The following is a 72,089-nucleotide window of genomic DNA, read 5'->3' as shown; positions in this document are numbered from 1 at the left end:
ATATTTATTCAGAAATGAATACCAATTGAGTATGGGTAATTAAAAATAAATATTTCAAAGTCAATTCGGGTATGTGTTTGTTTGAAACAGTCCATTCCAGAAGTTAATACTTTCAAACTTTGATGACCATTATTGAAATGTCAGTAAAGATTTTCTTGATTATAAAAACCGGTACAATCTAATACACAACCACTAATGCATAACGTACAAGTTTTAAAGCATGGTGTCCTGGATTTGCATATTACATCTCTGAAAAAAAAGGATTTCCATATAACAGAAACAGTTAGAAGGATGATTCAAGAGTAGGGAAGCTAGAGAAAGAGTAAAAACCAGTTCCGTCTTCCGTCAAATGATTCACGGAAACCGGAATCCGGTGTGTATTGTTGTTGTTGTTGTTCTGATGGTGAAGCAAGTAAGCAGATGTGTCTAACGTTGGCAGCAGCCCTTGCAACTTGTTAATAAACGGCTGTCTCAGGAATTCCGGTTTCACAACCGGCAAGTCTTGTAACTTGACTCCGGTGACCTGCTGCACCATCTGCCTGAAGTTGGAGGGGTCGGCTTGAATAAACGTGGTCATAGATCGCTTGGAAGCACGTGACTTGCGCTTGACCGGTTTAGCGATTGTTACGCCGAGGCGGCGCCTGGATCCGGGGGTTTCAGGTTCAGAAGCGGAGCCACTGGCGGTGACGTTGGAGGCGGAGGCTGTATCACTCTGCTTCACCACCGGGTGGTTGGGGAAAAAGGATTGCTGTAGGGCTTTGGTTAGGGCGGATTCAGTTTCTCTGGCGAAAGAGTCGGGGTACCATGAATCTGCGACGGTGTTTGATCTGAACATCCATGGTTCCAGCATCGCCAGATTGTTGGATGAAGCCATTGGAACGGATGATGATGATTCTAGAAGTTAGTGGAGATGGAATGAAGGTGTTTTTTCTAATACATTTGGGGATGACTCAGAGAGAGAGAGAGAGAGAGAGAGAGTTGCAGAGGACAGGTAGGGGACGAGGGAGATAAATAGGGCGGTGAGAAATGGAAACGCGTTTAACGGGGACACACGTCAACGCTGACGTCACAGTTGATGTACGGAAAGCTGCTTTTGTTGACTCTCTAATCTCATCTGCTAATTCTTTTGTATTGCCTAAATTCTAAAACAACATTGATAGGATTTTGAGAGAAATTAAAGTTTTAAGTTTACTTTGTTTTCTAATAGATCTAAGTATATAGGGGTTAGTTGGGAAGAATGGGTTTCCTTTGTAAATATGTAATTTGTTTATCGTTTTTTTGGGTTGGCCCGGTTTAGGTCGGCTTGTTGTGAATGAAGTTTACGTTTCAAAAAAAAAAAATTATTAGGCCATAGTGGTACACCATTTATAGGGTTATGCGAAAAATAGCAAAAAAAAAAAAAAATTATAAAATACGTAGGTTACAAAGGGATTATCTATAATATGTGTGTATAGTGGGGGATTGTATAAATATAGGTTTATATGTGTGAGATCGAAGCAACGTGTTCACCCCGTTATAATTTTCGTATGGAATGCTGGTTCAAATGGTATAACGCCCCTCGGGACGGTGTGGGGCCCATGGGGTGTTATAAGATGCCTTGGCTCCATATCCTTCCCCATTACAGAAGGACTTATTACTAAACAACACTACACTTTCACTACACAACTTCTCTTTAATTGTTTGTATGGCCTAAAATAACCTTATTATTATTTACGGAAAAAAACTCACCTTAAAAGATTACCAGTGGAACTATGCTTAGGTAACAAATTGCAAAGTGATTTAAAGAAGCTTCTTAATACCTACTAAAAGAATTTCAATTCAATCACGTGTGCAAACTTAATCGAGCTTTGTACCGTCTAGTACAAGCACTGTGTTCTTGGTTACAAAGACTAAGTAATTTCTCTATTTACTCTTGGTTTCACTTGCAGTCTTTCGGATCCGTCCTTATTTGTTCACAAAAAGGACACAACCCTCATCTACTTACGTAGACGATGTCATTGTCACGGGTAACAATGATCACATCATTGATAATTTTACAAAACGCCTACATACCGAGTTTAGACTTAAAGATCTTGGCAGGTTAAGCTATGATGTGCGTGAATATATATATATATATATATATATATATATATATATATATATAGGGAGCCGCTAAAATAGAAACCACCTCCAGTTGTAAGAACCGTGAGAACCACTTTCAACCAATCAGATTATGCCAACTAAAAGACTCGATACAAGACGAAGTCAGCAGACGTATGCACTAACAGATTCCCCCTCGGATGTTGACGAGTCTACAGTGTCGAGTCTTCGCAACTTTAGTCTTTATCAGTCTGTCTGTTCTCTTTGAAATATCAGCACCAACACACTATCCTTGAACAAACTTCTTCTTCCCGGAATCGTAACCTGGCTTTGATACATTTCTTGATCAGATCTCTCTCTTGATTCCTTAAGTTCGTCAGCATCATCAACTCCAGAATCATAAGCTAGCTCACAGGATCAGGATCGAAACCTGGCTCAAATCTCGGACTCAGAATCCAGGCTATCCTGCACATCCTCTATTCCATAATAATTTTCTCAATTTTTATAATTGACAAATTTATATCACCAGACTCCCCCTCAAATTAAAACCAGAACGATATAATACAGTTAATTTCTGATGAACCACATGTAGAATTGTTTAAAATATATTTTGTTTAACACAGACTCCTCCTCACAAAATGGTCATCATGTTTAGCATTTGAAACTTTGAAAATCAGCTTTTCAACACCAGTTGTCGAAAATAAGATGAAATAAAATTTTTTGAATTTTTCAAAAATTTATGCTAAAACACACTCAAAATCTTTTTGGATTTTTATATGAAATGCAGTAAAGAAATATTTACAGACAATATTTTTTGTGAGTTTGTGTAAGAGGATCATATCAGTTTATGAGACAAATCACCAACACCGTTAAGCTGTTAAACATTTTAAGTTTTAAACAATTCACTTAGATTGTCAGTATATTGGTCCACTTAAATTTTCACACAAATTTCAACTGTTTCGAGATACGAGATTAATGTTTTAATGACTTAAACTTATTCGCGTATCCCACCACTTGAATATACTCCCGTATCCAGACCCAATATTCAGTCTTACAGGTGAGTATACCTAGATGATATCTGTAAAGGTTTAGATGCGAGACCGTGAGAGCTCAGGTCAGAACTTCCGTTCAGCAGAGAGATGACGGCTCGACTTTTGGTGTGTCCCCTTTAGAGGATCTTTTCTTCAACAGCACATGATTAGCATTTTTCAATGTTTCATCATTTTTTATGCTGAGGGTGAGCTATATTTCAAGCAATTTGCAAAGTATTATACGGGGAATAGGCCATTGCCTCCGCAAAATCAGAAGTCCCGGGATGATACCCCAGATATCACTGAGTATAAAGACCTAGTATCTCAGAAAGAGGGACCTTTCAAACAAGATTTCGGGGGTTACCCATATATCCAAGAAATGTTCCCCACGATTAAGCAAGTTTTAAATTTTAGGTATATATCTCGTTACAATCTACTAAATGTATAAAAACCTACTGACATATCCGCAGTGAGATTGTTTATCACATTTGACTTTCCATTTCTTTAGCATGTTATGATAGTTCACTGATGTACTATCATTTCCTCTTTTATACACCAAAACTCAATTTTGATTTTATCATGTTTTTGGCTTTTTCAAATTTTCTAATGTTTTTGGATTTTCTGAAAAATTTTACTCCCCCTAAAATACAAACACATTTAAAGAAATTTGAAAACAAAATATACAAGAAAATTGACAACTGATATCAACTCACCTCAATTCGCCATCCACTTGGCATAAACAATCAGAACTCCCCCTTTCAGCAAACTATTTTCCCATTAAGATTTCAAAACACTTAAGTTTGTTTTAATCAAAATGGTTTTTCCGAAAAATAAGTTTTGTTTTAACCAACTTGTAGGTTTGGGTTCATCATTTTGTCCAATTTTAACCACTTGAATGAGGATTATATCAAGTTCAAACTAATGACCTTGACTAACCACTTGTAAAATCAAATATGTACCACATGTAGGAATAAAACATCTACACAAATTCATTTTACCAATAAAGATGCCGATTCCTGCTTCTCACTTACCAATCTGGAAGCTCCGGCATGTCTACAATCTGTAAAATTTAAACAATTTTAAAAATCTAAAAAAACAATTTTATCAAGAATGATGCCGATTCCTGCTCCACGATTACAAACTTGGGAGCTCCGGCAAGTCCTGATTTTTAAGGAAACAAAATTTCCAACCAAGTCTTACCAACCTTGGGTGATTTTAACTCTGATTCAGTTGGGTTATAAGTTTCCTTTTTTGTCGCATAAAAATCTTTAACCCCTTGAACTTTTCCTTCAACCATTTTTCCAAAAATCTTTTTCACATTTCCATTGAACGCTTTCTCGACATCAAATTCTTTCTTTTCAGAATAGATTTGATTCGAAATCTCAACCTTACCAACTTTTTGTTTAAAATTTTCATCCTTCAATGGTGGAATATTACTATCATCCACTGAAGGCACTGATTTTACCTCTTTTATCTCAACCTGTGGCTCTTCTGATTTTATGGAATCAGGTTCATTGCCGTATTTCTCAACAGACTTCTTAACAACCCACATTTGGTTGTCTTTGGCTCTCTTTTTGTAAAAATTTTTCTTTGAACACTCACCAACTTCATATGTTGAATTTTCAAAAATTTTGAATTTTTCAGTTGGTGATTCATCTTTCTCAACAACTTTTTCTTTAAGTTTTTCAGAAACTCCCTGTTTTGTCTTAGTATCCAACGAACAATTCCATGCAATGTGACCAGCTTCATTGCATTTAAAACAGGTTCGAGTATCCTTTCTGTGAAAAAATCCAGTTCCTATTCTCTTCTTCTCAGCAAGAAACTCCTGGTTGGATTGTCTCCAGAAAGGTTTCTTCTGTTTTTCCTCAGCACTTCCTCCTGAAACAAATTCTGTTTTTGTTTTTGAAATTTTCTTATTTTTATCATTTTCTAATTGAATAAAGCCTAGACCTTTCTTTTTGAAATTACCATTATGATTTGGTTTCTTTTGAAAACCGAAAGCAAAACTGTAACCCTTTTTCTTGTTTAATCGTTGCTGAACTCTTGAAGTGTATTTTTTAGGTTTTTCAGAAAGATTTAAATCTTTTATTTCAGAAATATTAATTTCTGTCATTTTGAAAACCTTTTTGATCTTCTCAAGTTGAACACTTCTTATTGTAAACTCTTCATCAGAATATAATTTGTCAGAATCTTTCAAAGTATATGCCACTTTGAATAATTCATCATTCAAATTAGATTTTGATAATAAAAATTCTTTACTGTAAGCCTGTTTAACCGTCGTCTTTGAACTGTTGACTGACGAACTTGAATTTTCAGGCTCAGACTTTGACTCCGACACTTCATCTATATCCAACACCTGATCGACCACCTTTTTGATTAATTCAGAGTCATGATCAGTGTCAGACGAAGTGAACGTAATGTCAATATTTTCTGGTAATTCATCAGTTGTTTCGGATTTTAACTTTATATTAACTGCCTTTTTGACTTGCTCCTCATTTGGTTTTCTGGGAGAATAACCTTCTCAGATCGGAGGCGGACACTTGTTATAACTAATACTCTGTTTCTTACCAATATCCTTCTTCTTAGGCTTGTCATCTTGAAATGCTTCCATACCTGCAACAGTTAGATAAATTCGGTCAATAGGATAATCAGAACTAGAATAACTCTGTAATAATCGTCTGATTCTCTCATTTTCTATCTTTTTAGTTTCCAACTCTTGCTTCCATTTTGCACTTTCTTCAATGTAGAAGTTAATGGCTTTCTGCTTCGACATCATCACAGCATTCAGCATTGTCAAAGCATCTTCTCTCTCAGAGTTAGTCTTTTGCAGACCATTTATTGTTCTGTTCAACACATCGTAAGATTCTTTCACATAGTTTAGATCAAATAGTAACTTTTCTATCATCTTGTCTTTTTCGACCATCTTTTCATCTTTTTCTGCACACTGCTTACAAGATTCTGAACACTTTAAGCAAGGCTTGATGACTTCCACAATCTTTTCTACCTCAATAATTTTTTCAACTTCAACAACTCTTTGATTTTCATCAACCACTTTCTTTATCACTTGAAACACTTCTTCAGCAAATTTAACTCTGTCACTGTGTTCAGAATTTCCTTCTTGATCAACACTTTCACATTTTTTTCTTTTTCTGCACTTTTGCTGCTCGTTTCTTCTTCAACTTCTCCAAGCGATCTGCAAAATAAAATTGAAAGCTTTCAGGAGATAGTTGAGTTTTTGCAATATTAATTTGTTCTTCTTCCTTATTATCACTACTGTCATCAGTTTCTATTAGTGATTGATCAAACTCTATTGTCTTTTCTGTACTATCATCTGAAGAATCAGAATCAGATGGTGTTTGAGCAAAAACCGTTGCTCTTTCTGAACTTTCATCGGATGAAACAAATTCTTCTTCTTGCCTTGAATCATTTCTATCAAAAATCTTCATCCATTCTGAGAACAAATCAGGCTTTTAAAACAATTTCTGCAATTAAGGCTACAACTTTTGAATCAGATGGAATATATATATCCCAGCTGAAGCCTGCTACTACCTGTTCATCTTCTTGATCAATAATGCCATAATAAGCTTTCTTGTTTGCGTCTTTGATCATTTTGGCATGAGTAGTTTGTGGTTCCTTTTGTGGTTGATGAGCAACTTGTTGATATATAACTTTCCGATAGTAGTCATCTTTTCCAAAAGGATACTTTGCTCCACTAGCTTCCTGATTTTTGCATTCTCTCTTGAAATGACCTTTCTCCCTGCACCTAAAACAAGTAATTTTAGACTTATCAAAACCCAAAGTAGATACATGTGCATCCAGAAAATCATTTCTTCCTGTAATCATTTTGAATTTTTCAGCTCTTCTCAGGGCACTAGCTAGACACCATTTGATGTCCATGAGCTCCATCACTTCTGCATCGATCTGATCGTAATCCTCTTTTGTCAGCATAGGATTTCCGATCCTCCCTACAATCAATCCCTCATAAGTCTCTAAAACTGTAGCAAGTAATGTCATGTGATCTCTTGCAACTTCTTCAGACAAACTTTGACCATTTGGAAAATTTAATGCAATGTTGCACTGTATCACACAACCATTTCCAGCCTTTGTACTTTGAGAATGAAAGCTTGATGTTGATCTATTTGTGTTAGGCAACTTTATTGTATTTGTTGTTAAAAATAGTTTAAGGTACTTAGAATTAATTCCGTCAACACGAAGCGACCGATGAACCATCCCAGAAGCTCTAAATATGAAGACCGAGAATAAAAATATCAAGCTTCTAATTCTTTAATTAAAGATCTCGACAAGGTTACAAGACTTCAAAATGTTAGCGGAACATTAAGGAGTTTACAAGATACAAAGTCAAAGAATTGTGTTAATAAGATAATATATCTTATTAACACATTTAATATCTTTCCCTATGAAAAAGCACTCATAAAGAAAAGAAAAGGAAAATCATTTCTAAATGATTCAAGACCTTTTCTGATGAAAAGGAATCTTTTCTTTAATTAGAAAAAGAATCTTTTCAGAAGATATATTATTTCAAGTGGAAGATTTCAATAGAGAAGAAACAAGTTGGTTCAAAAAGAAAGATAAGGCAATGGCACACATACCAACTTCATATCAACCAATCCCATTTGAGATAGAATCATAGAAATCTCTATAAATACATAATTCCTTCGTAGGAATTATGTGTGCTTTGTAATTATAATATTTCAACATATAGTTTTTCATGAGAGTTTACCCCCTGGTTTGGCCCAGGGGGTGACATTTAGATTCAAGTTTATTCTCGGATCGTGTTGGTGCACTACATCTGTTGATTTCGTCTTAGATCGAGTCTTTCATTGTAATGTATAGATTAGGGCGTGTTTTACGAGAAACTAGAGAGAATATGTGTTGTAGAGAGGAGGTCTGCTTATACGGACATAGGAGGTCCTCTTTTATGTCAGGTCCGCTTATACGGACATAGGAGATCCTCTTTTGTGTCAGGTCCGCTTATACGGACATGGTAGGTTAGCTTATTCGTCAGGTCCGCTTATACGGACATGCCGTATAAGGGAACCTATCAGGTTCGCTTATATGGACATGCCGTATAAGGGAACCTACTCACCTATATATACCACAAAAGAGGACCTCATTTGTAAACTTCTGAAATTCCATACCGAGGTGCTGCCGGTGTGAGAATCGATTGTAAACGCTGTCAAATTAATCAACAAAGAAAATTAAGAAGATATCTAGCTGTTTCTACGTCAGGTACTTGTTTTCCGCACCTGTATCTGATCAAACTCCTCTGATTGACTCATTCGGGTCAGAATCCGATCCTACAGATCCGCCTCTTCTTCTTTAATTAATAAGAATTAATTATTGAAGATACATCACTCTTATTATCTCTATTTTTTTTCTTTGAATGTTTATATACTTCACAAACACTCGTCTCAACGAGCGAAGAAAGTTGTACCGTTATAACAGGGCCGTCGAAGGGGACCAACAAGTGGTATCAGAGCAGATTGGATAAATTATTTCCAAGATCCCTTGCTCCTGTAAGAGAGACATATATTCTTGATCTGTTAAAGGTCAAAAGAAATCTTTTTTTTTTTTTTGCAGATCCAAAAAAAGATAAAGCATGTAGTATAGCTATTATTTTTTTTTCTGTTATTTTCATTACTATTGCTTTTATTATTATTATTATTATTATTATTATTATTATTATTATTATTATTATTATTATTATTATTATTATTATTATTATTATTATTATTATCTCTATTAGTATTATTTTTGTATAAAATGATGTGTAGAAAAAGGATATAAAAAAAACACAAAAAAAGGAGTTAAACAAAGATAAATGAACTTTAGTTTATCAGAAAGAAAAATTTTGACATCTAAAAAGAAAGTTTCTGATAAATGAAAGTTTGTTCGTATCTTATTTAATGAAATAACTCCAAATTCTAGTTAGTTAATCTTCAAAAAAAAAAGAAATGATAATGATAAAAAGAGATTAAAAAAAATTTGTGTGAAACTTTAGAAAATATACTCATAATTATTATCTTTTAAAAAGTTTTCACAAAAAATTCCTTGAAGAAAAGAACATGTACTTAGACTTGCACCAGAAAAATATGTGTAAGTAATATATATTTTTTTACTTATTCCCTCTTGATGTGCGTGAAGTGTGTTATAATTAGGATGTATATTTTAAGCCCTTTTTACACTTTTAGCCAATTTTTAAATTTATAAAACACGATATTTACTAACACTAAACACACATATGGGCAAGTGCACCCATCGTGGATGTAGTATAGTGTTGGTAAGATACCGAGGTCGTCCAAGGACACAAGAGCTTTTAGTACCGGTTTATCCTCAACATCTAATCAAATCAAAATGTTAGAAAAGATTTTAAAACTAAGAAAATAAAACTAACTAAATGCTGAAAAATAAAAATAAAAATAAAAACAGATAGACAAGATGAATCACTTGGATCCGACTCGTGTATAGTGTAACCTTTGATTATTTTCGCACTTTTGCACTTGTTTAAGAGATTATCTTAGTTATTGTAGTAGGCCCCTCTTTTGAAGGTGACGTTACCCTCAACCCAGTAGTTTGAGTCAGCAAGGATACAATCCTAAAGGGTCGGATTATTGAAAGATAATTAATTAAGTTATTAATGCAAATTATGGTAGGCCCCTCTTTTGAAGGCGACGTTACCCTCGACTAAGTAGTCTGAGTCAGCAGGGATACAGTCCTAAATAGCCGGGTTATAGTATTAATAATAGTTTACTTATGAGGGGGTCAAAGAGTTTGGATCCTCGCCATCTAATACCTTTGGGTATTGAAGGAAATCCTACTAAATTTGACCTAGGTCCCTTGCAGGACCTCTAAACGCTGAACAAGGGCAAGACTCTTACCAAACCGTTCCCTTAACCCCCGACCAGGTAACCAACATACCTCCATATAGACCGTGGAGATATGAATGGTGAAAATCTTTTATTTTATATAGACAGTAAAATAATGTCAAGACACCACGGACAAACGATAAGGAAGAATCACCTTCAACATAAGAAACTAGTTATTAAAGTCATTAATACAAAACCAAATAAAAAGTGCAAAAGATTAAAAATAAAAAGTATTACACTAGACACTTGTCTTCACCAGGTGATGTAAGAGACTTAGGCAAACATGGCCTTTGATTGTCAAGAGCTCTTACGATCAATCTTGGATCCCGAGACGACTCACACACTCTATGATGGACAATCGATGATGGTGGTGGATGATGGTGTTATGGTGGTGGTGGGCGGTGGGTGAAGTGTGAGAGAGGTGGTGTGCCAAGGGATGAGTTGAAATGGCTCCAAGCACTCCTATTTATAGGCTGAACAGAGGCTTGGGCACGGCCCCGTGTCCGTCTGACACTCTCTCTCTTTATTAATTGTAATTCGCAATTACAATAAATGCGCCTGCAGTACTTTGACCACGCCCCTGTGTCCGTTGGGCACGGCCTCGTGGTGAGCAATAGAAGCTTCTACTTGTTTGTCTTTTCTGCTGCTTCTTGGGCACGGCCCCGTGCTCGGAGCACGGGGCGTGTTCAGTCTTCTGCCTTCTCTGTTTTGCTTGGGAGGATGCTGTCGAGGGGTCGGGCAATCCACTTTTGTCCCTTTTCTTGTATTTATGTTAGATTTTGCTGTCTTTTTGCTTCTTTTGTTAATTTGAGCTCATTTAATCCTAAAAATACAAAAGGAAGACAAAAACACACTTTTTCCAACACTAGTACTAAAAAAGGGTTAGTTTTATGCCACAATTGATATAATTTATATGTTGCATTTTGCGCGTATCAAATACCCCCACACTTGAATCTTTGTTTGTCCTCAAGCAAAACTCTTTATAATGTGGCTTATTCACTCCCAAATGGAGTGGGTAGAAGAGAAAGTTTTTGGGCTTGTCATAGAGTGTCGGGATTTTCCAAGATCGTTTAGGTTTTATTTTTATTTACAATCTTATTCGTCATGATTTATTAAAAACATTTCATAAGATAAATTATTTATTAAGGCATAACATACCTTTTTAAAATTCCATTTATATACAAGTTCACATACCTCACGGGGGAAATCACTCACACTCGGCCGAAGGTGTATTTTTAGTGAATCACTCGAGAGCGGCGTGGAACTTATTTCTACCATAAGCTTGCCAAGCAATCAATCCTCCTCCTTTTTAACCTTATACCTTTGTAAATATCAAGAGGACTTTTTGGGTGAAGGGTTAGGCTTGGGCTAAAGGTGGGTGGTTGGGTTAGTGGTTAGTTAAAAAGGGCGAAAGGCGTAAAAAGCGTTGGTTTTCGTAAAACATTCTGTTTTTTGTGACTTTTTATTTTTAGTGAAGTATTTATTCAAACAAGCTTTTGTTTGAGGAGCTTTGTTTGTTTATTTTCAACTTCATCATTATATATTTTTTTTTTCAAGAGTCACACGAAAACCAAACTTTGTTACTAAAATAAAGGGTAAAAAATGAAAAAAAAAGGGTTTTGGTGGGTAAAAGGGTTTTGGGTTAAGAAATGAAAAGGGTTAGGCTCAAAGGGGTTAACTAGGGGGAATTTTTGGGTAGGTGAAAAGAAAAATGAAAATAATGGTGTTGAAAGAAAAAAAGGGTTAGTCCTAATGCCTCCATCATTTACTTACTTGGGTTTAAGTTGGTAAGGACCGGGAATGAATTATCATGGCAAGTTCTAGAGTCGTAAGAACCAAGCGGCTATTCACACAAGAAACGAAAAATGAGCATTTAGTGTAAAGATATGTATTTGTATGCTCTATAAAGGCTCAAAACTCACTTTTGTGGGAATGGGTTTTTATGTGATCAAGTATATATAATCAAATTTTAACTAAGCTTGTCATGTCGTTTCATAATTTTCTTATATAGGTTCTTTTTATCACGACGCTATCGGTTGTAAATTTGTAAAAATATAACCTTGTTAGAGTTAGAATTCCCAACTTAAACTTAGACAAGTAAAAAAATGAAAATTTTTGAAAAAAAATTTGGGGTGATTAGCAATTCCAATAGAGTTTTGTGTAAGGCTTGTTATTAGGACTTGCAAAATTCAAGGTTTTAGCATCCCCCCACACTTAAATTACACATTGTCCTCAATGTGTCCCAAAAATAAGTTTTTAGGTTGATTGAATGTATAAAATGGTGTTAAAAGCAAAATTTTATGTTACTGGCAGTCTGGACACGGCCCCGTGGTGACCGGGCACGGCCCCGTGTTCAGGTGCCAGTAACAAAAATTAAAGAAAGAAACAGAAGCCTGGACACGGGGCGTGTTCAGTGAAGACAGACGACCCGTGTCTAGTTACCTGAACTGGGCAATTTTCTGCAGGATGTTCAACACGGGGTCGTGTAGGCTGGACACGGCCCGTGCTGAGCTTACTGTAATGAAGAAATTGTTGTCGGATGGCCCTGTTTCTGTGCATGGGTCATGTTTCTCGTTTCCCTTGTTATCTTTGACCATCCCGAGTGTGTTTTATTTCGGGGTACGGAACTAGAGGAGCCTTGGTGGGCTCTGATGGTGGCGGAGTAACCTTCTCTTGTTGGGGCGGTGATGTGATCTCCTCAGTAGGCGATGGCCCTTCCGCGGGACCCACGGTACGGTTCCGTAAGGTGATGAGATGAACTTGCGCCTTTGGGTTTGTTTCGGTATTACTTGGTAACGCGCCTTGCGGTCGCTCGGAGAAATTTTGGGCTAATAGACTTATTTGTTTTTCGATGTTTTGTATACTAGCTTGTTGATTTCTAAAATTTGATTATAATTGTAGAAATCTATCCGAGTTTTTCTTTTCAGTGTCGGAGATAAGGCGAGATATAGTATCTTCAAGCCTTTCTCGTCCACCTTGTTGTTGAGGGAAATTTTGTGACTCATTTCTTTGTTGTTGAAAGTTCGTTCGTTGATTTTGTTGGTTACTACTATTGCCGGGTTCTCTCCAACCAAGGTTAGGGTGGTTTCGCCATCCTTGGTTGTAGGTGCCCGTTGGAGGACCTGACGGCCTAGGTCTATTATCAATGTAGTTTACCGATTCTGTTTGATCATCTGTTTCTTTCATACAACTCCAATTTTCATGTGGCCCACCACACCCTTCACAAGCCATAACCGAGACTGTTTTTGTCATTTCTAACTTTTTAATTTTAGAAGAAAAGGCCTCGATTTGGGCTTGTAAAGAGGTGCTTTCATCAACCTTATGGGCGCCCGGGGCAATAGATTTATTGCCTCGGGGAGTGTGCCACTGGAAATTGGTTTGAGCAATTTCCTCAATTTGATTATATATTTCATGTGGGCGGCGATTACCTAAAAGTCCCCCGGAGCTAGAGTCAAGTGTTTGTCTTGTGTGTGGCAACAACCCATTATAGAAAGTGGATACTTGTTGCCATGTTGCAAGACCGTGATGAGGACACTTTCGCAATAGCTCCTTGAACCTTTCCCAAGTTTCATATAAGGATTCCCCGTCCTCTTGTGAATAAGTATTAATTTCAGTCATTAATTTAGCCGTTTTAGCGGGAGGGAAATACTTATATAGAAATTTTTGGGCTAGTTCATCCCAGGTGTTTACCGATCCAGCTGGGAGGGCGTTAAGCCAAGCCTTTGCTCGGTCTTTTAGTGAAAAAGGAAACATTCGGAGGCGGATGGCGTCATTTGATGCTCCATTGATCCGAAAGGTATCACATATTTCTAAGAAATTAGTAATATGTAGATGGGGATCCTCGTCCACAAACCCATGGAAGGTTGCAGAGTTTTGAAGCATCTGTATCAAATGCAGTCGAAGTTCGAAGTTATTGGCTTCAACATTCGGTGCATTGATAGCGGCGCCGAGATTACCTACGGTGAGTCGTAGATAATCCATGAGAGTACGTTGGTCCTCCATTGGAATTGGGTTCCCCGAAACCTTCTCTTGGTTTTTAGCTTTTAGTCTTTTTCTGAGAAAGCGTTCGGGTTCTTCTAGAGGTTCTTTTATGTCTTTATTAGAACTGGAGCTCATACACTATGTAGGGGCGGCGTCTGGTTCCAAGTCCTGCAACAAAAACAGAAAAGAATGTTGGTCAGAAGGTTCACCACGGCCCCGTGCTCAGTAAACACGGCCCGTGGTCAGAGTTACAGTGATTGTTTTCCAGATCCCTGTTACTGGAAAGTTGGACACGGCCCCGTGTTGCACCGACACGGCCCCGTGCTCAGCCTTCTGTAACTCGGAAAATAAAAACTGCCAGTACCAATGCTGGGCACGGGGCGTGTCCGACCAGGCACGACCCGTGCTGAGCTCTGCAGAAGCTGAAAAATTAGAAAAATCCTATTAAAAATAAAAAGAAAATAAAAAAAATGATTAGGCCGTTGATTCCTAACTTTCTTAAAATCCTTGTGTCCCGGGCAACGACGCCAAAAACTTGATGTGCGTGAAGTGTGTTATAATTAGGATGCATATTTTAAGCCCTTTTTACACTTTTAGCCAAGTTTTAAATTTATAAAACACGATATTTACTAACTCTAAACACACATATGGGCAAGTGCACCCATCATGGACGTAGTATAGTGTTGGTAAGATACCGAGGTCGTCCAAGGACACAAGAGCTTTTAGTACCGGTTTATCCTCAACGTCTAATCAAATCAAAATGTTAGAAAAGATTTTAAAACTAAGAAAATAAAACTAACTAAATGCTGAAAAATAAAAATAAAAATAAAAATAAAAACAGATAGACAAGATGAATCACTTGGATCCGACTCGTGTATAGTGTAACCTTTGATTATTTTCGTATTTTTGCACTTGTTTAAGAGATTATCTTAGTTATTGTAGTAGGCCCCTCTTTTGAAGGTGACGTTACCCTCAACCCAGTAGTTTGAGTCAGCAAGGATACAATCCTAAAGGGTCGGATTATTGAAAGATAATTAATTAAATTATTAATGCAAATTATGGTAGGCCCCTCTTTTGAAGGCGACGTTACCCTCGACTAAGTAGTCTGAGTCAGCAGGGATACAGTCCTAAATAGCCGGGTTATAGTATTAATAGTAGTTTACTTATGAGGGGGTCAAAGAGTTTGGATCCCCGCCATCCAATAACTTTGGGTATTGAAGGAAATCCTACTAAATTTGACCCAGGTCCCTTGCAGGACCTCTAAACACTGAATAAGGGCAAGACTCTTACCAAACCGTTCCCTTAACCCCCGACCAGGTAGCCAACATACCTCCATATAACCGTGGAGATATGAATGGTGAAAATCTTTTATTTTATATAGACAGTAAAATAATGTCAAGACACCACAGACAAACGATAAGGAAGAATCACCTTTAACATAAGAAACTAGTTATTAAAGTCATTAATATAAAACCAAATAAAAAGTGCAAAAGATTAAAAATAAAAAGTATTACACTAGACACTTGTCTTCACCAAGTGATGCAAGAGACTTAGGCAAACATGGCCTTTGATTGTCAAGAGCTCTTACGATCAATCTTGGATCCCGAGACGACTCACACACTCTATGATGGACAATGGATGATAGTGGTGGATGATGGTATTATGGTGGTGGTGGGTGGTGGGTGAAGTGTGAGAGAGGTGGTGTGCCAAGAGATGAGTTGAAATGGCTACAAGCACTCCTATTTATAGGCTGAACAGAGGCTTGGGCACGGCCCCGTGCCCGCTGGGCATGGCCCCGTGTCCGTCTGACACACTCTCTTTTCATTAATTGTAATTCGCAATTACAATAAATGCGCCTGCAGTACTTTGACCACGCCCCCGTGTCCGCTGGGCACGGCCCCGTGGTGGGCACTAGAAGCTTTTACTAGTTTGTCTTTTCTGCTGCTTCTTGGGCACGGCCTCGTGCTCGCTGAGCACGGGGCGTGTTCAGTCTTCTGCCTTCTCTGTGTTGCTTGGGAGGATGCTGTCGAGGGGTCGGGCAATCCACTTTTGTCCCTTTTCTTGTATTTATGTTAGATTTTGCTGTCTTTTTGCTTCTTTTGTTAATTTGAGCTCATTTAATCCTGAATATACAAAAGGAAGACAAAAACACACTTTTTCCAACATTAGTACTAAAAAAGGGTTAGTTTTATGCCACAATTGATATAATTTATATGTTGCATTTTGCGCGTATCACCTCTCATCTCATAAAAAAACAAAAAATTGAGTTTACTGAGATTTTCTACTAAATTCTAATGAATTTATTAGAATTTCTGGTAAAAAAAAAGGGTTTCTGATGATGTCACCAGATATGATGTCATCCGAATTTATGATGACGTCATCAGATTCTGATGAGGTCATCAGAATTTCTGATGATGTCATCAGATTTCTGATGATGTCATCAGATTTTCTGTCAAAAAAAAAAAAATCTTTTTTCAGATTTTCTGATTTTTATCAGATTTTCGTCAGAATCCATAAGATTTCATCAGAAAATTCTGTTAAAAAAAAACTTTTTTTCAGATTTTCTGATTATTTCATCAGAAATTCATCAGAATCTATCAGATTCCATCAGAAATTCTGTCAGAAAAAAAACCTCGACGGTTCAAGATCATTTTTTATAGCCTTGCATGATTCATTATTGTTTGAAGCCTCATCAATCGACAGCCTAAACACTTATCCTATATTGGATAGAAGATACTTATATCCTAGCTGGTACGGATACAAGATATAATGCTTACATTTAGGTGGAAGTATAAATCGAGGTGAAGAATTATAACGACAAATTAAATATAATCAGATGATCATCCATAAAAAGTCAGACATTTGCCAAATAAACTTTCATGCCAATGAAGATACAGTCAACGAATATCACAAAAAAAATGCCTACATGATAACGTGCCAAGAGGAAAAGAAAGATACATCTTCAGAAAGTTTATTTGTTATTTCTAAGTATAAGTGCATTGTTTGTATTTTTAACAACAAATAGGGGGTGATTGTTAGGCAACTTTATTGTATTTGTTGTTAAAAATAGTTTAAGGTACTTAGAATTAATTCCGTCAACGCGAAGCGACCGAAGAACCGTCCCAGAAGCTCTAAATATGAAGACCGAGAATAAAAATATCAAGCTTCTAATTCTTTGATTAATGATCTCGACAATGTTACAAGACTTCAAAATGTTAGCGAAACATTATGGAGTTTACAAGATACAAAGTCAAAGAATTGTGTTAATAAGATAATATATCTTATTAACACATTTAATATCTTTCCTTATGAAAAAGCACTCATAAAGAAAAGAAAAGAAAAGGAAAAGCATTTCTAAATGATTCAAGACCTTTTCTGATGAAAAGAAATCTTTTCTTTAATTAGAAAAAGAATCTTTTCATAAAGAAAGATATATTATTTCAAGTGGAAGATTTCAACAGAGAAGAAACAAGTTGGTTCAAAAAGAAAGATAACGCTATGGCACACATACTAACTTCATATCAACAAATTACATTTGAGATAGAATCATAGAAATCTCTATAAATACATAATTCCTTCGTAGGAATTATGTGTGCTTTGAAATTATAATATTTCAACATAGAGTTTTTCATGAGAGTTTACCCCCTGGTTTGGCCCAGGGGGTGACATTTAGATTCGAGTTTATTCTCGGATCGACCTCTTCTTCTTTAATTAATAAGAATTAATTATTGAAGATACATCACTCTTATTATCTCTATTGTTTATATACTTCACAAACACCCGTCTCAACGAGCGAAGAAAGTTGCACCGTTATAACAGGGCCGTCGAAGGGGACTGACGGGTGGTCCATTGGACAACCCTTTGCGATGCTAAAAGACAAGTTTATCCCTTATTTATGTGTGTAATTATCTTGAATTAGATAACTACTGTTGTATTTGTCTCAGGTACGGTTTGGCGGCTTAAATTGAGGAAAAGTGCAGCTTTGGAAGCTTTCAAGTTGAACGGGTTGAGAATGTGGAGCAAAGGATGAACAAAGCACACAATTCAGGTTGCCACCGTAAATTACTGTCCCACCGTAATTTACGGTGGACCTGAAATCGATTTTTGTTCCACCGTAAAACAGTTTCAAACCACCGTAACAATATCATGTCCACTGTAACTTACGGTGGAGCCGTAAGTTACGGTGGAGTCTGCGAACAATTGTGTAACTGCCATCATTAAGTCAGTTCATGGGTGTCTTTTCACCTATTCTCATCATTGGACATTTGTGAAACACTTTGGGGGCGATTTTGGCTGTCCTGGCTTGGTTTTAGACAATTCCTAACATTCGGTTTGTGTTTTCGATTTGTATGAACATTGAATTGCTTGTTATGATGATTCACCAAGCTATTTGTGGCTAAAACTTTCGGTGATCATCTTAGGTGCAGGTTTCTTTTGAACTTTTGTGTGTTTATTTCTGAATTTCTAGAATGATAACTTGTGTTTGCTTGTTTATCATGGTGTATGCATAATTGTTGTAGCGTGTTAATTGATAGTGCAATTTCTAGTCTCAACCGTACGTTCTTGGTGCCGTTGGCAATCGAGATATCACGGGAAGGGTTAGGGTTGGTTATTGATTAATTGGTCATCGGGAAACAACCTCGCGTTTATATAATCCGAGTACTTTGTTCCCTTTTATCACTTCAATTATCTATACACGAGTTATGTCTATGTAACTCTTTCTAGTTGGAATTACACACAATTGTTTAAAGAAACTGAATCCTAAGATGGTCATTGCTTTCCTAATCTGTTAAACAACCAATTTCGATTTGCACTTAGTTATTAATTTAGTTTTCTAAAACAACAATCTCAATCATTGATCTTTAATTTTCTGCAAATTAGGTTAATTGTAGTTTAATTGCAAAGCTATCTAATCGACATATTTTCCACATACTCCCTGAGTTCGATACCCTCTTACCACTATATATAGTTGTTTTTGGGATTAAATTTGCGTGACCTACGACAATCACGTCAAATTTTGGCGCCGTTTCCGGGGAGTAGTGTGCAACGTGTGTCAGTTTGTTAGTTTTGCTTTGTTATTTTCGGGATTACACTGGTGTGTTTAGTGTGCAGGTTTTACAGGTGCATGCATACTAGAGGCTCTCACAAAGCGTCACCATTGTCATTTGATCCGGAAATCGAAAGAACGCTAAGGCAAAACAGGGTTTTATTACGAGAAAACCAAATCATTGGTTCACCCACTTCACCAATTACACCAAGAAACATCATGGCCGATTCACAAATTCCACCTACAACGGGTCAAACGACCTCATCATTTATACCTACTTCCACACAACCATCACCAAACACAACCATACCAAATTCCACTACAATTCCTACTCCACCTCATGACACTACACCAACCAACACAACCCAACCCATTACTACCCAAGAAGAACCAACCATTACCTTTAACCCATCCACTACTATACCACCATTGTCCCATTTCTTTCCGGGTGCGGGTCCGTCATATTCAAGCCATACCATAGCACCAATTTCGACCATTGTCCATGCTACTTCAACATTTAGACCATCGAACCAAGCGGGTTTTCAATATTCAAACATTCCATTTGGGCAATCGTCAGGAATTCAAGGAGATGGGTACGATGAAGGATTTGAGGAGTTTGAGGGTTATGATGAGGATGGGTATGCTTACGGGGGTTATGGTGATCAAGGAGAATTTGGATATCTGCAAAGTCAATCTCAAGGGATGGCAAGTGTCGGTGGAATGACACAACAACAACTCGAACCACAACACATTCGGCCAAGACCACAAGGGCCACCAATGCAACATCCCAAATTCGGCCACAAAATGTACAACCAAACGTTTCATAAAGGATTTTATAGACGTTTCATAATGTGTGATGCAAGCGACACCACTATTGGTGCAGTTTTGGGTCAACGGGTTGATAGAAAGCCTGTGGTGATTTACTATGCAAGCAAAACCCTATCCGAAGCGCAACTTAATTACACCACAACCGAGAAAGAATTACTAGCGGTGGTGTATGCTTTGGATAAGTTACGCTCGTATATTTGGTGAAGCAAGGTGGTGGTTTATTCGGATCATAGCGCGGTCCGATACTTGATGGAGAAAAAAGACGCGAAGCCTCGTTTGATTCGGTGGGTCTTATTGTTACAAGAGTTTGATTTAGAAATCCGAGACAAAAAGGGAAGTGAGAACGTAGAGGCGGATCACTTGTCTCGGATTCCGGTGGAAGGGATCGATGATGTTAGTGAAATCAATGAAAGTTTTCCCGACGAGCAACTCTTAGCCATTTCCACTTTTGTTGCACTGTGGTATGCTCATTATGTCAACTACTTAGCCACGGGTGCTATCCCAAGTCATTGGACCAAGAAGCGTCAACAACAATTCATGGTTCAAGTAAAACAATACATTTGGGATGAACCGGATCTCTTCAAGATTGGACCGGATCAAGTTATACGAAGGTGTGTGCCCGAGACAGAAGTGTTGGAAATTTTGACCCATGCCCATTCGTCCGCATGTGGGGGTCATTTTAGTGGGCACAAAACAGGTTATCGGGTTCTTTCATGTGGGTTTTATTGGCCCACCATTTTCAAGGATGCATGTGAATTCGCTAGAAATTGCATAAATTGTCAAAAAATGGGTAGTATATCGAAGAGGGATGAGATGCCATTACAACCAATCTTGGTTGTTGAGATATTTGATGTATGGGGTATAGATTTTATGGGTCCCTTCCCGAATTCGAATGGCTTCCTATACATTTTGGTAGCGGTGGATTATGTCTCGAAGTGGATTGAAGCTATTGCAACACGAACAAACGACCATTCGGTTGTTTGTAAATTTGTTCAATCTAACATTTTCTCTCGTTTCGGAATCCCGCAGGTTATTATAAGTGATGGTGGTTTGCATTTCAAGAACTTCAATTTTGGGAAACTATTGAAGAGGTATAGCGTGAATCACCGAATTGCCACACCTTACCATCCGCAAACAAGTGGACAAGTCGAAGTGTCCAACTGTCAAATCAAAGAGATTCTCATAAAGACGGTAAGAACGGATAGAAAGGATTGGTCGAGTAAGCTAGACGATGCATTGTGGGCATACCGAACAGCCTACAAGACTCCTATTGGCACAACGCCTTACCGGATGGTGTATGGTAAGGGTTGTCACTTGCCAATGGAGTTGGCGCATAGAGCACATTGGGCAATTAAGACGGTTAACGCGGATTATGATGAGGCGGGGAAATTGAGAAAGTTGCAATTAAGTGAGATAGAAGAGATTCGGGATGAGGCGTATGAATGTGCATCGGCGTATAAAGATAAACTCAAAAAAGTGCATGATGCAAAACTGCGAAAGAAAACGTTTGAAGTGGGTCAAAAATTTTGGTTGTATAACTCAAGACTCAAGATGTTTGCGGGTAAGCTTAAAAGCAAATGGATGGGTCCGTACGTCATTCGGAGAGTTGGAAGGTTTGGTGATGTAGACATCCAAGACGAGCAAACATTGAAACAACAAACGGTGAACGGTCACCGGTTGAAGCCATACTTGGAGGTGAACGACACCAATAACTTGGAGCTTGATAAAGCGGGCTACATCTTGCGCCCGGTCGATGAGGAACAACCATGAGAGGCCCAGGTTTGGTAGTGTACATAGTAGTGTTTTGTTTTGCTTCTTTTGTATAGTTTGTACAATTACCGTATTTCCGCGAAGTCCGTGTTTGAAACAAGTGTGGGGACGTTCGGGTCACGAATTTCTCTAACATGGTGTTGAGGACAACACGGGATTTTTGAGGGGGTAGGGTGATTTTTACACGTTTGTGAAAAAAATTTAAAAACATAAAAAATCGGAAAAAAACTAAAAAATATAAAAAAAGTCACCTCAAAAATTCAATTTTTGTGAAACTTCAAACGCCCAGTTCACACCGTAATTTACGGTATTGCCGTAATTTACGGTGGAAAGAAAACAAAATGGGGCTTTACGGTATTTCGCTACTGATTTACGGTGCACTTTTCATGTTCAGTATCCACCGTAACTTACGGTCTGACCAAGTGAAATCAGAGTCTATCTTGACTAATTTTTCACGTAGTTTCTGATTTTGACAAGAGATTTACAAGAAAACGCCGTTTTTGGTCCGAACTTCAAACCCTAGCTTTGAAAATTTTGGGGCTTTTTGAAGTTTTTGCCTCATTTGTGTTTCTCACATCTTCACACAAGGTATGGAAGTTTAATTGTTGTATTTTGATGATACATTGTGAAGATTGAGGTTATTGTTGATGTTTGTTCATACCCACTTGCTTGTTCATAGTGTTACTTGGTAATTGTTCTTGAACATGAGTATGGTTGTAGATGTAGGATGGTTAATAAAGTAGTGAACTTGTGGGGATCTCTACATTGTAGAGACACCATGCCCAAATTTTTGGAAAATTTATACACTTATAGTTCACTAACATCTATAATCATAGTAACAAGCAAGTGTGGGGATGTTTTGGAGAAAGGAGCCTAATTTTGTTTCGGTTGTTTGTGTTGTTGTTCTAATGTGTGTAGGAAAATGGTTAAAACGAAAGAAAAAACGGGATCTAGTTCGTCATCATCGAAAGGGAAAGGCAAACAAGTGGAGCAACAACCACGAAAGAGACAATATTTGGGCCGAGTGGATGAAAGTGAAAGTGAGGAAGAGATGGAGTTGGACCCGACTGAAAAGCCGGTATAGAATTCGGGTCCATTAGATGATCAAGCCGAGGAGTGGCAACCGACACTCTACGATGACATCATGAATAAGTTGAAGAACAAGGCTGCTGCATTCATTTGTGAAAGAGAAGTGTAACACCTCGAATTTTTGTGTCCAATAATGTGTTAACACGTGTCATTTGATTTCACGTGGCATTGATATTAAATAAAGGACTAATATTGACAAACCTTGAAAGTATATAAATTCGAGGGTTATAAATGTCAACCAAGGGTGATTATACTATATAGTAACCCTAAATAATGCTTGTACCTTCAAACAAATGAATCATAGATCATACGGAAACGAAACACGAAAGAAAGTGAGAGATTACAAGCTACAGGGGTTAACTGTGTCAACATGTTTAAATTTATACCTCTGAGTGACCCTTTAACGTTCCCAAGGCTTTGTAACGGTATTATACGCTCACTAGAATATAATATATAAATTTCACGAAGTTTCGTTATGAAACGGGAAAGTTACGATCGAATTCGTAGGAGAAGGGTTAAAAGCATCAATAATATAAATTAAGGCCTTCTGAATAATAAATAAATTAACCGGGGGCTTAACAATACGGGTAAATAACGCGAGGTCCCTAATCCTAATTAATCGAGGGCCTTATCGCAAAGTTACCCCTTCAAACCCGAAAGGTCAGGTAATTAATTACAAAGATTTTTAATCATGACATAAAGATTTGAAAAAGATTTAATTTTAACCCCTTACGGACCGTAAAGGGTATGCCTTACGGACTGTAAGGAGGGGGAATGATTGCTGAGATCCGCCTATGGCTTACGGACCGCAAGGCCGAAGCCATACGGTCCGTAAGCAGCGCCCAGCGACAGAAATGTGGCTGTTGGCTGTTTTAAGCGGCCAGACACGAATTTATGGGTTCTTCAGAGGTATGGTTGCCCCCTACTCGACCCATAAGCCTCTAGGACACATGCCATTCATCCCATATCAGTTATAGAGTGTTGTGTAATGATCTAAGAGCTTGGCCTTGGCTATAAATACCATGCTCATGCCCACAACTTTCATCACAACTCAAACACCTCTATCTGATCATTCCGAAAGCTTTCAAGTATTCTTTTCTGCTCTATAACCAAGTCTTAACTTCTGTAAGTTACTTAGATCCTTTGTAGTTTCATTTATGCTTAGTGAATCACTAAGAAACAAACCGTCGTAAATACGGTTTGACTATTGAATAAATCCGTGATGGTTCTGTCTTATGATGAATCAAAGGTAGTTATGAGTTGGTATTAATGTGGGTAATAAACCTCTAAAAGGGTTCCCTCTGATCACCACTCTAACTATGTCAAATGTCGAGTCAAACGTGCGGTTAAAAAGTCAACAGAAAGCTATTTTTGCGATTTATGTATAATCTGTAATGTGTATGCTATGAAACCTATTTAGACACTCATAAAACATGATATTAAGTATATAAACTTGTTTGCGCCCGTTTGAATCGACCATTTGCTATATTGAACCGGTTCGGAGCCGAATGTCGCAAAAGTTTGACTTTTGCTTTGACTTCAGTTCTGACCCGTTTTAGTGAGGTATAGACATGCCTTAGGACTCTCTTAGGACCAGGTTACATGATGGTATAAACCTCTGTGATCGGTTCATGAGTTATCCGAGTCTTTTGCGCATTTCCGTTAATCGCCTAAAAGTTGACCGTAACGGCCTTTTCGAAATAAAACGAATATTTCGGACACATGAACGGATCAAAACCTTGCTTATTAAATTATAAGCATGTCCTTAAAGTTTCACGTCAATCCGAGGTCTAGAATGAGAGTTATGCTAAATAGCGCAATTAAAATAAACTTTTGTAATAAACGGCGCAATTAGCATAACGCCTATCTAAACCAAGATTTCGTCACCAAAAATTTTACCCACTGTATTAAAATAATATTTTAGGAATTTTAAAGATTTTTAATAATTTTTACCTTGCTCATAACCTGCGGTTATGGCTACGGTTCGGTAAATACCGAATATGCCCTTTTCGGCCAAAACTTGAGTTCTACAAGGTCTTTTGACCCGATTCTAGTTGCTACTAGTTTTAAATAATAAATAAAGTATTTTAGGCTTTATAAACTGTTCGGGAAACTCAGATTTCCTGTAGAACTCGAAAGGCTCTTTAAAAGTCTTTAAAATGACCGGAAAACCCCTACGGGGCGTAATATTAACTTAAACTCGTTACGGGCATCACGGAAGGTATCCTACTGATACCACAACCTCTTTAAGGCATATTGACTCAGGAAATAAGCGTAAGACTCTCATGGTTAACCATTTCGCCTATTGCGCGCACGGTTCGGCTTGTGAACTAGTTTTCATAAATTAGCCGATACGGGTCAAATTATATTATTTGGACCCCAAAATCCAGAGTGTGAACCTTGAACCCATATAAAACAAGTCTCTGAACTTGTTTGGGGCAGAATCACATTCCATTCTAGGTTTTCGCCTTTTCGCGCGATTAAACCATATTTATATTCCGGAACCAACCGGTCTAGGCTACGGCCAATATAAAGACCCGTTAAGATTCTAAGAGGTTAATTAAAACCTTCGTTCCAGATTAGGAGCCCAGTAAAAGCTAGCGGTGATTTAATCAAATTAAGGAATATACTTGCAAAGGTAAATACTTTAACTTATTTCCCCTATACGGGCTTGGGTTACGGTATATTAATACCGCTTGATTGAGCATTATATTTTTCCATCGCTTAGGTGGTTAATTAAATAATATGATCGGCTCATTTAAACAGTTTTGTTTCTTAAAAGCCTTTGGGGGGTTTAATGACCGTTGTCCCGGATATCCTTGGCATCATTTTACGAAATGGCCACGACCATCGACATCCCGGTGTAGGCGTACACCCGGTATACATTGTCGACATTAAATTAAAAGACGTAGCCGTTGGTTTTTATACTACGGTTTTACGCAATGTGGTGTGTCTGTAAATCTTTAACCCGGCACGACCCGGGCTACTGAACGCATAAAAGAACATGTAAAACGTTCACAAGATTTGAATAATTTTCCCAAGTTATAAAAGAGTTTGTGCCTTGTGCATTCAAATCAATTTTAAATAACATTTTCAAATGTGTCAGTTGAATGTATTTACCAGTGTAAACTGACGTATTTTCCCCAAAAAGATTAAGTGCAGGTACTATACGAAATTGGCTGGTATTAGCTTCCTAAGCATCACGAATAGTCTCGCAAACTCGATGCCGTATCTGAATGAACAATATATTATTATTTTGATCCGCTGTGGATATATTCGACTTCTGTAATACATTTGATATTATAACCAGAGGTTGAAGTTCATATTTATCTTAAGCTTCCGCTGTGCATTTATATAATTGTGTGGTTTGACTATATTGTTGCCAACATCGTCACGGTAATCCCCCACCAGGCCCACCGGTGATACACGTGGAAATCGGGGTGTGACAGGTTGGTATCAGAGCCAACATTGAGTGAATTAAACACTATCCTAATGTGTTTAATCTCAATGACACAATTGCACATACTTGAGTCTAGACAAGAACTTAGGAAAAAATCGAATTGTTATTCCAATTTTGTCTTTTTCTTTTATTATTGGAATTTAAAGTTTTATAAAGCAGGAAAAATGCCGCCCGTAATATTCCGAGGAAGAGGAAGGGGAAGAAGAGGCAGAGGAGATATCGTGACACATCACGATCACGAAGCTGGATCGTCAGGAACGAGACCTCCTTCAATGACACGGAGTGAAGAACCACAACGACGAAGAGATCTTTACGAACCTGCGAGGCATTCCACCTCGCACAGCTCGACGCCATCATACCGGCACTCCTTTGGGCCGAACTCAGAGAATGATCCCAACAACCCACAACCTTCCTTCATACCTCTACAACGTTCGGTATCGCACCGAAATTACGACGACCCTACTCCATACTTCATAGGTCAGTTTAATCCAGCTGACTACATACAGGAACCTTCAGGCTTTGTTCCACTAGGGCCACAAGATCACTTCTACGAAGACCATATGGATGAAGATACTGATCCAACTGAACCTGCTCGTGGTACGCCCACGCATCCGATAGAAGTCTCTGATGGGTCATCCTTCCATGGCACACCCTATCAGGGACCAGATAGTTTCCAAGCGTTGTTTGACCGACATGAGTGGTACTACACGCCACCTCAACAGACATCACAACAACCGCGACATCCACAGGATCCCTCTGAGGATTCACGCTTTGAGGCAGTTACGCCACCACCTCCGCCACCGGCGCAACCAGTAATACCTGATCCGCCAAGGCGTAGGAGGACAAATGCTCGTATGTCCACACGAGGAGGAGGGGGTATCCACTTCAGCACCCCTCGACACTCTAGTAGTAGCCACTATCCGCCACTACAAGAAGAAGGACCTTCAAGTCCTACACAGGAGGCGAACTCCGCACCAGCTGCACCAAATTCGCCACCATTTGGGTATGACCAACCCATACCTGCTTACACGGGTCCAACGGCTTACAACCCGTTCGAACCGTCACAAGCACAATACAACTACAATTATGAGCGCGACCCCTATGTGGTGTCGGCTAGATATAATGCACGCTACCCTGACGGAGCACATGGAAACATGGGACCACCGGACTACTCAGCTCATGGGTATCCAATACCTCCCAGACCTCCAGTTCCGCAACAAGCGCCACAACCACGTTTCTCTCCTCCTGAACAGGAAGAGATACTCCATCGACTAGATCGTGTGGAGAGAGAGTTCGAGGAAGAGAAAAAGAGCCACCGAGGATTTCTCAAGGGCTTGGCGAACCTACTAAAGGGCAAAAAGAAGAAACGTGACCACTAGCCCTTAATAGTTGTACTTAATGTAATTTCTACTTTGAAATAAGTCCCTACGTGGACTTATCTTTTAGTCCTTGCACGGACACTTATCTTATGTTAGTCCCTGCGTGGACTTGTCACTTATTTTATACCTCTATGGAGGTATGTACTATTTGAAAGACCCGTTTAGGGCAATATGTAATTGTATTTGAGATTATGGAATGTATGTTATGAGTTTTGTTTTAATATGTATGAAATAAATCAAAACCATTCCTTTTAAATTGATCTGCCTAAATAAAGAATCTTACGAGTGAAACCTAGCCTGGTATCTTTTAAAGATCCGGCCAAGATGGTAGGACTTAGTTAAAAGATTCAAATTCCCTGTTAACCTCTGCAAGCACGTTGACGTTCATGGCAGATGTGATTCGTTAAAATCACGCACGTCAATCTTATACAATAATCCCTTAAGGATTTCAAAACCCAACTAAATGATTTATAAATCGCGGGTTAAATCACCTATGCAGGTGATCAATCTTATTAAAACATCCATTAGTGATGTAGTGCCTACGGGCCAAACTTATTAAAACATCCCTTAGTGATGTAGTGCCTACGGGCCAACCATATTGAAACATCCATTAGAGGTGTAGTGCCTATGGGCCATAATAATTGTCTTATAACGACAAAAGGCAGTGGTGGTCTATGACTCTCTGTCAGAAAGAGATAAAAGAACTACGGTTCAAATCTCTATGCCTTTGATTCTCTGAAATCTCGGCTAATGTTATAAAACATCCTCGTGATTAGGCTTTACGCCGCCAATATTATTGTTATAGCTAAAATAGGATGTATTCAAATCCTAAGATTTAATGAGTAATAAGTTAACCAAATATGGTCACTATTACCATGGTTGATAAATTATCATACAAGACAATTATATAATAATCTCCTGAATAGAATTTTGTTATCTTCTGTAGCAGATTCAAGTTACAATGGCGGATCCCAATGGAGAGAATAGCCATACAAATGAAGATGACTACGACAATGCGCCAGTGCATCTGACAGGCGCACAGCTAAAGGCTCTGATTGACAATGCTGTTCAGGCAGCTCTTGATCGTCAATATACTGAGTCCCAAGGCAGAACCGTATCAAAACCACCCTCTAAACCAAAGACACACTCCAAACCACCCTCTCAACCCAAGAAAGATGACGACAAACACTCGTCCACTGAGAACAGCGTTCATCACGATAGGGAATATACTGATGCATCCAATGCTAAGGGTTGCACCTACAAATACTTTGTATCTTGTAAGCCCCGGGAATTTGCAGGGGAGAAAGGTGCTGTTGATTGTATCACCTGGCTAGATGAGATGGACACTATTGTGGACATCAGCGGGTGTGCAGAGAGGGATGTGGTGAAGTATGTGTCCCAGTCATTTAAGGGCGAGGCCCTGGCATGGTGGAGGGCGCTGGTGCAGGCATCTGGTAAGTCTACTTTATACAAGATGACATGGGAGGAATTTATTGCTCTCATTAAAGAAAACTACTGCCCTCAGCATGAGGTTGAGAAGATCGAGGCTGACTTTGTGTCACTGGTGATGACGAACCTGGACTGCCAGGCTTATTTGACGAGCTTCAATATGATGTCTCGCCTGGTTCCGTACCTTGTGACACCAGAGTCTAGAAGAATCGCCCGTTTCATTGGAGGCTTGGAGCCTGCGATAAAGGCGAGTGTAAAGGCCTCCCGGCCGACGACCTTCAGGTCAGTTACTGACCTCTCCTTGTCTCTCACTTTAGACGCGGTCCGTTTGAGGACCCTAAGGAGCAAGGAGGCTGAGAAGAGAAAACGTGAGGATGATACCTCACGAAGATCAAGGAAGAAGCACCGTGGAAACGGTGAAGGCAAAAGAGGGTCGGAGGCAAAGAAAGATGGGCAAGCTGGTGAAAGGCCCAACTGCAAAATCTGCAAGAAACCCCACTCTGGGAAGTGCAGGTTTGCATCGAATTCACAGTCACAACCAAAGACTCCTTCCTGTGGACTGTGCAAGTCCAAGGATCATAAGACTTTGGAATGCAAGAAGATTAAGGATGCAACCTGCTATGGTTGCAACGAAAAGGGGCATATCAAGAGTAACTGCCCTAAGAACGCCAAGAAGGCGGAGGAGACCAAGAAGACAAACGCGAGAGTCTTCCGCATGGATGCAAAGGAGGCAGTACAGAACGACAATGTGCTTACAGGTACTTTTCTCGTAAATAATATATTTGCAAGAGTACTTTTCGATTCTGGTGCTGATAAGTCCTTTGTAGACCAAAACTTTTGTAAACTATTGAACATGCCGATCAAAACCCTAGATATGAAATACGAGGTAGAGTTAGCAGACGGCACGATAGAAACCGTCTCCACTGTTCTAGAAGGATGTGAAATGTCCATTAAGAACCATTCTTTTCCTCTATCTCTACTTCCTTTCAAACTAGCGGGTTTCGACATAGTCCTAGGCATGGACTGGTTATCCCGTAATCAGGCCCAAATCATTTGCGGCAAAAGGCACATAGTATTAAAGACGCCGAGTGGTGAATCGCTTACCATTCGAGGAGATACGCAGTACGGATTGCCCGAGGACGTATCTATGCTCAAAGCTTCAAGGTGTTTGAATAGAGGCTGCGTAATTTACATGGCTCAGGTGATAATAGAAGAACCTAAGCCGAAAATCGAGGATCTTCCTGTCATTTCTGAATACCCCGAGGTTTTTCCTGAAGAACTACCTGGTTTGCCACCAGATAGACAAGTGGAGTTCAGAATAGACATCATTCCTGGAGCAGCTCCGATAGCAAGGGCACCTTATAGGCTAGCTCCAACGGAAATGAAAGAACTGAGGACCCAGTTGGATGAACTGCTGGCGAAAGGTTTTATCAGACCTAGTTCATCTCCCTGGGGAGCACCAGTCCTATTTGTAAAGAAGAAGGACGGATCGATGCGGTTGTGCATTGACTATCGAGAGCTAAATAAAGTTACCATAAAGAATAGATACCTTTGCCGAGGATCGATGATCTATTCGATCAGCTGCAAGGAGCAAGCTATTTCTCGAAGATCGACTTGAGGTCGGGCTATCATCAGCTAAGGGTCAGAGATGAGGATGTACATAAGACAGCATTTAGGACTCGCTATGGTCATTACGAATTCCTAGTGATGCCTTTTGGTCTCACAAATGCACCGGCTGCGTTCATGGATCTCATGAATCGCGTCTGCAAGCCGTATTTGGACAACTTCGTCATAGTCTTCATCGACGATATTCTTATATATTCCAAGAACCAAGCTGACCACGAGAAGCACCTCCGTTGCATTCTCGAATTACTACAGCGTGAGAAACTCTATGCCAAATTCTCGAAATGTGAATTCTGGCTACGAGAGGTTCAGTTTTTAGGTCACGTTGTGAGTGAGCGTGGTATCCAAGTGGATCCCGCTAAGGTAGAGGCGGTCATGAATTGGCAAGAGCCAAAGACGCCTACCGAAATCCGTAGTTTCCTGGGGTTAGCAGGATATTACAGGAGGTTTATTGAAAATTTTTCGAGGATTGCTGCTCCCTTGACTTCCCTAACCAAGAAGAAAGAAAAGTTCAATTGGGGCCCAAAGCAGCAAGAATCCTTCGAAATACTGAAGCAAAAGCTAAGCAACGCACCTGTGTTGGCATTACCGGAAGGTACAGATGAATTCGTAGTTTACTGCGATGCATCACACACGGGCATGGGGTGTGTGCTTATGCAGAAGGGCAAGGTGATTGCCTATGCTTCAAGGCAATTAAAGGTGCACGAAAAGAATTACACCACCCACGACTTGGAGTTGGGTGCCTTGTATTTGCACTAAAATTGTGGAGGCATTACCTTTATGGTATTAAATTTGTGGTTTATTCTGATCACAAAAGCCTCCAGCACCTGTTCAATCAGAAAGAGTTGAACATGAGGCAACGCCGCTGGATGGAAACATTGAATGATTATGATTGCGAGATCAGGTACCATCCCGACAAAGCGAATGTAGTCGCTGATGCCTTGAGCAGGAAAGAGAGGGTAAAACCTATTAGAATCAATGCCAAGAGCATTGAGGTCAAGAATAATTTAATTGAAAGGATATTAGCTGCACAGCGAGAGGCTGTGTTGGAAGCTAATTATCCTAACGAAAAATTAGGAGTAACTGAGGAGCAGTTGACTCTCAGCAAGGATGGAATCCTTAGACTGAACGGACGTATATGGGTTCCGATCTATGGAGGACTACGAGATGTTATCCTCCAGGAAGCCCATAGTTCCAGATATTCAGTCCATCCTGGTGCAGACAAGATGTATCAAGATTTAAAGGCAAACTATTGGTGGATAGGCTTGAAAAAGTCTGTGGCCGCCCACGTAGCAAAGTGCTTGACTTGTGCTCAAGTCAAAGCCGAGCACCAAAAGCCGTCCGGCTTGCTACAACAGCCTGAGCTTCCCGAGTGGAAGTGGGAATGCGTAACTATGGACTTCATAACCAAGTTACCCAAAACCAGGAAAGGAAACGATAAAATATGGGTCATAGTCGATAGGCTGACTAAATCAGCTCATTTTCTACCCATCAAGGAGACGTATAGCTCCGATATGTTAGCCCAACTTTATGTTGATAAGATTGTAGCCTTACACGGCATACCTGTGACTATTATCTCCGACAGGGATACCAGGTACACGTCTCATTTCTGGAAGAGTTTCCAGCAATCTTTGGGCACGCGTTTAAACTTTAGTACAGCTTACCATCCACAGACGGACGGTCAAAGTGAGCGTACTATCCAAACGCTAGAAGACATGCTTCGTGCATGTGCAATCGATTTAGGCGGTAACTGGGATAAGAATCTACCCCTGATCGAATTCTCCTACAATAATAGCTACCACACCAGCATAAAGGCTGCGCCTTTCGAGGCATTATATGGTAGGAAATGTAGATCGCCTGTTTGTTGGGCGGAAGTAGGAGAGGTCCAATTATCAGGACCAGAGATTGTTTTCCAGACAACGGACAAGATTGTCCAGATCCGGGAACGTCTTAAGGCTGCCCGCGATAGGCAGAAAAGCTACGCTGATCCAAAACGTAAGGATCTTCACTTCGAAGTAGGTGAAAAAGTGTTGCTTAAGGTATCACCCTGGAAGGGGGTGATGCGTTTCGGCAAGAAAGGCAAACTGAGTCCGAGGTACATAGGACCTTTTAAGGTCATTGAACGTGTCGGGTCAGTTGCCTATAAGTTGAACTTGCCTGAAGAGCTCAATGGAATTCACAATGTGTTCCACATCTGCAATCTCAAAAAGTGCTTCGCCGATGAATCATTGGTGATTCCACACACAGATGTGCATATAGATGAGAGCTTAAAATTTATAGAAAAACCTTTGTCGATTGAAGATCGACAGGTAAAGAAGCTTCGAAGAAAGCACGTACCGATTGTAAAGGTCAAATGGGATGCTCGTAGAGGTCCCGAATATACGTGGGAAGTCGAAGACACAATGAAAGAAAAATACCCCTATTTATTTGAGTAAATCTCGGGTCGAGATTTATTTTAAGGGGGTGAGGATGTAACACCTCGAATTTTTGTGTCCAATAATGTGTTAACACGTGTCATTTGATTTCACGTGGCATTGATATTAAATAAAGGACTAATATTGACAAACCTTGAAAGTATATAAATTCGAGGGTTATAAATGTCAACCAAGGGTGATTATACTATATAGTAACCCTAAATAATGCTTGTACCTTTAAACGAATGAATCATAGATCATACGGAAACGAAACACGAAAGAAAGTGAGAGATTACAAGCTACAGGGGTTAACTGTGTCAACATGTTTAAATTTATACCTCTGAGTGACCCTTTAACGTTCCCAAGGCTTTGTAACGGTATTATACGCTCACTAGAATATAATATATAAATTTCACGAAGTTTCGTTATGAAACGGGAAAGTTACGATCGAATTCGTAGGAGAAGGGTTAAAAGCATCAATAATATAAATTAAGGCCTTCTGAATAATAAATAAATTAACCGGGGGCTTAACAATACGGGTAAATAACGCGAGGTCCCTAATCGTAATTAATCAAGGGCCTTATCGCAAAGTTACCCCTTCAAACCCGAAAGGTCAGGTAATTAATTACAAAGATTTTTAATCATGACATAAAGATTTGAAAAAGATTTAATTTTAACCCCTTACGGACCGTAAAGGGTATGCCTTACGGACCGTAAGGAGGGGGAATGATTGCTGAGATCCGCCTATGGCTTACGGACCGCAAGGCCGAAGCCATACGGTCCATAAGCAGCGCCCAGCGACAGAAATGTGGCTGTTGGCTGTTTTAAGCGGCCAGACACGAATTTATGGGTTCTTCAGAGGTATGGTTGCCCCCTACTCGACCCATAAGCCTCTAGGACACATGCCATTCATCCCATATCAGTTATAGAGTGTTGTGTAATGATCTAAGAGCTTGGCCTTGGCTATAAATACCATGCTCATGCCCACAACTTTCATCACAACTCAAACACCTCTATCTGATCATTCCAAAAGCTTTCAAGTATTCTTCTCTGCTCTATAACCAAGTCTTAACTTCTGTAAGTTACTTAGATCCTTTGTAGTTTCATTTATGCTTAGTGAATCACTAAGAAACAAACCGTCGTAAATACGGTTTGACTATTGAATAAATCCGTGATGGTTCTGTCTTATGACGAATCAAAGGTAGTTATGAGTTGGTATTAATGTGGGTAATAAACCTCTAAAAGGGTTCCCTCTGATCACCACTCTAACTATGTCAAATGTAGAGTCAAACGTGCGGTTAAAAAGTCAACAGAAAGCTATTTTTGCGATTTATGTATAATCTGTAATGTGTATGCTATGAAACCTGTTTAGACACTCATAAAACATGATATTAAGTATATAAACTTGTTTGCGCCCGTTTGAATCGACCATTTGCTATATTGAACCGGTTCGGAGTCGAATGTCGCAAAAGTTTGACTTTTGCTTTGACTTCAGTTCTGACCCGTTTTAGTGAGGTATAGACATGCCTTAGGACTCTCTTAGGACCAGGTTACATGATGGTATAAACCTCTGTGATCGGTTCATGAGTTATCCGAGTCTTTTGCGCATTTCCGTTAATCGCCTAAAAGTTGACCGTAACGGCCTTTTCGAAATAAAACGAATATTTCGGACACATGAACGGACCAGAGCCTTGCTTATTAAATTATAAGCATGTCCTTAAAGTTTCACGTCAATCCGAGGTCTAGAATGAGAGTTATGCTAAATAGCGCAATTAAAATAAACTTTTGTAATAAACGGCGCAATTAGCATAACGCCTATCTAAACCAAGATTTTGTCACCAAAACTTTTACCCACTGTATTAAAATAATATTTTGGGAATTTTAAAGATTTTTAATAATTTTTACCTTGCTCATAACCTGCGGTTAAGGCTACGGTTCGGTAAATACCGAATATGCCCTTTTCGGCCAAAACTTGAGTTCTACAAGGTCTTTTGACCCGATTCCAGTTGCTACTGGTTTTAAATAATAAATAAAGTATTTTAGGCTTTATAAACTGTTCGGGAAACTCAGATTTCCTGTAGAACTCGAAAGGCTCTTTAAAAGTCTTTAAAATGACCGGAAAACCCCTACGGGGCGTAATATTAACTTAAACTCGTTACGGGCATCACGGAAGGTATCCTACTGATACCACAACCTCTTTAAGGCATATTGACTCAGGAAACAAGCGTAAGACTCTCATGGTTAACCATTTCACCTATTGCGCGCACGGTTCGGCTTGTGAACTAGTTTTCATAAATTAGCCGATACGGGTCAAATTATATTATTTGGACCCCAAAATCCAGAGTGTGAACCTTGAACCCATATAAAACAAGTCTCTGAACTTGTTTGGGGCAGAATCACATTCCATTCTAGGTTTTCGCCTTTTCACGCGATTAAACCATATTTATATTCCGGAACCAACCGGTCTAGGCTACGGCCAATATAAAGACCCGTTAGGATTCTAAGAGGTTAATTAAAACCTTCGTTCCAGATTAGGAGCCCAGTAAAAGCTATCGGTGATTTAATCAAATTAAGGAATATACTTGCAAAGGTAAATACTTTAACTTATTTCCCCTATACGGGCTTGGGTTACGGTATATTAATACCGCTTGATTGAGCATTATATTTTTCCATCGCTTAGGTGGTTAATTAAATAATATGATCGGCTCATTTAAACAGTTTTGTTTCTTAAAAGCCTTTGGGGGGTTTAATGACCGTTGTCCCGGATATCCTTGGCATCATTTTACGAAATGGCCACGACCATCGACATCCCGGTGTAGGCGTACACCCGGTATACAATGTCGACATTAAATTAAAAGACATAGCCGTTGGTTTTTATACTACGGTTTTACGCAATGTGGTGTGTCTGTAAATCTTTAACCCGGCATGACCCGGGCTACTGAACGCATAAAAGAACATGTAAAACGTTCACAAGATTTGAATAATTTTCCCAAGTTATAAAAGAGTTTGTGCCTTGTGCATTCAAATCAATTTTAAATAACATTTTCAAATGTGTCAGTTGAATGTATTTACCAGTGTAAACTGACGTATTTTCCCCAAAAAGATTAAGTGCAGGTACTATACGAAATTGGCTGGTATTAGCTTCCTAAGCATCACGAATAGTCTCGCAAACTCGATGCCGTATCTGAATGAACAATATATTATTATTTTGATCCGTTGTGGATATATTCGACTTCTGTAATACATTTGATATTATAACCAGAGGTTGAAGTTCATATTTATCTTAAGCTTCCGCTGTGCATTTATATAATTGTGTGGTTTGACTATATTGTTGCCAACATCGTCACGGTAATCCCCCACCGGGCCCACCGGTGATACACGTGGAAATCGGGGTGTGACAAGAAGTTAATGAGGTTCAATTTGGCCAGTTCGGGGTGTTTGATAAATTTCGCGCCCTTGGTTGGGAGGGGGCGCTTAGATGTTATGATAAAGATAAAAGCAACCTGTTTATGACCGACATTCAAGAGTGGATGGCAACTCTTAAGGTTAACCAATATGACAGGCCATCGCAAATGAAGCTGACGGGTATTGTGAATGGAATTCCAGTGGAGATGTCTTTTACTACATTGAAGAAATTGGGAAAATACGACAGTCTACCGGCTAGTGATTATATGATACCGACTCTTGATGACCTCTTGATTAAACCGGAGAAACATGTTCGATGGAATGATATGTTGGCAGCAATATTTTTACCCGGTAAATACAGTGGTATTCTATACCGGAAGAATTTAAAAACAGAAGCTAAATTTTTGTTAGCCATATGTGTTCTCAACGTTATTCCACGAAGGGGAGACAAGGAGCAGGTGAGGTTTCCCGAAGTACCCGTTCTTTACACGCTAATGCATGGGTCTCCGCGTTTTCCGATATGCTATCTGATCATGAACCACTTATGGATCTGCCGGAATAAGTATGGAAGAGACATCGTCCCGTATTGTCGAATAATTACGGGATTGATGAAACAACAATAGGCGATAACATCTGAAGATCGAGGAGCAACAAAAAGGCATCAGCCTTTTACGTTGGATAAGTTGGGGATTGGGTGGACATATACACAATCGGAGCGTTATCACAAGTTAAAGTCGGAAGGGCAAAGGTGGAGGGCACTAAAGTTGGGTGCCCGAGATTTGTTACCGGGTGAGCCGGACGAGCCAGAAAGTGAAGAAGAAGTAGTTCCAAGTGGAGATGAAGACTATGCGGATGAGCCGCATGGTGGTGAAAATGTTGGTCAAGGGGGGTATGGTAGAGGTTATGGTGGCATGTTCTATGATTATACGCAGCAATCTTATGTGCCGGGATGGGCTTACGAAGGCACAATGCAAGAAGTGATTGCGAATTAACGACCTCCGGCATCCGTGTTTGATACGTGGTCGGGGGCGGAGAGGACGTTGTATGATCAAAACACGAGGAATAGTGCAAGTATTGAGCGTTCTTTGAAGCAAAATTTTGATCGTAATGAGGCATGGAACCGCACCGTTGCGTATTCCCAAGAGGTGGAAATGAATAATCGGTATTATGACGATCAAGAGAGGAGGATGCACGCTAATTATCATGCCGGGCGGCCGGTGGTTGTGGATCCACAACATGTGGATTATGAGTCTCTACCACCGTATGATGGTAGTGTTTCGTATCCAACCCCGCCGATCCACCACTCACAATGGATTGACCCAAGGCAACAAGAAGGAGCCCAACAACAACAAGGAGGAAGTAGTAGTAGCGGCTCTTTTGCATTTGGAGAATGGAACGACATGATGTTTTCCATCTTTGGACCTCCGGGACCGCGCTATTAGTGAGGTTGTGTTTCTATTTTGTATATTTTTGTGCATATGTGTTAGTTTGTTTTGTTTTGTTTACGGTTGGGCGGTTGGGTGGTGTATGATTGTGTTGTTTTGTTGGGTTGGTGCTTGTTGGTGGTGTCATGTTTTTTTAAAAAAAAAAGAAGAAAAACATAAAGAAAATTATAAAATGAAAAATCCAAAAAGAAATTTGGGGTTTGAGTGAAGAAGCTTTTTGTTGATGTTGAATGATTTTAGTGATCAAAGCCTCCTAAAGCCATACATTGGGGTCAATGTATCCCAAGTGTGGGGATGGGGGAAATTTTTGAAGATTTTGAAAAATTTTGAGCCAAGCAAAACGATGTGAAAATTTGAACACCCTAGATTAAACTCAAATTGGTGCACCGGCAACCCTTGATACCTTTTTCATTCTTGGTGAGAATTGTAGCCACACTTGTATATAAATAATGCTTATCTTTGATGAGAGTGGCTACGGGTGGGGGTGCATTAGAACTTGTGCTTGAATGCGATTTGAGTCCTTAGTTAGACATGAATGTAGCAAGGATAAGGGCATCTAGGTAGCCTCGTCTTTAGTGTGTGCGAGTGTGGGATTTGGGGGGTTGGACCTCATAAGTTTTATATATGAGCATGGTTGCGAGAGGGGCGGGGGTTTGGACATTTAGTTGCCCAATTTTTTTGCCTAAAAGCCTATCATTTGTTACCCCTAGCTACTTACCTGAAAATTTGCCCAATTTGACCCGGTCTTTTAGTATTAGTAGTAGTTGTAGTAATGTGATGTAGATATGTGATGCTTTATTGCATGGTTATTTGTTTAAAAAAAATAGAAAAATCAGAAAAAAAAGAAAGAAAAGAAAAAAATATATGAAAAATGAAAAGAAAGGATGTTTAGTGTCTTGTATTTAGTAGTTAGTTTGGTAGTTGTTATTTTGTTTATTTGCGTAATAAAAAGACCGGGCCAAATTTTCGCTACTTCATATATATTCCATTTCCTACCCATACACCTAGCCACGTTACAACCTTGAAAGTCCCTTTGATTTGCATTCATGTTTGGCACTTATAGGAGAAGAATCGATTTAGGTACAAGCCTATGATTGTGCAACCACCCGTTTGCCTATTGTGTGTCTAGCTTATGTTTGCTAGTATTCAATTGTAGCCGAGAGGAGAGATTTAGAGAGGGGTGCATTGTTTTGGGTGTTAAAAAAGGGGTTAGTAAAAAGATTGCTTGTTTTGCTTGGTTTACATTGATCACTTGTTTAGAAACTGATTTGATGAGTTGCTTTGGGACAAGCAACGGTTAGGTGTGGGGATGTGACGGGTGGTCCATTGGACAACCCTTTGCGATGCTAAAAGACAAGTTTATCCCTCATTTATGTGTGTAATTATCTTGAATTAGATAACTACTGTTGTCTATGGTTTGGCGGCTTAAATTGAGGAAAAGTGCAGCTTTGGAAGCTTTCAAGTTGAACGGGTTGAGAATGTGGAGCAAAGGATGAACAAAGCACACAATTCAGGTTGCCACCGTAAATTACGGTCCCACCGTAATTTACGGTGGACCTGAAATCCATTTTTGTTCCACCGTAAAACAATTTCAAACCACCGTAACAATATCATGTCCACCGTAACTTACGGTGGAGTCTGCGAACAATTGTGTAACTGCCATCATTAAGTCAGTTCATGGGTGTCTTTTCACCTATTCTCATCATTGGACGTTTGTGAAACACTTTGGGGGCGATTTTGGCTGTCTTGGCTTGGTTTTAGACAATTCCTAACATTCGGTTTGTGTTTTCGATTTGTATGAACATTGAATTGCTTGTTATGATGATTCACCAAGCTATGTGTGGCTAAAACTTTCGGTGATCATCTTAGGTGCAGGTTTCTTTTGAACTTTTGTGTGTTTATTTCTGAATTTCTAGAATGATAACTTGTGTTTGCTTGTTTATCATGGTGTATGCATAATTGTTGTAGCGTGTTAATTGATAGTGCAATTTCTAGTCTCAATCGTACGTTCTTGGTGCCGTTGGCAATCGAGATATCACGGGAAGGGTTAGGGTTGGTTATTGATTAATTGGTCATCGGGAAACAACCTCGCGTTTATATAATCCGAGTACTTTGTTCCCTTTTATCACTTCAATTATCTATACACGAGTTATGTCTATGTAACTCTTTCTAGTTGGAATTACACACAATTGTTTAAAGAAACTAAATCCTAAGATGGTCATTGCTTTCCTAATCTGTTAAACAACCAATTTCGGTTTGCACTTAGTTATTAATTTAGTTTTCTAAAACAACAATCTCAATCATTGATCTTTAATTTTCTGCAAACTAGGTTAATTGTAGTTTAATTGCAAAGCTATCTAATCGACATATTTTCCACATACTCCCTGAGTTCGATACCCTCTTACCACTATCTATAGTTGTTTTTGGGATTGAATTTGCGTGACCTATGACAATCACGTCAGGGACCAACAATTTGGATTCACACTTGGATAAGAAGAAATTCCACTGCTGCTGTTTGAGCTTTGATCACCATTTCCAGATGAGTTTCCAGCACTAATTTCAGACTCTTGAACACTGCCTTTGTAATACATTTTCACATCTTGTTGATTACTCGGATTATTCATCCTCGTAATCATTTGTTGTTCAAGATCTTGACTTTCAATCTTCTCGATGAACTGAGATATCGTTAGGCCATCATATTCTCCGATGTTTTTCAAGATCATCAAGAATGTACCCCACTCTTTCTGAGGTAAAGCCTCAGCTAACTTGTCGACCCATTCATCTTGAGTTTTTTCAATACCTAACAAAGACATAGTTCGCACCAAGTGACAGTATCTTTCAATCAGTTTCTTTGATGATTCTCCTGCCAAACTTGAAAACATATCAAATTCTTTCTTTAGTAGTGCTTTCTTGCTCTTAATCATTTTCTCACTACCCTCGAATTTAACCTTCAAAGCATCCCAGATTGAACGCGCATTGTTATCATGTTGAAGCAGGATAAAAATGTCTTCCTTTACTGCTTGCTGCAGAAGACTGATCATCATTTTTTCTGCTTTATACATGTCTTTCTCTTTGTCATTTAATTCAGAAATTGCTTTTGTAACACCCAAATCTGTACGCGGTCTAACATACTTCTTCTCAATGCATTCCCAAGATCTCAAATGATTGGCTTGAACCCAATTTTCAAATCGATCCTTCCACCCATAATACTCCTCAATGCCCATAAGCTTTGGGGGCTTTCGCAAAGTTCCAGTTTCGTTTTCCATGTTCATGTTGTGAACCATAGCAGCCGGAGTAGTTGGGGATGAAGCAAACACGTTGTAGAATTCTTCGTCAGACATTTTCAAACGAAATTAAGTCCTTCAACGAGATTACCTGAAATACAGCAACTTTCAAACGAAATTAAAAGTTTCAAATGAAATTATGTAATTTCGTACGAAATTAGACAAAACTTCAAACGAAAATAGCGTTTGTAACGAAATTAACTAATTCCGTGTGGAATTGGTTTCAATTTCAAACGAAATTTCACAAATGATCTAATTCCGTGCGAAATTAAAGAATACTTTCAAACGGAATTAGATGATGTCATCATTTTCGAACAGATTTTCATACGAAATTAAAGATTTTATCAGTTTTTGATTGAGTTATGGTCCAATTCTCTCAAGGCTTTGTTAAAACACTATTTTGCATGTTATATGTGAAATTCAGATCATTTTAACCGTTGAAACTAGTTCAATTGATAAAAGATGGTGTAGAAGTAAGAAAATGAGATGAAATCAGGCTGAAATCGGTTGAACTCCTCCTCCTGAGCTCTGATACCACTTGAACGATCGTCGTTGGACCCGAGATGAGTCAATCAGAGGTGTTCTATACACTATGAAAGGCGGAAACAGACATAATGCATGAATTCAGCTAGATCTTCACTTAAACTGTCGTTTGTATTGATCTGGAACACAATTACATCAAGACGACACTTCGACAGAGCTTCGCCGTCGGAAAACTTCTAGGTAATTTTGTATGCAATGACACAGAAACACACCTATATATAGACTTGGTAATTCCGCATGAAACACTCTCACACGGAATTACATACTCGTGCGTAAATACCCTACAAACGAAATTACAAGACACAAACGAAATTATATGTTAATTCCGTACGGAATTAACCTGTAACACTTCATGCGGAATTATACATTTCATGCGAAATTATCTTCATGTCTTGATTTTTCGAACTTCGTGCCATGTGCAATGAAAGACTCGATACAAGACGAAGTCAGCAGACGTATGCACTAACAATAATCTTCATGGAATGGATTGGCCGTATCATCAGCATATGCATTTCGACATTCACGTTTAAAATGACCTTTTTGTTTACATTTAAAGCACGTGACCTTCGACTTATCAAACCCTAACTTGGTTGAAGGTCCACCCATAGAATGTCTACCGGTAATCTCCATGAATCTTTGCGCTCTCCTAACTGCACTAGCCATACACCACCTGATATCAATCAACTCCATCTCCTCGGGGATGATTTGATCATAATTTCCTTGGTGAGGTTAGTATTTCCGATCTTTCCCTCTACGAGGCTTTCATAAGATTCTAAGACAGACGCTAAAAACACCATTTGTTGCATAGCAGATTCTTCACTGAAATTCTGTGCATTCTTTAGATCCACAATAATATTACACTAGAACAGATTCTTCGGAACTGATTGACTTTGAGCAGTTGAAGATGACCCTCCATGATAACCACTGCTTGGACATTCTTGATTCACCATGTTTGAATTTTCTGCTGAAAATGCTGTTTTTAGTGACGCAGATTTCGGGATCATACTTCCTCGATAGTACAAGTCAACATTCTGCTGATACGAGGAATTGTTGACTTTGTTGGTCTTCTTGATCTCCAATTCATGACTCTCCAATCTTTCGATTAACAAATCCACTGTTAAATCAGTCGAACTCACCGTATTCTTCAGTATCAAAGCAAAGTACTGCCAGTCTTTCTCATCAGGCAGTGAGTCAAACAGTTTGTCAACTAACTCTTCCTGAGTATACACAATTCCATATCTAGCAAGTTCCATCTTCAAATGTCCAAATCTTTCAATCATCTTTGATACAGATTCGTTCTTCATACACCCAAACAAATCAAATTCTTTTCTTAACAATTTCTTTTTGTTTTTCACAATTTCGGCACCACCCACACATTTCATTTTCAATTTCTCCCATAGATCTCTCGAATCTTTGTACTCGATCAATGAAATAATGTCATCCCTCACAGATTGATGAAGTAAGGCGACGCATTTTTGTTCGGAAACAAATCTTTCGACTTCATTATCCTCTATGTTTTCATAATCCGTTCTTCCCATATCAAAACCATTCTTCATGCTTTTCCAACTCTGATAAGCAAAAGCTTTTAGCCATTCTTTAAACCTTGTAGCCCATCGGTTGTATTCCTCAATAGCCATTAGCTTAGGTGGTTTGTTGTATGTGCCATAAGCACTGTCAACACTTAAGCAATCAGCAATGGTTTTCTTTGCACTCGATGGTGGAGCATTTTCATTTGTGTTGCTTGATGTAACATCTCTTGTGCTTCCAGTGTAAGCAAACATATCACTAAACGGATTCATAAACTCATCCATTTTCAAGTACCTGAAACAATCAATAAACACTTAGAAAATTTTTTGGATTTTAGAAACAATTTCAAACGAAATGGTCTCAAGCGAAATGGTCTCAAGCGAAATGGTTCACGCGGAATGCCAATTTGGTGCGAAATAGTAGTCTTTTAAGCGAAATGACTATTTCATGCGAAATAGTCAAACGAAATCACACTCTTCAAGCGAAATAGACACTTTCCAAGCGAAATAGCTGCTTTCGTACGAAATGAATGTTGATTTCGTACGAAATAAGGTCCAAAGTTTCGATTCCGTGCGAGGTGACATTCTGGAGATTGATTTCGTGCGAAATGACGTTTCTGATGTTGATTTCGCGCGAAATGAGGTTCTTCGTGCGAAATGAAAGATTGATTTCGTACGGAATGATGATGACGTCACTCAATCGACCTCCATTTTGTCAAATTGATCTGGTTTTTGGTCGATTTTAGGTCCAATTCTTTCAAGGATTTGTTAAAACTGTGTTTTACATAATATATGTGAAATTCAATCCATTTTGTCCGTTAAATCTCAATTAATTTTGAAAAGAATGAGTAGAAGTGAGAAATTCTGATGAAAACAAGCTGAATCGGTATGAACTCTTCTTCCTGACCTCTGATACCACTTGTTGGATCGTCGTATGACCCAAATGAGTCGTTTAGAAGATTTTTCGATCCATATCAATGGCGGATTCAATGATATAGACGTGATTACAACTTAATTCTCCCTAATTATCTTCTTTTATTGATTTCAAAGATTTAACAGATCAGTTGACAAATCGGCAGCACCTCGGCTCTGAAATTGAAAAGTTACAAATGAAATGGCAAGCTTGGTATTTATAGAGGTGGTGATTTCGTACGAAACAGCAAAGGCTCATTTCGTGCGAAATACCTTTGTGTCATTTCGTACGAAATGGCTCTTGCTATTTCATGCGAAATACTCTTTTAACATGCAAAACCTAATTTCTAAAATACCAAGCCCCATTCTAACCTATTTAGACACAACACTTGATAAAGACGAAGTTAACAGACATTTATGCACCAACAGGACGTTGGGTGGATCCTCCCGCAGAGGAGTAAGACGTTGATTCAAGAACATTTAAGGTAATTATATTAAATAAAAAGGTGATGATACTGGAAAGTGTTGTTATATTGTTATGACATACTGCAGGTGTCAACTATATTAATGTTTTATCATTTAGAGATTGGGTATGGGATCTATAATCCTTTTTAACACAGCCACCATGCTATTTCATTCTATTTCTTAGAATTCTATAGTTAACAGGTGTATTGTAAAGCATCCATTCTAATAATATATAAATTATATAAGTTCGTACATTTTACCAAAATTCATAACTTAATAAATTTATTATTATAACTTAATAACTTTTGAAAGTTCATTGAGATTCTTAAATAACAAATTTATAGATTCATAACTTAATAAATGTATTCAAGTTTTCTGAATTTGTGGTATTGTTGAACCCTACAGGCACTTAACTTTGCGTTTAAGGATTACTTCAAGAGTTTGTTCAACTTTAAGAAAGACCGCAATCCTTGTTGGAAAGTGCTCGGTGGTAACATCGCGTCTGGTGGTTTTGCTGGTGCTTCCTCTCTTGTCTTTGTATTCTCTCTAGATTATGCTAGAACCCGTTTAGCCAGTGACGCTAAGGCAGCGAAGAAGGGTGGCGAGAGGCAGTTCAACGGTTTAATCGACGTTTACAAGAAGACATACGCATCATACGGCATTGCTGGGTTACACCGTGGGTTCCCTCTTTCAGCTGCCGGTATTTTTGTTTACTGTGGTCTGCATTTCGGAATGTATGACTCTCTCAAACCAATCCTCCTCACCGGATCATTGCAGGTTATTTTTATTATATATATGTGTGTGTGTGTACATACATAAGCTGATTTGGGAGCGGTTTGTTGTCAATTTTACTGCAAGATAATTTCTTTACTAGCTTTGCGCTCGGTTGGTTGATCACAAACAGAGCTGGTCTAGCCTCGTACCCGATTGACACAGTGCGAAGAAGAATGATGATGACATCTGGGAAGCCGTCAAGTACAAGAACACATTTGACGTGTTCAACCAAATCGTGAAAAAGGAGGGTGTCAAATCATTGTTCAAGGGTGGAGGTGCTAACATCCTCAAAGCTGTACCTGGTGCAGGTGTACATGCCGGTTGACAATGGTCAAGATCCAACTCTTGATTCTCTTGTTAAGTTGACAAGCCTTTTGATTATTTATGTCACACCCTGGCTTTTACGGAAGCGTGGTTTATTTGGTGTGACTTCTTAATACCATAGCAACAATCATAACAACGCTATATGATAAAAATACGAGATGCTCATCCATTAATGTAGTTTAGAAAATACCATAACATACTTGTCTTGAAACATCAATCCCAAAATAAGTTACAACCATGACTTGTTTAAAACGAGTTCGTAAGACTCAACAAAAGACTTTAAATAAAACGGGGTTTGGAGACATGTAACCCGTCCAGGAAGTGGTTACACCTCCCAAACCCTACAACCTTGGATGACATCTTTATTTAGTACGCAGCTTGACTAACATGCATCACTTGCCAGATCCGATTAATTCCCTGAAATACATGTAGTTTGAAAAATCAACAAAAGTTGAGCGAGTTCATGTGTAAGTGAGTATGTATAAACCTTTGTTACAATGTATGTATGTATGTCCCGGTATGATTGCAAACAAGGAAAAGATCACCAATGGTTTGCATGGCCACTGATATGTGTGACGTTGTAGGAAGACTCAAACCTAGCAAAGTTGTACCGGGCACCCGGCTGGAAGACATAGTCAACACTATGGGCCGCCCCGGCCTCATGGGTGTGGGCTCGCTACACCCAAATAGATCTATTGTTACACCCCTAAAATCCACACGCGGAATACCACCGCTTGGAGGCGTGACATAACCAGGATCAGGCCACCAATCATATTGAACATGTAATTAATAAGTAAAAGTAAATGCCATTCAATCCACCAATATGAAAGGTGTTCAAAATACAAGTATGTTATCACTGTTTAGCGGAAGCGTATAAATAAAACCCAACATAAATAAGTATGAAAAGTCATAAGTGTTTAACGAAACAATCACGATCCAAGCCCACAACGACCAGCTCCTCCTTGTGCAAGCTCCATGTATCTAACGACCTGCAAGGCATGTAACAGAGGATCAACAACTTGTTGAGCGAGTTCACAGTTTATAGTTCAGTAATTGTTATAGTATAATAAGCCTTGTGTTCGTTCATCAAGTCATGTATCGTATTAGTTCGTATCGCGGCCCTCTAGGCATGTATGCGAAGATTAGGGAAAGTTTCCAAGTATTCTAGACTAGGTATATTTGTATCGCGGCCACCCGGCATCTGTGCGAAGTTTAGTGAATAGTTCGCAGCCTTTCTAGGCATGTGTGCGAAGATCAGTCATATTATCGCGGCCAACCCTGGCGTGTATGCGAAGATCAGTTCTATTAGTATCACTAGTCTAGTAGTATCTTAACCAATCACCTTCCTCACCCGAGGATCATATCACTACGTTCCATTATCTAGGGAAGTACAAGTAAATAATCCAATCCCATTCCCACCCTGGGAACCCCATGCCTTGGCTGTGTGAACTCACCTTGGTTTGCTCGGTATGTTATTGCTTCTAGGGTTTATTAAATGTCTAAGTCCGTTACACACGACCTAGGATACATTGCACATGATACGATGTAAGTGTTACATTCAAGTAGGGTTTACAAGTCCTTGATATACAAGCAATTGTGTTATGTGTGTTCATTGTGTACAGAATGATATGAGGTGATTGTCCACACATACAGGATTATACAGTTGCATTCAGTAGCATACAATCATATACAGAATCGTACAGTAAGCTTCAACACTGATGTTTGTCATAAGCATATATCATATGTGGTATTCTGACTAGTAGCATGCAAATCAGGGTGACAATCATGCTTAATTCACAAAGGTTTGACAAGACAGCACAACAGAAGGTCAGACAACATTCCATGGCAACAAATTCGGACCAAGGGGGTTCCTTACCTAAAACTCGGACCCTCAAGGCTTTATATGCAAAAATTCGGACAAAAGGGGAGTTCCTCCCTCACAAATTCGGACCAGAGGAGGGGTGGGGGTTAAAACTCGGATAGGGGATGGGGCAAAGGTTCACAAGGTCGGACAGGGGAGTCCCCCTTCACAAAACTCGGACCAAGGGGGGGGGGGGTTTCCTGGCTTAAAAACTCGGACCCTTAGTCCCTGGGTTAAAATTCGGACCCCTTCCTTCATGTATAAAACTCTGACTTCCCTTCCTTCCCTAGAATAAAACTTGGACTTTCTTCCCTAGGATAAAACTTGGACTTTCTTCCCTAGGATAAAACTTGGACTATCAATTAGGGTTACAAAACTCTGACTATGTTTATCACAAAACTCAGACTCTTGTTAGGTATAAAGTTCGGACTAAGCATGTTGTTACAAAACTCAGACAAACACAAAACTCTGACCTTTGTGACTTCACAAAGCCCTGACTGTTAACAACGAGTTTCAACATACATGATTTCCACAGCCATTTCACAGAATCAAAGCAACAGTTACATTCTAACATTCATACGATCAAAACCCTAATTCATACTTTCATAATGCAGAATCAAATCAATCATCAATAGTTTTGACAAATCAATCATCTAAATCATCACAACAATCAACATCAATTCACAATAATCAGAATTCAATAACACAGAATCATTACATATGGAACTAGGGTTTACATGAATCACATAATCAAGAATCAGTGACAACAAACAATCATTAACAATTACCTTGAATTGATTCTAAATAGATTGAAAGATCGAGATTGATGTAGAAGACTTGTGCCAATGATGGAGATGATGATTGCCAGAGAAGATCAGAGAATATGCAAGTACGTGTTTTGGTTTTGTGTGGTGATTAGTGAATGATTAGGGTTAAGAATGATTAGGATTTTCACTAATTACTCTATACATCCCTAAGTATCATATTTTACATAAGTACACCATCTCAAAATAATTCACAGTTTCACCACCAAGTTCATACATTTGACAACACTTAACACATAACCATGCACAATCACAAAACACTTTATTGTATCAAAACGTATACAGTTTCATAGCAAACTAATTGTGCAAATAAATAGCTAAACAAACAATAAACGTGCAATAAATGCGAAAGTAGAATCTTGGAAACTCGAGTTGTCACATTATCCCCAACTTGAAAGAAATTTCGTCCCGAAATTTAGCATGCGGTTACTGAGGAAGCTAGGTAAGTTATATCATTTACTGGTTTTCCTGGGTTGTCACATCATCCCCCCGTTGATTTGGAATTTCATCCCGAAATTCTGCAGTAGTAGCTTCAGCCTCAGTAGTGGTTGCACGGTTTTCGAATAACTGGGGATACTTGAGTTCCATTTGATCTTCACGCTCCCAGGTGAACTCTGGGCCGCGACGGGAGTTCCAACGAACGCGAACAAGAGGGATTCTCGTGTTCTTGAGGACCTTGACATCCCGGTCCATGATTTCAACTGGTTCCTCGACGAACTGCAACCGCTCGTCGATAGTGAGTTCCTTGAAAGGAACTATGAGGGTCTCATCTGACAGACACTTCTTCAGATTCGACACGTGGAATACGTTGTGAACTACACCGAGTTCAGCTGGTAGGTTTAGTCTGTAGGCTACCTTGCCTATCCTTTCAGTGATTTCGAACGGTCCGACATACCGCGGATTGAGGTTGCCTCGTTTACCAAAACGAACCACACCCTTCCAGTTTTGAGTAGCACTCGATCCCCAACTTGGAACTCGAGCGGTTTTCTGCGTTTATCAGCATAGCTTTTCTGGCGATCACGAGCTGCCGCCATGCGTTGTCGTATCTGTGCTATTCGTTCAGTAGCGTCAACTACCATTTCTGGACCTGTAGTCTGACTATCCCCCACCTCTGCCCAACAGAGGTGACCGGCATTTACGTCCGTACAATGCCTCGAATGGAGCGGCTTGTATGCTGGTGTGGTAACTGTTATTGTACGAAAACTCCACTAACGGGAGATGCTTTTCCCAGCTGTTGCCGAAATCGATAACACACGCCCCAAGCATGTCTTCTAGGGTTTGAATCGTGCGCTCAGACTGCCCATCCGTCTAAGGGTGATAAGCTGTGCTCATGTCTAATCGAGAGCCAAAGCTTTGTGCATTGCTTGCCATAGTTCTAAAGTGAATCGTGCATCCCGATCCGAAATAATAGAGGTTGGCACCCCGTGCCTTGAAACAACTTCTTTCAAGTAGACGTCTGCTAAGGTAGAGAACTTATCTGTTTCCTTAATAGCCAGGAAATGAGCAGACTTTATGAGTCGATCTACGATCACCCAAATAGTATCATTCCCACGCTGGGATCTAGGTAGGCCAGTGACAAAATCCATGGAAATTTCTTCCCATTTCCACTGTGGTATCCTGGGTTGCTGAAGTAGGCCTGAGGGTTTCTGGTACTCTGTCTTGACTCTCGCACAAGTCAAACATTTGCCGACGTAGGTTGCAATGTGGGCCTTCATGCTAGGCCACCAATAAGTAGTTCTGATGTCGTGATACATTTTATCCGAACCTGGATGTACCGAGTAGCGAGACTTATGAGCTTCATCCATCACAAGTTCTCGTAAACCGCCATATAGTGGTACCCAAATACGCCCTGTTACATAGTAGGCGCCGTCTTCCTTTTGTTCTAATCGTTGCCTTGAGCCGCGTAAGGCTTCAACCTTGACGTTTTCTGGTTTCAATGCTTCTACCTGAGCATTTCGTATCTGTGCAGGAAGATCAGACTGAATAGTGAGCTGCAAAGCTCGTACACGCCTAGGTAGAGTGTCTTTTCGACTGAGAGCGTCAGCCACAACATTGGCTTTGCCTGGATGGTACTTGATGGCGCATTCGTAATAATTAAGTAACTCGACCCACCGTCGTTGACGCATGTTCAATTCCTTCTGCTTGATGATATGCTCGAGACTCTTGTGATCGGTGTAAATAGTGCACCTGGTACCGTACAGGTAGTGTCGCCATATCTTAAGCGCAAAAACAACAGCTCCCAGCTCTAAATCGTGCGTCGTGTAATTTCGTTCATGAACTTTGAGTTGCCGCGAAGCATAGGCAATAACTTTATCCCGCTGCATCAATACACAACCAAGCCCCTGTATCGATGCGTCACAATAAACCACAAAATCATCCGTGCCCTCTGGCAGTGAGAAAATAGGTGCGCTGCATAGTCTATCCTTCAGGTATTGGAAAGCCGTTTCCTGTGTATTACCCCAACGATAGGTAACACCTTTCTGTGTCAGCATTGTAAGCGGCTGCGCGATCTTGGAGAAGTCTTTAATGAATCGCCTGTAATACCCCGCCAAACCCAAGAATTGGCGTATTTCTGTTGGTGTACCCGATGCAGGCCAGTTCCTGATCGAATCTACCTTGGATGGATCGACATGAATCCATCCCTGTTCACCACATGGCCTAAGAAGTGGACTTCACGAAGCCAGAAGTCGCATTTTGAAAACTTGGCATACAGTTGTTCCTTTCGAAGAAGTTCCAAGATAATACGTAAGTGCTGCTTGTGTTCCTCCTGACTCTTGGAGTAGATCAGAATGTCGTCGATGAAAACGATGACGAACTTGTCAAGATAGGGTTTGCACACCCTGTTCATTAGATCCATGAAAACTGCAGGCGCGTTCGTAAGCCCAAAAGGCATGACTAGAAACTCGTAATGGCCGTAGCGAGTTCTGAATGCTGTCTTGGAGACGTCCTCATCCCGGACTCTCAGCTGATGGTAACTTGACCTAAGGTCAATCTTGGAGTAGTAGCTCGACCCTTGCAACTGGTCGAATAAGTCGTCGATACGAGGAAGTGGATAGCGGTTCTTCACTGTGACCTTGTTCAGTTCGCGGTAATCTATACACATCCTGAAAGTGCCATCCTTCTTTTTCACGAATAATACTGGAGCTCCCCAAGGCGAAGAGCTTGGACGAATGAAGCCCTTATCCCAGAGCTCTTGTAGTTGCTTTGAAAGTTCTTCCAGTTCAGTTGGAGCTAAACGATACGGTGCGCGAGCTATAGGCGCTGCTCCTGGAGCTAGCTCGACTTGAAACTCGACCTGTCGATGAGGCGGTAGACCAGGTAAATCTTCAGGAAACACTTGAGGAAATTCGTGTACGACTGGAATATCCTCTATTGTTTTCTCTTTCGTTGATGTATCCGTAAAAAGTGCCAAAATGGTAGTGTGACCCTTTCGTAAACATTTCTGAGCCTTCAGGAAAGAGATGATGCCAACCACAGCACCACTCTTGTCGCCTTGGACTTCGAGAGGTTCCTTACCAGTACGAGGAATACGAATGATCTTCTCCTTACATAGGATCTCTGCTTGCTGCTTGGATAACCAATCCATGCCAATAACGATGTCGAAACTACCCAAAACTATAGGAATGAGATTGATGGAGAAAGTCTGACCAACGAGGATAAGATTACAACCCTGAACTATGTGTGTAGCCTCTAGATTTTTACCATTAGCTAATTCTACGACATGTTTGGTATTTAGGGGAGTTGGAACACGTTTTAACATTTGGCTAACTTTCAATGACACGTAACTTGTATCCGCACCCGAATCAAACAATACAGTAACATAAAAGTCGTCAAGAAGTAACTTACCCATGACTACGTTGGGATCATTTCTCGCTTCACCCTGCCCCAGCACAAATACACGACCCCTTGCTTCGTTGCCGTTGTTGTTCCCACCATTGTTGTTGTTGCCATTTCCCTGATTGTTGTTATTGTTGCGATTCTGGTTCTGGTTTAACTGGGGGCAATCACGCTTGAAATGACCTTCAGCCCCACACTGAAAACATCCCCTGTTGCCCCGCTGTTGCTGCTGCTGCGGGTTCTGTGGAGCTGGTGGTGGGTGTTGCTGATTCTGATTTGCAGGTCGCGAACTCCTGCAGTCTTTAGCTTCATGCCCTATCTTGAGACATCTCTGACAACGCTCCTTGCGACACCGTCCACTGTGGTGTCTGTTGCACCTGTTACATAGTGGGTGAATTCCCCGATATCCACCCTGCCCCTGATTGCCTGAAGAGTGCTGACTGGGACTCTGATAACTGTCAGTCTTTCGCTGCTGAACCTGTGACTGAACTGAAGCTGATCCCTTGCTTGAATCCCCATCCCATTTTCTTTTGTTGTCACTGGGAGTAGCCGAAGTAGTAACAGCAGTAGTGGTAGCACTGATGCGTTTTGGCAGCTTGTTCTGTTCCACTGCCTGATCCGTAATACGATGAGCAAGGCGCTGAATAGCTTGGATATTATCAAGATTAGCCGATGTCACATGGCTCTGAATTTCTGACGCTAACCCTTTGAGATACAACTCAATGCGCTTCATTGGAGGGTCCACCATAGTTGGACACAGCACGGCCAGTTCGTTTGACCTCTTGGTATAAGCTTCAATTTCTGACCCAGTCATTTTCAAATGGTAGAACTCATCTTCCAACTTGTGAATATCTTCCCGTGTGCAGTATTCCCTTTTGATCAATTCCTTGAAATCATTCCAAGGGGTGGCGTTAGCAGCTGCCAACCCTAGGATCTGTACTTGCGCGTTCCACCAAGTTAACGCGATTCCTTCCAAAGTACCAGTGGCGTACTTGACCCTGCGAGCCTCAGGGCATTCACACATTTCAAATACTGACTCTAGCTTCTCAAACCAATGGAGGAGTCCCACTGCCCCCTCGGTGCCACTGAATGTGCTTGGACGACAGTCCATAAAGTTCTTGAAAGTACATACAGGCTGCTGAACGTGTTGACCTAATGTGTAAGAACAGAATGAGGTTAAACATAAGAGTTGGTTTAGGAACGTAGGATCTAAAGATCCTAGGATGAGTTACGACTGCAGGGTATACCTCCTGTGTTTGCAGCTGCAAGTGCTGCAGCAACTTGTTCATTGATAAGAGCCGTCAACTGGGCTTGAGTCATGTTAATGCGTCCAACCATTGTTCTTCATAGTAAAAGTAGTGTAAGTGAGAATGGTTCGCGAGTAGTGCGATGACAGAAGAGTGTAAGCACACAAGTGTTCTCAAGCAATAACAAATAGTGAGTAAGGTAATTTAAGCATACTTCGAGGAAAGTTCTATGCAATTCTAGCATGTAGGCAATAAACATAAACCTTATTACCTAGGAATTTGAGTCTTGCACGTGGAGCGAAGCGTCGTTGTGGATCGTTGAGAGCACTGTTCTGGTTATAGTCTGGTTTTAATAAAAACGTTTTTCCCATATTAAAACCAAGTTCTCTATAACCAATGGCTCTGATACCAATCTGTCACACCCCCAAAATCCACACGCGGAATACCACCGCTTGGAGGCGTGACATGACCAGGATCAGGCCACCAATCATATTGAACATGTAATTAATAAGTAAAAGTAAATGCCATTCAATCCACCAATATGAAAGGTGTTCAAAATATAAGTATGTTATCATTGTTTAGCGGAAGCGTATAAATAAAACCCAACATAAATAAGTATGAAAAGTCATAAGTGTTTAACGAAACAATCACGATCCAAGCCCACAACGACCAGCTCCTCCCTGTGCAAGCTCCATGTATCTAACGACCTGTAAGGCATGTAACAGAGGATCAACAACTAGTTGAGCGAGTTCACAGTTTATAGTTCAGTAATTGTTATAGTATACTAAGCCTTGTGTTCGTTCATCAAGTCATGTATCGTATTAGTTCGTATCGCAGTTCCAAGTATTCTAGACTATGTATATTTGTATCGCGGCCACCCGGCATCTGTGCGATGTTTAGTGAATAGTTCGCAGCCTTTCTAGGCATGTGTGCGAAGATCAGTCATATTATCGCGGCCAACCCTGGCGTGTATGCGAAGATCAGTTCTATTAGTATCACTAGTCTAGTAGCATCTTAACCAATCACCTTCCTCACCCGAGGATTATATCACTACGTTCCATTATCTAGGGAAGTACAAGTAAATAATCCAATCCCATTCCCACCCTGGGAACCCCATGCCTTGGCTGTGTGAACTCACCTTGGTTTGCTCGGTATGTTATTGCTTCTAGGGTTTATTAAATGTCTAAGTCCGTTACACACGACCTAGGATACATTGCACATGATACGATGTAAGTGTTACATTCAAGTAGGGTTTACAAGTCCTTGATATACAAGCAATTGTGTTATGTGTATTCATTGTGTACAGAATGATATGAGGTGATTGTCCACACATACAGGATCATACAGTTGCATTCAGTAGCATACAATCATATACAGAATCATACAGTAAGCTTCAACACTGATGTTTGTCATAAGCATATATCATATGTGGTATTCTGACTAGTAGCATGCAAATCAGGGTGACAATCATGCTTAATTCACAAAGGTTTGACAACACAGCACAACAGAAGGTCAGACAACATTATAGGGAAACAAATTCGGACCAAGGGGTTCCTTACCTAAAACTCGGACCCTCAAGGCTTTATATGCAAAAAATCGGACAAAAGGGGAGTTCCTCCCTCACAAATTCGGACCAGAGGAGGGGTGGGGGTTAAAACTCGGACAGGGGATGGGGCAAAGGTTCACAAGGTCGGACAGGGGAGTCCCCCTTCACAAAACTCGGACCAGGGGGGGTTCCTGGCTTAAAAACTCGGACCCTTAGTCCCTGGGTTAAAATTCAGACCTCTCCCTTCATGTATAAAACTCTAACTTCCATTCCTTCCCTAGGATAAAACTTGGACTTTCTTCCCTAGGATAAAACTTGGACTTTCTTCCCTAGGATAAAACTTGGACTATCAATTAGGGTTACAAAACTCTGACTATGTTTATCACAAAACTCAGACTCTTGTTAGGTATAAAGTTCGGACTAAGCATGTTGTTACAAAACTCAGACAAACACAAAACTCTGACCTTTGTGACATCACAAAGCCCTGACTGTTAACAACGAGTTTCAACATACGTGATTTCCACAGCCATTTCACAGAATCAAAGCAACAGTTACATTCTAACATTCATACGATCAAAACCCTAATTCATACTTTCATAATGCAGAATCAAATCAATCATCAATAGTTTTGACAAATCAATCATCTAAATCATCACAACAATCAACATCAATTCACAATAATCAGAATTCAATAACACAGAATCATTACATATGGAACTAGGGTTTACATGAATCACATAATCAAGAATCAGTGACAACAAACAATCATTAACAATTACCTTGAATTGATTCTAAATAGATTGAAAGATCGAGATTGATATAGAAGACTTGTGCCAATGATGGAGATGATGATTGCCAGAGAAGATCAGAGAATATGCAAGTACGTGTTTTGGTTTTGTGTGGTGATTAGTGAATGATTAGGGTTAAGAATGATTAGGATTTTCACTAATTACTCTATACATCCCTAAGTATCATATTTTACATAAGTACACCATCTCAAAATAATTCACAGTTTCACCACCAAGTTCATACATTTGACAACACTTAACACATAACCATGCACAATCACAAAACACTTTATTGTATCAAAACGTATACAGTTTCATAGCAAACTAATTGTGCAAATAAATAGCTAAACAAACAATGAACGTGCAATAAATGCGAAAGTAGAATCTTGGAAACTCGAGTTGTCACATCTATCACTCATGCCCCTTGGTCCTACAACAAGGATTGATGGTCCCAAGTATCCGCCTACCCTATCACATGATCTATGGTCCTTCCTAGGCTAATCATACCAATAGTATTGTAAGTATCCCTTTGTATCATGTATTTCACACCCGAAGTAAGTAAACAAAACAGTTTAAGGAAAAGGGGGACATGAACTCACAGTAGTGCGTCTCCTGCTCGTAACTCAAGCTCGTTCAGCTACACGACAACCTACAACGTACTAATGTCTATTAGACGAACGGGCCGTGCCTTTGCTCAGTGTGAAGGTTTTTGAGTTACGTTCCTGACGTTATTCCAAGTTATAATTATTTGTTAAAATAATAATTATTTTAACTTTAAATTATATTTGGTTTTGGAATAATTATTTAACCAAGATTTTTGGTTTAATACTTCTCAGGTATTTTAATTCCGTATTTCCTTCCCAAGGATGGGGGTATTTATACATGTATTTTGTAGTTCCGAAAGGTCATATTTTTTAAGTCTCACTTAAAATATAGACAACTTATTTGTCAAAAATAACGTATTCCAAAATATATATATTTTCTCAAAAATAATATATTTTCACTTCTTGTCTCCAAAATAATATTTATAAAGGTATTTTCCGGAATATTTTGTAAGTTACGTTTTTACGTTCGGTTCCACAATAACAAGTGTGTAACTTAAATATTTTATTCCTTGTGATATTTCTGGTATTATTTTGGAGTTGTAATTTCCATGGTGTTTTGATAAGTTATATTATTTTGCCCTAAAATAGTATAACTAGTTCACAAATCAAACAAATATTCACACAAGCGTTTTAGTATAAAATATATATTCTAAATATATATTTATCCGCTTTTATTTACGAAAACCAACCTCCGACACTTTGTATTTTTGTTACAAAACCTATGGCAAAGTTTATTTGAAAGACAATGTTTAAAACATATTTGTAAACACTTGTTAGAAAATAATTTCTAAGTGTTGGAATTTTTAGAAAATTTCGCCATAGTTTCCCCTAAAAACGGAGGTGTCCATGCTATATAAGCATATCATTTTCTTTTCAAAATTCATTCAATCAATCAATAACCAAACTACACTTCCCAAGTGCATAAATTATCCCATTTACAATATAACATGAACTTGATCTCTTACGAAAACGCGTAGTAACTTGGTGAGGTGTTTGGTAACCTTAGTTACTCTTTAAAGTGTATTCATCCCTTTAAAAATCTCATTTTTAAAGAATCTCGGTGTTAACAACTTGTGAACACATTTTACAAAAATTATTCTTTTGAACTCTTCTTGTAAATAATGTGTTCTTACACTTATTTTACCACCAAAAATGGTGTAAGTGCAAGTAAAGGTCATAATCTTTTTCAAATCGACTCCTGAACTTGGTTTGTTTAGAAAAGTCTTTCGTAAACCTCGGATGTACATGATCATCAACCTACTTGTTTGCTTATATTTCAAGAAAATCATTTTCTTTCTAGTTCATGTTTAAACTAGAAGGTGATTATTTCATGTAATCCCCTAATCACCTTCTAACTTGTTAAACCATGTTTTTAATCATACTTTAACAAGTTCAATATAGTGATTAACATCACATTACCAAGAATCAACAAGTATTCATCAACATAATCAAAATAACATCATACTAACAATATTTCACCATTCTCCATCTTTATGTAAACTTTATGTTCAAACTTTTAGTTCATGTTCTTTAGTGTTCTTGTTATAATCAACTTACTACATCTTTTAACCATTAAAGTAGAAGTAAACAAGGGTTAATCAAGAACTTACAACTAGCTCAATGGCTAGGGAAGATCACTAGAGAAAAGATGATGAAAAGTGGTGTGTAAAAGCAAGTAAGAGAGCTCCTTGATGATCCACAAGCTTCAAGCTCCAAGAATCACCTTCTTGCAAGGACATGGACCATACTTATAATCTTCCTTTCAATATTTTATCCCTTAGATCACACAAGATCTAATAAAATAAGAAATAAAATCTTGGAGGTACGGTGGTGATGGTATGGCCGATTACTAGGCTGGGGGGGAGGGTTAATTGTAGGTTGTAACTAGTTAGTTACTTACTAGTTAAAAATCAAGTGTATATTTAGTTAAGTAGTTACTAGTTATTTTAGTGGGTGATAAGGTGTTCGGGGATCATGACTAGCCAAGAAATAATTATACAATGTTTCTAGTGAAATTTTGGTGTTCCGGGTAATGTCCGGTTGTTCGGTTAGATACCGTTCGTTAAAGTGCTTAGTTATTCCGTATAATGTCTTTTATGTATCTTTTTGTAACACTTTTAATTCTCGGCACTTAGGAAAGCATACAGGACCATTTCGCCATGTTTTTGCACATTACTAGCATGTTAAAATGCTGAATCTGATAAATAATGCAGAATTCTGCATTATTAGTGGGTTTTAGGCACTTTTCGGCACTTTAACTATCACCTAGTGATGCAGTTTTATGGTCCTTACTTCCCTACACTCCATACTAGTGTAGTACCCTGTATCTGGCTCATACTGGCCTCAAAACATTATCTGTCTATGTGCTGGCATTGTCAGCATGTTTATGAGTTATCCGTTCACTGTGCTAACTGTGCTTTGTGCATCAAGTTTGTTACTAAAGTTTGTGTGTAATAAATGGAGTGACCGTATGAAATGTGATGCACATGTATTTATGATGCAGAAATCATAAAGTAGTTTATATCATCAGTTGTAATTAAGCACAATCATTAAGCACAAATTTAATATTAATTAATTGTACGGATACCTGTAATTGTGAGGGTTGTCACATTCTCCCCCCGTTAAGAAAATTTCGTCCCGAAATTTTAGTTCCGCTACTAGATACAGGGGTCTTGGGGAATAAATGTGGGTATTTTTCTTTCATGCGATTCTCATGCTCCCACGTAAATTCTGGGCCATGTCGTGCATTCCATCGAACCATGACGAGCTTGACACTACTCCGACGTGTCTTGTTAACCTTCCAATCAGTAACCTCAACGGGTTCTTTAGTAAAGTGGAGTGTGTCGTCATTATGAACTTCGTCGGCAGGAATGACCACTGTTTCTTGAGTTGGACTCTTTTTCAAATTGGATACGTGAAATATATCATGAACGCCATTCATTTCAGCAGGTAAATCCAACTTGTATGCTATAAGACCAATCCTTTCCAGGATTTTAAATGGACCAATGTATCTGGGATTCAATTTCCCACACTTCCCAAAGCGTGCCACACCCTTCCAGGGTGAAACCTTTAATAACACCATATCTCCCACCTCAAATTCCAGAGGTTTCCTTCTTTGGTCCGCATAACACTTTTGACAATCACGAGCCGCTCTAATGCGTTCTCGGATCTGTGTAATCTTATCAGTCGTTTCCTGGACCAATTCCGGTCCATCAAGCTGTCTATCACCCGCGTCTGCCCAGCATAAGGGTGATCGACACTTACGCCCATATAGAGCTTCGAACGGTGCAGCTTGGATGCTTGCATGGTAACTGTTGTTGTGTAAAAATTCAACCAATGGTAGGTGCGTGTCCCAACTTCCACCTAAATCCATTATGCAAGCTCGTAGCATGTCTTCTAACGTTTGAATCGTCCGTTCACTTTGTCCGTCTGTCTGCGGATGAAAAGCAATACTCAGATTCAACTGAGAACCAAAAGCTTTTTGAAAGGATTGCCAAATCCTTGACACGAATCTTCCATCCCTATCGGAGATAATTGAGAGAGGCACTCCATGTCATGCAACAATCTCTCTCAGGTATATCTCAGCAAGTTTACTCGTGTTGTCTTTTTCCTTGATTGGCAAAAAGTGCGCAGATTTCGTTAAATGGTCTACAATTACCCAAATTGTATGGTGACCTTTGGGTGTCCTTGGCAATTTCGTTATGAAGTCCATCGAAATCTGTTCCCATTTCCACTGGGGTATTTCAGGTTGTTGCAAGAGACCTAAAGGTTTCTGGTATTCAACCTTTACCTTGGCGTAAGTTAAACATTTGCCAACATATACCGCAACATCGCCTTTCATTCTTGGCCACCAATAGAAATCCTTAAGATCTTGGTACATCTTATCCGATCCTGGATGGATCGAGTACCGTGACTTGTGAGCTTCGTCAAAAATAACATTTCTCAAACCACCAAACAAAGGAACCCAAATTCGTTTCATAAAGCATAACGTTCCTTCCCCGTTTGGTACCAACTGCTTCTCCATCCCACGGAGATATTCATTCTCAATATTTCTTTCCTTGAGAGCTTCTCTCTGCACGGCACGAATGCGGAACGAGAGGTCCGTTTAAACAATCATTTCCAAAGCCCTAACCCTTATGGGCTTGATCCTTTCCTTCCGACTTAGGGCATCGGCGGCCACATTTGCCTTTCCTGGGTGATACTTGATTTCACAGTCATAGTCATTCAGTAGTTCAACCCAGCGTCTTTGCCTCATGTTAAGCTCTTTTTGGTCAAATATATGCTGCAGGCTCTTGTGATCAGTATAGATCGTACATCGCGTGCCATATAAGTAATGTCGCCAGATCTTTAGTGCAAACACCACCGCGCCCAATTCTAAATCATGCGTGGTGTAATTTTTCTCGTGGACCTTCAACTGGCGAGAAGCGTATGCTATAACCTTCTGTTGCTGCATCAACACGCAGCCTAGACCTTGACGCGAAGCGTCACAATATACCATGAAGTCGTCTGTGCCTTCGGGTAGTGATAAGATTGGCGCGTCACAAAGCTTGTTTTTCAACAACTGAAATGCTTCTTCTTGCTTGTCTCCCCGATCAAACTTCTTGTCTTTCTGTGTAAGGGAGGTCAAAGGTTGAGCGATTTTCGAGAAATCCTCAATGACCTGCGGTAATAACCAGCCAAACCTAGAAACTGTCGAATCTCGGTTGGCGTCTTTGGAGTCTCCCAGTTCTTGATCGCCTCGATCTTTGTGGGATCCACATGAATTCCATTTCCATTAACTACATGACCAAGAAACTGGACTTCGCGTAACCAAAATTCGCACTTCGAGAACTTAGCGTACAACTTCTCCTTTTTAAGCAGCTCTAAAATAGCTCTTAAGTGTCGCTCATGTTCTTCCTTCGTCTTTGAGTAGATCAAAATGTCATCGATGAACACAATCACAAACTTATCGAGGTACGGCTTACAAACTCTGTTCATCAAATCCATGAATACTGCTGGCGCGTTTGTCAAATCAAACGGCATAACTAGGAACTCGTAGTGTCCATAGCGAGTCCTTAAAGCAGTCTTGGGAATACTTTCCTCTTGAATTCTTAACTAATGATAACCTGATCATAGATCGATCTTTGAGTAAAATCTTGAACCTTGTAATTGATCGAACAGGTCATCAATCCTTGGTAAAGGATATCTGTTCTTGATTGTCAACTTATTCAGCTCCCGGTAGTCAATACACATGCGAAAGCTACCATCTTTCTTTTTAACAAACAAAACAGGAGCTCCCCAAGGCGAGAAGCTTGGTCTAATAAATCCTTTGTCTAACAGCTCCTGAAGTTGTGTTAACAGCTCTTGCATCTTCGATGGTGCAAGTCGATAAGGTGCCTTAGCCACAGGCGCGACGCCTGGAACTAGGTCAATGTGGAATTCGACTTGCCTTTGGTGCGGCAATCCTGGCAAGTCTTCTGGAAAGACTTCAGGATACTCCTCTACGACTGGAATATCTTCTATCTTCGGCTCAGCGGCTTCTTTATCGACGATGTGTGCCAAGAAGGCAACACATCCCTTCTGCAAATGTCACACCCCGACCACGTGGAACAATCAAACGTGGCGGAAACGTCGGGGAGTGTTGTAACAGAATCATTGTTTCATAACACATGGAAATTGAAATATTGTTTTATTGATTAAAAGAGTTACAATGTCTTGACAAACAAAGAAATATAACATAAATAACTAGTCTTGCATCTTTTATTGTCACTAAGGCCCAAGTCCGCCTAAGTGTATCTTGATAAATCCTATGCATCATATCCTGAAACACATGTGAAAATAGGTACGTCAGCATAAAAATGCCTGTGAGATACATAGGTTTTGTGAAAATAGAATTCATGACTTATGTTTAAGAAAATGTTTAGTCATGAACTTTGTAATTTGCTTTGTCTTGTAAATCATTTGAAAAGCAATAAGATCAGATGATATGTATAAATAAGAGAATAATGTATGGTTAAATGAATAACCAAGTAAAATGAGTTTGTATAAGATAAGTTGTTTTGTAAAACAATGTCTTGTGAAAAGTATGTTATTTGTATAAAATGTTATATGTCTAAATTGAAATGATTCAAATAACATTACGATATGTAATACCATACAAGCACTTATATATAGGAAGTACCAGCGGCGTATCCACCATGCTTGTATCATATTACACACGCCTTGTTACTTAAATCACATACTCAAACCAAACCATCAAAGTAAAATGTTTATGTATAATCAAATGTTAAAATGTTTATGTGAAAACCATGTCTAATGTCTATGTCTAATGTTTATGTTTAATGCAAGTCATGTAATGTGTATATCAATGTCAAGATGTTTATGTCTAATGTAAATCATGAATTGTGTATATAAATGTCAAAATGTTTATGTATGGTAAGTGAAATATATCAACTAAACCATATGTAAAATGCACAAAAACAAGGTATTGAAGTAAAACATGGTTTAAATCAAAGTTATGTTTGTGGAATAAATGCATGCTATACTGATATAAACATCTATGCGGTATTGTTAAAATTCATACATCCAAGCCTTGCGACAGTAGAATAAACCCTAGCACAAAGTCTAAGGTCCACCTAGAAATGTATTCGGATTCGGTCATTCCTTCCAATCCAAACAAACCCGGGATTTCAGGAATGGGATTTGTCAAGTCCTATGGTACCACTACCTACTACCGAGCGGCATGATCGGTGTTAATGAATGTACATTGTCCCATTTAAACAAACCAAATGTCATACCAAAATATAAGCATGTGATGAATAAATATACTAAGTACGCACACAATGGGCATACATAGCATAAAATGTAATGTAAAACAATGTACTAAGTACGCACACAATGGGCATACATAGCATAAAATGTAATGTAAAACAATGTACTAAGTACGCACACAATGGGCATACATAGCATAAAATGTAATGAAATCATGTACTATAAATGTACTAATGAACATAGCAAGTATATGATGTGAAAACAGGAAAGCATGAAAGTAACAAGTAGGCACATGTGTTTCACCCCAAAATGTTTGGAAAGCAGTAAAAGAGGGGTCTATGTACTCACTTAAGATTGCTTAGAAGTCTTGTGAAACAACTAAACAATGCTAGAGATCACGGATATCAAACGACACCTAATATAGGTAACTATGTTAATATACCGGACCAAAATCGGAGGATTGGATAGAATGAGGGTTCGTAAAACAAACGAGTATGGAGACTTGTGTAATATGGTTTAACAGAGCCTACATACTAAAATGAAACCTAACCTAAGTGCTTACGACCCATTACGACCCGTTTAGGTAGCTTATGCTACTTTAACGCGTCGTTCGCGTAAAACACGTTCGGAACACCTAACTAGCCCTATGATAAGTAAAATATGCCTTAACATATCTAATATTGTTGCCAAATCAGTTTAGATATCAAAAGTTATGTTACATATGCTTAATATGAATTTTGGCGTAAAGAGGGCATTTTGGTAATTTACCTAAGGCATATAAACTACCTATCATACAACTAACTAAACGACGTGACCATAAGGTATAATCTTGGAAGGTTATTCCCTATATACAATGGTCACCTAATGTGTTTGGTCGGATCCTAATGATCGACCAAATGGGTCGGGTTCGAAAGTATAAGCGATTGTTTAGATCGCTTACCTTACGACCCTATATAAGCACTAAACTAAAAGTGACGAGCTAAGCATGTTAGAACATGCTTAACTAAGTTTAGAAAACAGGTTTGGTATCAAAACAAACGGTTTTGATACCTAAGAGTAGTTTGGTTACAAAATACGCAAGAATGCGCATTTTGGCCGAAACTACGACTCGTCACTGAGCCTAGATAACGCGGTAATCAGTAGGTATAGTCACTAGGGACTATAACCATCGTGATTACGCTCACGTTATGAAGTTCAAACGAACTTCGCATCGACCATAAACTTGTCAATGCAGAAAGTCAAACATAGTTCGACTTTCGGACTAGAAAAGCGATAAAAGAACGAAGGAACACTTACAAAGGGTCCCCGCAAGTAAATCTTGATCGAGTAGCTCAGGTATGAAGTGATTAGCTTCAACTTAGAGCATTTTTTATCAGATTTGTGAAGAATGAGTGAAGTTGAGGTGGGTATTTATAGTAAATGGACAACCGTTAGGATCGTTCCTCGAATAACGTGATCGAATCTCATCCGTACATGTGTTGGAATGTTGTGGTAGCTCATTTTGCCCCCACCACAAGAGTTTGACATGTGGCATTGGACCTTGGAGGGTTTAAGGGCTGTTAACAGCTGAAAAAATGACTTTTGCTGATCAGAAGGGGCCTCGCGTGACGCCAAGGGGGCTAGGTGTCACGCTAAGGTCCCCCTGATCAGCAAACACTTTCCAATGTTTTCATTTCAGTCCCCGTTGTGTATTAAGGCCATTTCCGACATGTTTAAGGCTCGTTAAGCCATTTTCAAGGCCCTAAAATGATGCCTAAACATTTTGGACATGAAACATGCTCAAAAAATATGCCGGATGTTGGCTCATTTAGTCGTACGACCGCGATGTTCGGTTAATTACGACGGAATGCGCATAAGCGCGAAAAACGATCCAAATTGCGTGACGAATGGATTTTTCTTATGCCAAACACTAAAATAAAATATTTTAGTGCTTACATAAATTTTTGGATGTCCGGATGTATTCAGAACGTAAGTTATGCGCGAAAGTACAAACTTTTGCACTTTTTGACGCTTTTAGTCCCTGAATGACCCAAAAGTTTATTTTAGCACACCGAACCCCTCAAAGCCTATTTCTAAGCTATGTGAAGGATATTTATGGTATGTTTAACTTATGGTCATGTTCCGGAATGTCTGTTACCCTTCAAATCGGCATACTTTTGCAGTTTGTCGAATTTAGTCCCTGTAAGCGATTTAACTTGATTTTATCATACCAAAGCCTTCAAAACTTATTTCTAAGTTATGTAAAGGTTATTTAAGGTATGTTAAGCCTATGTCACTGTTCCGGAGTGTTTGTCGCATTAAACTGGTTATATTTACGCATCGGTGCGCGTATAACCTTCCAGAAAGCGATATAGAGTTTGAAATTGAACAAGAATTGATATGTGCAAATGATACACACAATTGTACAAATCCCAAGTATGAAATATAATATTTCATTAGTTTGGTATTTGTTTGATGGCCGTGGAGGCACAGGTGTCACAGCAAACATTTACGAGCCTTGAAGCAACTAATGATCCTTAAGGGCATATCGCGCTTCTCCCCGTGAACCACAATCATTTCTCCATCCACCATTGGGATGCGAATGGTCTTCTCGTGACATAAAATTTCGGCCCGGTTGCTGGACAACCAATTAATCCCTACTACCACGTCGAAGCTTCCCAACTCGACTGGCAGTAGATCCAGTGTAAACTCGTGTTCTCCCAGCTCTATTACACAACCTCTGATGACCTCATTCGCTTCAACCAGCTTTCCATTAGCCAGTTCAATTGAGTATGGAATGTCTAACTTACTAGCAGTTAACCCAAGCATTTTCTTAAATTCTAGCGACACAAAACTATAGTCGGCACCAGTATCATATAGCACAGATGCAAAGCGTTGATTAATAGGGAATGTACCAGTGACAACATTTGGATCTTGGCGCGCTTCCCTCGCACCGATGTTGAATACTCTTCCTTGAGCTTGATTAAGTTTTGGGCATTCACGCTTGCAGTGCCCGACGTCTCCGCAGTTAAAACATCCTGGTCCTCGACCATTACTATTTCCAGTACCGCCTTGTGCGTTGTTTGTTCCCCGGTTACAAGCTTGATTACCCTAGTTTCCATTACCTCCATTATTTCCTTGCGGGCGGTTTCCATTACCATTACCCCCACGGTTGTTGTTTCCAAAACCCCTTTGGCCACCACGGCCAGTACCAGCCCAGCATGTTTCTTTTGAGTGGCCCGCTCTTCCACAAGATTCACATTTCCCAGATCTGCATCGTCCCTCATGATGCAACTGACAAGCGTTACACTTGGGCAAGGTGCCCATATACCCCTTTCCTTTGGCCTTGGCCGGCGCGCTTGTCTCACCCTTCTTGTTCGAATTGCTGGTACCTTGCTTAAAGTTGGAGAACTTCCGTTTGTTCTCTCCCGAGGATTCAACATGTGTTTCTTTCTTCTTTGGATCAGAAATTGAAAACTTGTTTAGCCTGATGGCTTCTTCAGTCAGAGACACACTCAGGTCTATAGCTTCAGTAATCATTGCTGGTTTTGACGATGTAACCATGCTCATAATATGGGGTGCCAACCCCTAGATGAAATGCTCCACGCGTTTGAATTCAGGCGTAACTATGTATGGTACCACATGAGACAGATCATTAAACCTTTGTACATACTCGGCGATTTTCGGGCCGTCCATTTTAAGATTCCAAAATTCAGTTTCCAGCTTCCGAATCTCGGCCCTGGAGCAATACTTTTTGCGCATGCGTTCTTTCAGCTCGGTCCAAGTCAAAGCATAAGCTGCCGCCTCTCCCAGGGTTTGGACCTGGAGATTCCACCATGAGAGTGCGCCATCAGTGAACAGTCCGGAAATGTAGGTAACTTGCTATTCTTGTGCGCATTTGCTCATACGTAGCACTGAGTCGGTCTTTTCCGTCCATCGAACATACTCCACTACAACCCCGGTGCCATCAAAGTTTAGCGGTTTGCAGTCTAGAAATTGCTTGGAGGTACATCCATTTGGTGGATTGTTCCTTGAGGTACCCCCGCTAGTTTCGGCGCGTGAGGCCTCGTAGTCCGCTATTGCTTGTGAGATTCTTGCTTGTAATTCGGCCTCAGTAGTGGGCAAACGGTTTTCCCTTCTTGGAGGCATCTTCTATAAGAAGATGGTATTGGTCAAGTTGTAGTAAGTATAATGAGTACGTAATACATGCATGTAATAACATTCATCAACACAATAATACATAACATCCCATGTCATAACATAAAACAAATAATCCAACAACGCATGTAATGAGAATACTGCGATTGAGCTATCATATAACAAGACCGCAAATACAGTGTTTACAAGTTTCACAAATGTATCGTACATCAAAAGAGACTAAGGGTCACATCGCCCATGTCTGAATTGTCTAACAATATACAACAACCAAAAGTCAAATATCAAAAGTCATAACGTGGTCTTCAAAATGCTGTGCAGTCAGGCTCAATAGCTGTCTTCTCATCAAAAGTAATGCTACCTGCAACAAACCAAAAATCCTCAAGCTGATGGGGGAGGAGGAGGAGGAGGAGGGATGAAAAGCAAACGACGCAAATGCACCAAATCCTCCTCGAGTGCGTGTACAATATGCAACAAACAAGCGATCTGCTGCTCCATCGTCAAGAATCGGATGTGATAATCTGGATAAGGAAATAACAGAGCAGGTGGAAAAATAGGCTGTGCCGGATCAGCAAAAGATGGAGGACGCGTGATCCTCTCAAGCTCTGCGACTCTCCTGCTCAACATATCCTGTTGTAACTGCAAGGATAGAAGTATATCATCCGTCATATATCCAACATGAAAAGGATGGTATGGATCTGACAAAGGCATGACATTGGGCGAAGACCACATAAATGGCTCGCCCGAGGGTGCAAAGGGAGATGCAGTGTGTGCAGCCGGTGCAAAAGGGGGCATAAATGGAAAGGCTGCTGTCATCGGTGGCATGTGATCGTGCTGCTGAGTAGAAGGTCCTTCCCCTGGACAGGGAGGAGGAATGTCCTGGAGAAAAGAGATGGGTAAGTCTGTGTGGTGGACGTTTGATACGTGAGGGTGATACTGTGGGACATCGGCGGGTGCAAAAACAGGTGCAGTAGGGGGCATGACTGGTAGAACAAACGGTGGATAGTAATCATCATCCTCAATCCACCCATTACGGGTGTCAGCATATCTAGGATCGATGTGGGTGGCAAAAGGTGCACGGTCAACAAACACAGGGGCCGGGTCAGGCAGAGGTGCAACAACAACAGGAACATCAACAACTGGTGGCACAATGACTGGTGCATCAACAACGGGTGGTGCAACGACTGGTGCATCATCAGGAATAGGGTCGTGCACAGGTAAAAGGTTGGCTAAAGGAGGCTCATGATAAGCGGGCATGTCAAGAAGCTGATCATCAGGAAGAACAGGAGCCTCAGCAGGCTGCTCCTCAGGGATAAACTCGACCTCCTGGTCTGGATCGTGATCTAGTGGAAAAATAGGGTCAAACTCGTCCTCAAACTCGACATCCTGATCATCGTCGTGTGGAAAGCCAGGGATGAACCCAAAACCCAGCGGCAGGACGGGCGCCTCAGACATAGCAGTATCGGTATCGGTGTCTTTGGGGTATCGCTGTAACCCCAGCGCATGGAAAGTAGATGATGATACTGACTCAAAAGAATCTGGACCAGATGAATCAGAAGGAACCTCCATATCAGGAACCTCAACAACGGGAACAACAAGGTCGTCAACCGGAATATCGTCATCCATCGGGGCCTCGCTATTCTGGTCACCCTCCGGGGGACCCTCGATGAATAGATCGACGTCGTCATCAGATAACGCGTCAAGCGGCAGATCCTCAATAGGAACTGCAGCGAGAGGAAGAGGAGCAGGGATCTGAATGAGAGGTAGATCCCCGTCGAAAAGACCATCAGCTAAAGGCATATCGTCTCCAAAGTCCGGTAGGGCAAATGGCTGGAAATCATCCTCATCGGTACTCGTGGTATCCGATGTATAAACCTCGCCCTCAGGGAGAATCTCATCATCTGAGACTATCGCTATAGGATCCAGTGCGTCTGACACTCCAGTATCAGAAGAAGATGACATGGTGTCTGTAACACAACCACACATATGCACATATATCAACATGTAATCAAATAAGCATGTAAGTCTCAACAATGTAAGCAAGTAATCATCCTAGTCTTCCCCAGACTATCCTACCTAGTCTCTTAGACTGAACTCCCTAGTCTCTCAGACTAACTCCCTGGCCTCTAAGACCAAACCTCCTAGTCTCTAAGACAAACTCCCTGGTCTCTAAGACCAAACCTCCCAGTCTCTAAGACTAAAATTTCCCTAATCTCTAAGATTGAACCCCTCAGTCTCTAAGACTGAACCTCCCTCAGTCTCTAAGACTGAACCTCCCCAACCTCTAAGGCTGAACTCCCTCAGTCTCTAAGACTGAACCTCCCCAGCATCTAAGGCTGAACCTCCCTCAGTCTCTAAGACTGAAATATAAATTTTGAAATGTGTATTTGTGCCTTTTGTTGGTAAAAATGTTTGTCACCTGGATGTGGACGCTTTGTGTATGCAAAGTAAAAATGTTTTCATGAGAGCCCTGATGATCGTAGTGTAGACTCGAGAAAGAATCCTAGTTCGCTATGATCGAGGCTCTGATACCAAGCTGTCACAACCTGGCTTTTGCGGAAGCGTGGTTTATTTGGTGTGACTTATTAATACCATAGCAACAATCATAACAATGCTATATGATAAAAATACGAGATGCTCATCCATTAATGTAGTTTAGAAAATACAATAACATACTTGTCTTGAAACATCAATCCCAAAATAAGTTACAACCATGACTTGTTTAAAACGAGTTCGTAAGACTCAACAAAAGACTTTAAATAAAACGGGGTTTGGAGACATGTAACCCGTCCAGGAAGAGGTTACACCTCCCAAACCCTACAACCTTCGATGGCATCTTTATTTAGTACGCAGGTTGACTAACATGCATCACTTGCCAGATCCGATTAATTCCCTAAAATACATGTAGTTTGAAAACTCAACAAGAGTTGAACGAGTTCAGGTGTAAGTGAGTATGTATAAACCTTTGTTACAATGTATGTATGTATGTCCCGCTATGATTGCAAACAAGGAAAAGCTCACCAATGGTTTGCAAGGCCACTGATATGTGTGACGGTGTAGGAAGACTCAAACCTAGCAAAGTTGTACCGGGCTCCCGGCTGGAAGACATAGTCACCACTATTGGTCGCCCCGGCCTCATGGGTGTGGGCTCGCTACACCCAAATAGATCTATCACTCATGCCCCTAGGTCCTACAACGAGGATTGATGGTCCCAAGTATCCGCCTACCCTATCACATGATCTATGGTTCTTTCCTAGGCTAATCATACCAATAGTGTTGTAAGTATCCCTTTGTACATGTATTCCACCCCCGAAGTAAGTAAACAAAACTGTTTAAGGAAAAGGGGGACATGAACTCACAGTAGTGCGTCTCCTGCTCGTAACTCAAGCTCGGTCAGCTGCACGACAACCTACAACGTACTAATGTCTATTAGACGAACGGGCTGTGCCTTTGCTCAGTACGAAGGTTTTTGAGTTACGTTCCTGACATTATTCCAAGTTATAATTATTTGTTAAAATAATGATTATTTTAACTTTAAATTATATTTGGTTTTGGAATAATTATTTAACCAATATTTTTGTATTAATACTTCTCAAGTATTTTAATTCCGTATTTCCTTCCCAAGGATGGGGGTATTTATACATGTATTTTGTAGTTCCGAAAGGTCATATTTTTAAGTCTCACTTAAAATATAGACAACTTATTTGTCAAAAAAAAAACGTATTCCAAAATATATATATTTTTCCCAAAAATAATATATTTTCACTTCTTGTCTCCAAAATAATATTTATAAAGGTATTTTCCGGAACATTTCGTAAGTTACGTTTTTGCGTTCGGTTCCACAATAACAAGTGTGTAACTTAAATATTTTATTCCTTGTGATATTTCTGGTATTATTTTGGAGTTGTAATTTCCATGGTGTTTTGATAAGTTATATTATTTTAACCTAAAATAATATAACTAGTTCACAAATCAAACAAATATTCACACAAGCGTTTTAGTATAAAATATATATTCTAAATATATATATTTATTCGATTTTATTTATGAAAACCAACCTCTGACACTTTGTATTTTTGTTACAAAACCTATGGCGAAGTTTATTTGAAAGACAATATTTAAAACATATTTGTAAACACTTGTTAGAAAATAATTTCTAAGTGTTGGAATTTTTAGAAAATTTCGCCATAGTTTCCCCTAAAAATGGAGGTGTCCATGCTATATAAGCATATCATTTTCTTTTCAAAATTCATTAAATCAATCAATAACCAAACTACACTTCCCAAGTACAAAAATTATCCTATTTACAATATAACATGAACTTGATCTCTTACGAAAACGCGTAGTAACTTGGTGAGGTGTTTAGTAACCTTAGTTACTCTTTAAAGTGTATTCATCCCTTTAAAAATCTCATTTTTAAAGAATCTCGGTGTTAACAACTTGTGAACACATTTTACAAAAATTATTCTTTTGAACTCTTCTTGTAAATAATGTGTTCTTACACTTATTTTACCACCAAAAATGGTGTAAGTGCAAGTAAAGGTCATAATCTTTTTAAAATCGACTCCTGAACTTGGTTTGTTTAGAAAAGTCTTTCGTAAACCTCGGATGTACATGATCATCAACCTACTTGTTTACTTCTATTTCAAGAAAATCATTTTCTTTCTAGTTCATGTTTAAACTAGAAGGTGATTATTTCATGTAATCCCCTAATCACCTTCTAACTTGTTAAACCATGTTTTTAATCATACTTTAACAAGTTCAATATAGTGATTAACATCA

The 72,089-nt window shown here is 39.6% G+C and overlaps 2 protein-coding genes and 1 non-coding gene across 3 annotated transcripts; 2 read left to right on the top strand and 1 right to left on the bottom strand.

Moving 5' to 3' along the window:
* Nucleotides 1-132: 132 nt before the first annotated feature.
* On the bottom strand, nucleotides 133-985 carry LOC110878629 (calmodulin-binding protein 25). The gene has a single exon (XM_022126970.2). It carries the CDS (start codon nucleotides 872-874, stop codon nucleotides 284-286), a length of 591 nt encoding a protein of 196 aa, XP_021982662.1. The 5' UTR covers nucleotides 875-985; the 3' UTR covers nucleotides 133-283.
* Nucleotides 986-13,514: 12,529 nt separating this feature from the next.
* LOC118488529 lies at nucleotides 13,515-13,621 on the top strand. The gene has a single exon (XR_004885073.1). It is a non-coding gene; the product is annotated as a small nucleolar RNA R71 (small nucleolar RNA).
* A 30,948-nt stretch (nucleotides 13,622-44,569) lies between these two features.
* LOC110876326 (ADP,ATP carrier protein, mitochondrial) lies at nucleotides 44,570-50,568 on the top strand (the record flags this gene model as incomplete). The annotated part of the gene is given in 6 exon segments (XM_035985443.1): nucleotides 44,570-44,637; nucleotides 44,736-44,742; nucleotides 45,023-45,387; nucleotides 45,468-45,580; nucleotides 45,583-45,714; nucleotides 50,546-50,568. Coding segments are annotated over 6 exon segments (708 nt in total), but the record flags the coding sequence as incomplete, so codon positions are not given.
* Nucleotides 50,569-72,089: the final 21,521 nt, after the last annotated feature.

Source organism: Helianthus annuus, chromosome 16 (assembly GCF_002127325.2).
Source record: "Helianthus annuus cultivar XRQ/B chromosome 16, HanXRQr2.0-SUNRISE, whole genome shotgun sequence".
Taxonomy (NCBI): Eukaryota; Viridiplantae; Streptophyta; class Magnoliopsida; order Asterales; family Asteraceae; genus Helianthus; species Helianthus annuus.
This window is presented reverse-complemented; position numbering and strand designations above follow the sequence as displayed.

Excerpts from the sequence above, each read along its gene's own strand:
- LOC110878629 (XM_022126970.2), bottom strand. The coding sequence starts at position 874 with ATGGCTTCATCCAACAATCTGGCGATGCTGGAACCATGGATGTTCAGA.